The sequence below is a fragment of the Schistocerca cancellata genome, chromosome 5 (assembly GCF_023864275.1).
Source record: "Schistocerca cancellata isolate TAMUIC-IGC-003103 chromosome 5, iqSchCanc2.1, whole genome shotgun sequence".
In the NCBI taxonomy this organism is placed as follows: domain Eukaryota; kingdom Metazoa; phylum Arthropoda; class Insecta; order Orthoptera; family Acrididae; genus Schistocerca; species Schistocerca cancellata.
In genome coordinates, this window is record NC_064630.1 from 62015689 (window position 1) to 62087777 (window position 72089).

Sequence of the window (72089 nt, forward strand, 5' to 3'; positions counted from 1 at the left end):
CTTATTCATTCCACTCAGGACGGTGGACGCAAATAGGCACCAAGTGTGTACTATAATCTCAGTACAATTGAGATCAGTGACACGTCGTCAGTGGTAACATAGTGAAGGTATAAAGAGAAAAATTTTTGAGGGAAAGCTTTTATCATACGCACTTATACATCACCACCGAGCGGGGTGGCGCAGTGGTTAGACACTGGACTCGCATTCGGGAGGACGACGGTTCAATCCCGCGTCCGGCCATCCTGATTTAGGTTTTCCGTGATTTCCCTAAATCACTCCAGGCAAATGCCGGGATGGTTCCTCTGAAAGGGCACGGCCGATTTCCTTCCCAATCCTTCCCTAATCTGATGAGACCGATGACCACGCTGTCTGGTCTCCTTCCCCAAACCAACCCACCAACTTATACATCACCCTACCTCTCCCTCTCACTCTCTCTTTTTCAACTTGCCGTAATTAGTTTCCCCAGTTTCGTGTCTGCGCCAGCTTACCCCGCCACAATAACGGAGAAACAGCGTCGTATATACTATGTGCCCTTGCCTAGGAGTCAGAGGATACGTCGGTATTTTCAGAATGGCGTCCTGAATTATGGCGTGAAGGACTCTTGTAAGCTCCAAACTAATAAGCCTATAAACTCAAAAGAAAGTGAAAAAACATACCTAATTACGCACCTTCATCAGGAATTATGTGCTTAGATTAAAGGATTGAACACTTCCGTTAGCTGCGCGAGAATAGCAATGTCTGATGTAAACGTAGGTCATAATGGTAGATAATGTGGCCATATAGATATTAAATTAGCAACAGCGTGAGCGAAGTATATAAATAGAGGATATTCAAGGAAGAGAAAAGCGACTCGTCGTGGATTTGCGTACCTAGTAAACAAATCTGTGGAAACAGCAGCTTTGCTCTGTACGATATTGCTGTTAAATTTGACCTGAGGAAGTACATATAGTTTACAGCCGTTTAACTATAGTTTTAATGCAGCTTCTAACAACTACTTCACTTTGTTAATACATTCCTCACTGGTTCCATTCCCAAGAATCTAATGCTTCTTGAACGATTCCACAGAAACTTGCGTTAAATTCTGACGTAACACTCATGCAACTAAAAGTAAAGAAGTAATTGTGTTTTCTATAATAGTAATTTTGTGTCCAGTCATGGGCACCAAAATTAGCAAGTCGGCACATTTTCCTGCTAAGAGGTTGGTGCAAAAGTTCTGCCTTCCCGAAAGTCATAGCAACAGTGCCTATGAAACTACTAACTGCTTGGTTCCTTATTAAGCTCTGATATCGGAAAAACTTTTAGCAGTAGAGTAGGTTACCAACAACGGATTGTTGAAAAAATTGGTTCAAATGGCTCTGAACACTATGGGACTTAACTGCTGCGTTCATCGGTCCCCTAGAACTTAGAACTACTTCAACCTAACTAACCTAAGGACATCACACACATCCATGACCGAGGCAGGATTCGAACCTGCGACCGTAACGGTCGCGCGGTTCCAGACTGTAGCGCCTAGAGCCGCTCGGCCACCCCGGCCGGCGAAGGTTTGTTGAACAAAATTGTGTATGAAGCATGTCTTTCCTGCCAGGCGCACTTACGAAAGAGATTTAATAGAAGAAATGGAGGTGGTTCAAAAAAGAGCGACGCACATCGTCATGTGTGTGCGTAGGTGGAGTAACAGCCGCAGTTGCACTCAAGAAACAACGATGGAAAACGCTGAGGTCCTGCGTTACGGGAAGGTTTACCGCTACGAATGAAGTTAGAAGAACCAACCTTTCTAGAGCAAATATGGTGGTTCCTGTTGTGTTCACATGACCGAAACAAGGTGTTTGACATGCAGCGCAACGGATAGGTGAGCGTATTTCGCTGTATGGATCTACTCTGAAATGTTTCTTAATTAGCGACACTGAAGTTAGAAGAGCAAAAGAACTTTAACTGTTTTCGAAAACTCATAAAAAGAAAGTATATATCAATGTTAACAGTAAAACTTAACCGAAAAATTACTAGCAAATGCGTTAAATGTGATGCCGACGTTTAGCGTTTCCGCCCTTGTTTAGACTCTGTTTGCAATGTTTGTGTGAGAATGACGGAAAGATCTGCTCGCTGCCGGCAGGCACTCCCTCGTTGATTTGCGGAGAATTCCACTGCAAACACTCGCACGCACCACACGCCTACACTCGTCGTCACGCACGCTATTGAATGCCGCACGGCGTTCCATTTGAAACACTACAGTTGTCTCCGCCTCTCGATATAAATTAGTTATTATTGGTACCCCTACAGACGAATATTCGGCATGTTTTGCATACTATCACAATTTGTCGGAAAACTTGTTTCGACAGCTTGAATCGTTTATGATTTAATGGTGGTGTACTCGGTACTTGGGACATCCTGTGTTACTGGCGCCTAAATGCGTACTATAACGTTACCGTCCACGTAATTTGGAATATTGTACTTATTTTTTTTACCCTTGCAATCGTCAAGCTTTAAGTTATGTAAATCTACCAGATAAAATTTTACCTTTGGCGGCAACTTTGTAAGAAAAACTGGGATCAGAAGTGAAAATATTTCTTTGTGATCTTTTTAGTAAATTATATTAATAATGCTATGATTTTCTTTTATTGCACTTCTTAGAGTAGCTACAGCCCACAGTTAGGTTGACAGATGATTCGTTTGGTAATTTTTAATCGACCACAAAAAGAAATAATGTTTTTCCTTAAGGAAACATTATTTAGAAATGATATCTGATTTCGCAAAATTAAAATGAAGGCAGGTTCTGTCGGATAAGGTAAGTGAATATGATAATTGCGCACAAAATGGCGATTAAAATGGTCGCGAACCAATCAAAAGCCTTCGTATTTAAATAATTCTCTTTGACCAAAAATAAACACTTTTATAATTCTTCTAAATGAAAGGGAAGGCACAATGTTGCAGTCTATACTCACGAAAATATTTGAGATTTTTTAGTGAGAAATGCTTAAGACATTAACTCACACGTGCGGTTAAAGGCGCTGCAGCCTGGAACCGCGAGACCGCTACGGTCGCAGGTTCGAATCCTGCCTCGGGCATGGATGTTTGTGATGTCCTTAGGTTAGTTAGGTTTAATTAGTTCTCAGTTCTAGAGGACTAATGACCTCAGCAGTTGAGTCCCATAGTGCTCGGAGCCATTTGAACCATTAACTCACATTGCAGTTACATTCGATACAGGAAATCACCCGACCACACAACATAACAGCAGTATTCATTTTTCATATCAGTACACGCATTTACTATCTAATGATAATAAGATCTTTGTACAGAGTTTTATCTTGTTACATACTTTAGGTAACTTGCATTACACAGACAGTAACGAAAAATAAAATCGAATATTGTTTCATTTATACTTAATAGACGGGCACACGCATTACGTAATGTAAATAACATATCGGACCAGCTTTCAATCAGAATGGCAGGGAATCAGTTATTACAATGAGGGTCATTTGAAAAGTAAGTTCGGATCGGGCGATAAATGTAAATCACAATGAAAATCCGATAAAGCGCAGTGCAGATGTGCTGGGGAGTGTCTCTAGTACGCCCATCGATCGTGTCGCGTCGCTCGTTTGAGTTCTGAATGCACTGTGAGCACGTAAAGATACCTAGAAAATAGTGTCTCCCGCCAAACATGAGGGCCTGGTGAGAGATTTCGCCTGAAGTCATGCAGGCCACATAACACAACTGTCATGCGTTTCCTTCTTTCGTGACAATTGTCGGCCGCTCTTCGAAGGGGCAATGAAGATGCTTGTGTGGCACGTACGATGGGAAGTGTTTGACAACCCATCATATAGCCCCTACTTGGCTGCCCCTGAGATTCGTCTCTGCTGACTTGAACCACTGGCTATGGAGACAACATTTTGACACCAGGGCAGAGAATTGGCGGAAAGAACAGGCGGCTGCCTTCTATGACGTGGGTGCTGGGTAGTTGGTAAAACGACAGATGTTGTCGGAGTCGTGACTGTGTAGAGAAGAAGCTGGAAGGTGTAGCTAACTGTTGCACATAAAACGTTTTTGACTTTCATAGTGGTTTCCATTTCGCGACCGATCGGACCTTAATTTCCGAACAGTCCTCGTATATACGTCCAAGTAGCAAACATAGATGTCCCCTACCAACAATTTAATTTTACTTAAGCTATTATTGCACACACACATATGAAGCTCGTTCGTTTCGAGAAACGAAACAAACTGTGGAAAAATTGACCTATCAATGCTACTTGTTCGCTTTGACCCATGAGGTCATTAAAATGGTTAAGATACACCTTTCATCGGAACCGGAAACAATAGGTGTAGAATAGTAAGCAAGTTCTCACCGTCCAGCTCTTACTTATTCCTTCGTGTTATGTTACTGGTCACAATCACCATTCCACAAATATTATGTGGAGCCAAAATCAGTACTGTCAATGTATTGTTCTGCTCCTTTGTTTGAGCATTTATGACGCCACACTACAGACATCGTTACGTCACTGGTCAATCCTACATGCAATATCGGTAGCTTGAAAGCAGCCCAAACTCCGGATAAACATAAGACACGTCACAATAGCCGACATTTTCTTCTCTACAGAATCAGCAACTGTACGGATACTTAAAATAATTTGCATTTATTATTCAGACTCAGATGCACATTTTAATTACATACCATGTTTCGATCACTCTGGATCATCTTCAGATCTGAGTACTCTGATATGAGGTTCTGAACCGACTAAACGAGGTGCTGACACAACTACTTTGATCTGAAGATGTTCCAGAAAGTGAAAACGAAGAATAAATGAGAATTATAATAAATAGAATTGATAGTTGTGTGTACAGAAAGAAGTGAACCTACTCACAACTGAGACGGCAGATCGTGGATGAGTCATATCCACTATCGCTGGCCAGCCTTCAAAAACGCCAGTTTAGTGCACTGCAGCTTAGAGGATGTTAACGAAATAAGGGAGAGCCCCGGGTACTTACCTCGTAACTGCTGCTGAAAAATCCTTGAAACGCCAACACCGTCCTTATCCCCTGCGACAGGTTCTTCATACACTGAGCACAGAACATAGCGAGAGATACCGTACGGTCCAGCGCAATTATTTCGTTAGCGGCGCACTAAGACACTTCGTACACACCTTTCCCTCACTGGACTCTTACACCTTACGAGGGCTGTGTAAACGACGAAATCGGACGGTATATTTTTAGCGCGTAACCCTAGGCTTCCCGCAGTGACGGTGTAAACTGAGTCTCATCCGAGGCGCGCAGCGACTAAAGACGCCGACCGCCGAATGGTCGCGCGCGCGCACCGGCCGGCTGGTGGGGCCCAGCCGCACAGGTGGTGCGGTTAACAGTAAGCCGCGGCGCTCGCCTTGGCAAAGCGCCCACATTGTTGGCGCCGACGCCTCTGGAATCGCGAGTGGACAACAAACGCTACGCACCGTTACTGCGCGCGGTAATGTCCTTCCCCGGCGCCCGATCTGGACGGCGGTAGGTTCGCCAGCCAAGGACTGGAGCTACCTGCTAGCAGCCTGCTGGTGCATCAAGACTTGTGTTCTTTGTGCCAGGATTTTCGAACTCTGTCCGACGAACCTTGCTCAATTTAAATTCGCGATTTCAGGGCTTAATTTGCAACCAACTTGTTGGTAGTCTCATAGACGTTGATTCTACGACCTTCGCGAGGGCAGAAGGAATGCACCGAGGTTTTTCTCTAAGTTACACAAAACAGAAAGTACACCCTAAGACATACAAAAAAAAAGGGCACCGCGAAGAAATTATCCGAATAGGACGGAAATCGGTAGATGTGATGTACATGTAGAGACAAACGAATTACTAATATTTTAGGGGGACTGGATGATTGATTCAAGTGAAAGAGCGTCACATATTGAGCAAGTCAATAATGTGCTGATTCACCTCTGGCCCTTATGCAGGGAGTTACTCGGCTTGGCATTTGAAACGCCTGGTTAAATCCGCGGAACAGAACAGGTAGTTGAAATTGTGGAAAGGGGCCAAAAATGAACGGCTCTCAGTTGCACTAGAACACATATAACTTTATTTAGTTGCCCAAACATTACAGCGCAAATTTCCGAGCTTAACTATCGACTGAATATGTCACACAATCTTATGGCTTAAGGCCACAACCTCTTTAATTTTTAAAACGGCTGAAGGCCCGTGATTTAAAACACAACTACAATAAATTTTCAAAAGGCAGAAAGCGCAAGGTTTTATCCTTAAATAATATTTCAAATGATGCTGAAGGCCCAAACAATCTAAGACTTGACAAGTAAGGAATTTTAATTTTAAAACGGCTGAAGGCCCGTGATTTGAAAACACATTTAGAATAAATTTTCAAACGCAGAAGGCCCAAAGTTTTATCCTTAAATAATTTTAAAAAGGGAGGCTTAAGGCCCAACCAATCTAAGACTTACCAATAAGGAATTTTACTTTTAAAACAGCTGAAGGCTCATGATTCAAAACACAACTACAATAAATTTTTACGAGGCAGAAAGCCTAAGGCTTTATCATTAATTTTTTTTAAATGAGGCAGGAGGCCCAAACAATCTAAGATTTCACAAGTAAGGAATTTACATTTTAATGCCGCTAAAGGCCCATGAATGATGATTGAAAAACACAACTACAATGAATTTTCAAAAGGCAGAAGGGCCAAAGCTTTATCCAAAAAATTATTTTAAATGATTCTGAAGATCCAAACAATGCAAGACTTGACAAGTAAGGAAGTTTCAATTTTAAAGCAGCTGAAGGTCCATTATTTAAAACCCAACTAAAAGCATACAAATTCAAACCATCGGATACGAGCCATTAAAATACACAATCAAACACCAATAAGAAAAAGCAGTACAGCCATTGGTGCTCAGAAATTTCCGGGCGTCGGTCTGTACTTGACATATTAATGTTCGCTTAGGGGAGACAGGTAATCGGCCCAACTATATCCGATCCGCCGGCAACCCAACCAAGATACAGTCAACGGACCCACCGACAAGACGACTTGCTCTCCACCCAACCAGTACACAAGGAACTCCAAAGCCAAAACGCAAAAGGTGTAGCTGCCCACAACCAAGCATGCATAAGCTGTCAAAACCACACACACGTGTTGGACAGCAGTAGTAGAGGGACAACCTTTGTGCCAGTGCACTCTGCATTGTTGCCAAATTTATTCAAGATGGCGGCGATGACGTAATCCAAGATGGCGGCATGTAGATTGGTAACATCGCATGACGTCATCCAAGATGGCGGATTTTGGAGGGAGAATAGGCCAATTGTGATAGGTCCACTAGCCTAACCTCAAGAAAAAATGGCGGGAAGTTTGAATTTTGGCGGGAAAATAGGCCAATTGTGCTATGTCCACTAACATAAGCCTCCAGAAGAAAAAATGGCGGGAAGTTTGAATTCCAACAGGATAATGCATGCAAAGTCCGTACTTGTCTTTATCATTATTCATTATCATTTATTAACATTCATTATCATTCATTGTCATTTATTATCATTGATTATCATTTATTATCACCCCATTATCATTTATTATTATAGGCCTACCTCCGCTAGAAAATTGCGCCAAATTCAAATTCCAACACGATTTTGTCTCGAAAACTGTACTTCTATTTATTATTATCATTTATTATTTATTCAAGATGTCCGATTTTCTCGGTGAGAAAGCCATTTTCCTTACATGCATAACAAAAATCTATCACAAGTTCAAATCCCAACACCATAATTGATCATACGTTCGAGCTTTCCCCGTCACTTATCTTTTTTCACTGGTAGCCTACCATAACCGCGTCAAATAATAAACTGCACTTATAGTAACGTAAGTCACGTCCTTTGATTTTGCAGGGGGGAAGGGACTGAAGACTTTATTTCAAGCAGTACGGTCATTACTTGTTCTCCAACACAGTCAGCACACACATCTTTGATATCGCAGTGCAGTCACCACGACGTCCGCGCTCCAGCTGAATTAGTTCAAATCCTCGCCACCCTCTGGCCAGCGCGCGGAGACACTGCCGACGCCTGTCAAGTGAGGCGGCCGGCCACACTCGCTGGGGGCGAGCCCAGCGATCGCCCACACGTCGTAAACAAGTTTTCGCTGGACACGCTGGAACTTGCCGAGTTTGACGTCACAGCGGCCACTTGTCCGCTCACCACGTGTATTCGTCGCCTCCGCACTTTTCCCGCCAAATTTGTTTGCCTCTGAGCTGAATCACACAACGGTCGACCGTTCCCTGCCACACTTTTGGCGCCAAAGTTGTTTTCCTGGGCACGTTCAAACCTATCGATGCCAACCGCTCACCATCCACCACGTATCCTTGTGCGATCGAGAACGCAGTGCTACACTTTTGGAGGCAAAGTTTGCTCGACAGTGGAATCCGCCATGACTATATAACAGCACGTTTTGTCGGCACTAGAACACTCGCTAATTGACTCTCTCTCTCGCGCGCGCGTAATAACTGTACAATCGCTGCGCCGCCGCCCCGCTTACGTCACACACCCTCCATACACACGACGCACATAGTCTTCTGGAAAAACCTGGAAAATGACTCTTTATTTCAGACATTACGGTCATGCAGGTGTGTCCCAACTGACTTCTCCACGCTCACACAGCGAAACTCCAGAGCGCAGCTGACGTACGCGCGGCCGTCTGAGCCCGCTCCATCGGCAGCTCCCTGGCCGGCTGACGTCAAGCGACCAGCGGTGCCCGCACAGCCCACGGCCAGCGCGCCATGTAGGCGGCGAGCGGCGCCTCAGGGTCCAGCCACAAACGGTCAGCCGCGCTCGCTTCAAAGTCCGACTACGTAAACATCTTTCCGCACCCGCGAGCTCTTAATGCTGGACAGGATGGAACCTGTCGACCACGTGCTGGACAAAGGACACGTTCCATCCCTAATTTATTTTTCTGAACAGGTTCGAACCTGCCGATACCTACCTCACACAACCGCCTGAGATGTTTGGAAAGTTCTATCACGTGACACGCTTAAAGCTATATTGGTCCTCAAGTTCGCAAATTCTCAGCACCGACGGACAGGAACCGACACGCTTGCTCTGTCCAAACCACCCTCACGCCACATACGGCCCCACCAGCACGTGTGATGGAGCACAAAGGACGCCCTCATCCCCATAAACCTTGAAATTCAAGACCGATAGATAGGAAGGTAGGGCAGAGGGTGTGTTACTGTGAACAGTTCAGTGACCGGGTTGTTCTAATCAGAATCGACAGCAGACCAACACCGACAACGATAGTTCAGGTTTACATGCCGACGTCGCAAGCTGAAGATGAACAGATAGAGAAAGTGTATAAGGATATTGAAAGGGTAATGCAGTATGTAAAGGGGGACGAAAATCTAATAGTCATGGGCGACTGGAATGCAGTTGTAGGGGAAGGAGTAGAAGAAAAGGTTACAGAAGAATATGGGCTTGGGACAAGGAATGAAAGAGGAGAAAGACTAATTGAGTTCTGTAACAAGTTTCAGCTAGTAATAGCGAAGACCCTGTTCAAGAATCACAAGAGGAGGAGGTGTACTTGGAAAAGGCCGGGAGATACGGGAAGATTTCAATTAGATTACATCATATTCAGACAGAGATTCCGAAATCAGATACTGGATTGTAGGGCGTACCCAGGAGCACATATAGACTCAGATCACAATATAGTAATGATGAAGAGAAGGCTGAAGTTCAAGACATTAGTCAGGAAGAATCAATACGCAAAGAAGTGGGATACGGAAGTACTAAGGAATGACGAGATACGTTTGAAGTTCTCTAACGCTATAGATACAGCAATAAGGAATAGCGCAGTAGGCAGTACAGTTGGAGAGGAATGGACATCTCTAAAAAGGGCCATCACAGAAGTTGGGAAGGAAAACATAGGTACAAAGAAGGTAGCTGGGAAGAAACCATGGGTAACAGAAGAAATACTTCAGTTGATTGATGAAAGGAGGAAGTACAAACATGTTCCGGGAAAATCAGGAATACAGAAATACAAGTCGCTGACAAATGAAATAAATAGGAAGTGCAGGGAAGCTAAGACGAAATGGCTGCAGGAAAAATGTGAAGACATCGAAAAAGATATGATTGTCGGAAGGACAGACTCAGCATACAGGAAAGTCAAAACAACCTTTGGTGACATTAAAAAAAGCAACGGTGGTAACATTAAGAGTGCAACGGGAATTCCACTGTTAAATGCAGGGGAGAGAGCAGATAGGTGGAAAGAATACATTGAAAGCCTCTATGAGGGTGGAGATTTGTCTGATGTGATAGAAGAAGAAATAGGAGTCGATTTAGAAGAGATAGGGTATCCAGTATTAGAATCGGAATTTAAAAGAGCTTTGGAGGACTTACGGTCAAATAAGGCAGAAGGGATAGATAACATTCCATCAGAATTTCTAAAATCATTGGGGGAAGTGGCAACAAAACGACTATTCACTTTGGTGTGTAGAATATATGAGTCTGGCGATATACCATCTGACTTTCGGAAAAGCATCATCCACACAATTCCGAACACGGCAAGAGCTGACAAGTGCGAGAATTATCGCACAATCAGCTTAACAGCTCATGCATCGAAGCTGCTTACAAGAATAATACACAGAAGAATGGAAAAGAAAGTTGAGAATGCGCTAGGTGACGATCAGTTTGGCTTTAGGAAAAGTAAAGGGACGAGAAAGGCAATTCTGACGTTACGGCTAATAATGGAAGCAAGGCTAAAGAAAAATCAAGACACTTTCATAGGATTTGTCGACCTGGAAACAGCATTCGACAATATAAAATGGTGCAAGCTGTTCGAGATTCTGAAAAAAGTAGGGGTAAGCTATAGGGAGAGACGGGTCATATACAATATGTACAACAACCAAGAGGGAACAATAAGAGTGGACGATCAAGAACGAAGTGCTCGTATTAAGAAGGATGTAAGACAAGGCTGTAGCCTTTCGCCCCTACTCTTCAATCTGTACATCGAGGAAGCAATGATGGAAATAAAAGAAAGGTTCAGGAGTGGAATTAAAATACAAGGTGAAAGGATATCAATGATACGATTCGCTGATGACATTGCTATCCTGAGTGAAAGTGAAGAAGAATTAAATGATCTGCTGAACGGAATGAACAGTCTAATGAGTACACAGTATGGTTTGAGAGTAAATCGGAGAAAGACGAAGGTAATGAGAAGTAGTAGAAATGAGAACGGCGAGAAACTTAACATCAGGATTAATGGTCACGAAGTCAATGAAGTTAAGGAATTCTGCTACCTAGGCAGTAAAATAATCAATGACGGACGGAGCAAGGAGGACATCAAAAGCAGACTCGCTATGGCAAAAAAGGCATTTCTGGCCAAGAGAAGTCTACTAATATCAAATACTGGCCTTAATTTGAGGAAGAAATTTCTGAGGATGTACGTCTGGAGTACAGCATTGTATGGTAGTGAAACATGGACTGTGGGAAAACCGGAACAGAAGAGAATCGAAGCATTTGAGATGTGGTGCTATAGAGGAATGTTGAAAATTAGGTGGACTGATAAGGTAAGGAATGAGGAGGTTGCAGAATCGGAGAGGAAAGGAATATGTGGAAAACACTGATAAGGAGAAGGGACAGGATCATAGGACCTGCTAAGACATGAGGGAATGACTTCCGTGGTAGTAGAGGGAGCTGTAGAGGGCAAAAACTGTAGAGGAAGACAGAGACTGGAATACGTCAAGCAAATAATTGAGGACGTAGGTTCCAAGTGCTACTCTGAGATGAAGAGGTTAGCACAGGAAAGGAATTCGTGGCGGGCCGCATCAAACCAGTCAGTAGACTGATGACCAAAAAAAAAAGAAAAGACAGGAACCGAGACGCTCGAACTGGAATGTTTTTCCTACCGAGTTGGAAACTTCCTTGACGTCACAACGCGCGATCGACCACGTGGCTCTGTCGGACAAAGAACGCTCTAAGTTAACTGATCACCTGATTCTCATTATTCAGCCCACATGCTTCGATTATCTAATCCAGGATCTTGGCGAAAACACACGTCCGTACACATGAGCCATCGTGCGCACCTAGCTTAGTAGCTCTGCAAGTGAATATAACAAAGTCCGCATGAATATTTAATTAATCTGATCAATTAATTAACCTCTCTGATGCGGAAAACTGCCACGTCCAGTGCAGTCCTGGACGAAACGTAAGGAGCAGAAAAGTTCTTGGACCACGACCTCACATCCCGGAAAGTATATCAACAGCCAAATAGTTAAACTCCCTACCGACCACCACGTCTTTTTACCGACCCATGTTCGTTGGCTAACATGTACTAATGCTTGCTTCCGTTTACTAACGTGTACTAACCTACATTAACTTATATCACATTCTGTCTATACAAATAAGCCAAGCTTCAATTCTGATGGTCAGTTCGTGTTTCGCTACCAAATACAAGAAAATTGTGGCAAACGAAGCCACTAACCTAAGTCACCTATGATGACTCAAAATCGTCTGCTTTGCCTCTCTCACACACCACGAGCGCGAGACCGGCCACATCACAGTCTGGACCTTTACACTCGCGTCGGGCATACTCCTCTATAAATATTCTAGCTAAACTATGACCGTAATACTGTTGTTCAATCCACACGGTCTAGCACATGGCCAGAGCAAACCCCCAGTACCTAAGCCGAGAACATTGCTCGCCCCATCTTTAGTTAACCGCTGAGAGACGGAGATATGCTGCAATCAGATCCCTCGCGCTCTCGTAGCTACTCCCCTCGGCAATTCGATCTAACAAAAAACAACCAACTTGTAACCTCCCCCTCACTTATCGACCTTAATGACAGTGAAAAATTAAACCGCGTGTACCTAATGGAAATTTGGGAAAAGCAATCGTCACCAAAGTTTGCCAGTAAAGAGGGAGGAAAGGGTTACGTCTAAATGAAAGGAAAAATGCAAATGAAACTGGTGGTAATTTCCACCAGTTTCATTTGCATTTTGAGAAAATGGTAAAATTAATAAAGAAAGTAAATGTGCTGTCCTTACATTAACAATTAATTGGCGTTAATTAGATATTTGAGATTTGGGGAAATTACGGTCGCCAGTCCTATGGACAACTACTATAATAACTGAATATGAAATATTAATGCACATATAATTAGCACTAAAGGGTGGCAACTGAAGGTTGACAAGTGTTGTGTGAAAACTGAATGTTTGTCAGAAGTAATAAATTTCGATACACTCTGACTTCATTTAGCAAAAGAATTAATAAAACTGGAAAATTGAAAGTTAATTTAGTGACTGAAATTAATAGTGAACTTTGTTTCTGAAGCATTGCGATATTCAATAAAATAAGGTTAGTCTTGGGCTACCTCAACAATCATTTCAAAACCTACTTGAATCTACGCAATTTAGAAATAAAAAATTTAACTCTGAACTTGAATTAAATGATTCTGAACAATTAACAATAGTTAAATTTAGTATGTACCAAGCTGAGCTGCAGTCACAGGAAAGCTAAAATATGGTAACAAAACTCGCACTCTTAATTTGTGCTTGTGTAATCTAAATATTGTAGCCAGCTGTGAATACCTTAACTGAACTTTGAAATTAAAGCAGTGAAATCGAATATTACTTTAATGCTAGCGTTTGAATTTCAACGACACTCGAGTTCATTTCGGAAAAGAAAGGGACCCTGCTTGGTAATGCAATTGGGACAATGAGCAACAATGGTTCATGTTAATTTGCTGTAATTTAGTTAGGCAAACGTAACAATATTAAAAGCTGAGGTCTGCCATACAGTTCTAAAGCTTTACGTGCTTCCAGTCTTCCTTGTTGGTTGATTGAAGGTTTTAATTCGTCATTCGAGGAGGTGGCGACAGTCACTCATTGTTGGCCGTCGTTGTTGCAGAAGCTGGATGTTGGCGCGCCTTCTTCTCGACACGGTCACCAGGCGAAATGGGCTCTTGATGTGCGCCAGCTAATGCTTCCCGTCCGCGACACCGTGTCAGAAACTATCATCGCAAGTCCATCGCAATTACATACTGCAAAACCCCGAAAGCGCGGCAACTCGTGGGAGCTTCACACAACACACCTGCTCCACCGCCCTACTCCAGCCAGACTCTCTCTGCCCGCGATCCACGCGACAGAGTTAACACTACCAAAGATCCTAAACACTTCGGTTCTCCACACGACCTATCGATGTAATCGTTCGATAGCATAATTTTCCCTAGGCCAGACCCAGCGTAAAAACACAAATAATATTTACAAAACAAACCAATTATACATCGACATAAAAAGTAAACCGATTACAATACATAAAGACACAAAAGATCATATCTTCAGGCAACAAAAGAAGGAAAAAAATTATAGTACAATAGATGGAAATAGGAGGATAAGAATTTCCGGCATTACAAACTCGAATTCTCTCATATTCTATATCGTCCCACAAATACTTAACGTACATTTTATTTACGCGCCGAGTATACCTATCACTCTCATACAAAAAACACTCGCCCTGATATACCTGGTGTCATGTTGCACAGTCGGCAGACACGCAAACAGCTCCTAATTTCAGTGCACGATATCAAAGCTTTTCTTTCTGAGGCTTCCTGTGCTTACTTTTACAGAGATCGCTAAACTACCTCCACAGCCCCCTCAATCTACACACACTCAACACACGCGCGCAATCAACCTGTCCCACACTAACTCACATCTACGACAGCTCTCAATTCGCTCAAAGGCCTCTGTTCGAGCCTTCAAACATGGCTTGATGACAGCCGCATTCACACCTAACACCTGAGAAATTCATATCACCTACACGCCGAACATGACTATCCAAGCCAGGCCACGCGAGTCGTCTGTCACCGTCCTAACTCAGTGCGGTCCAACACACGTTAAGGCCGCATTCCATTGCTTGCCGGCCTATATGCGACACATCTCCACATTCACGTCTGCTGTGAGAATATCCGAGAGCGAGTTCACACACACACCGTCCGCACACATCCCAGCGCTTCTCTCCCCTCAAATCTAAAACGATCATTCGGAAATTAAAAAAAAAAAAAATAAGAGCCCAGTCAACCTCTCCGACATTGTATAGTGCCCCCCAAAATAGTTAACGCTTGCTTTCGTGTTTTCTCAGCTTATTTGTAAATTCAAATTCTTACCCTAACAGAACTTGCTCACCAGAATAATACTAAATGCGTTCCCCACCTCCTACCTTTCCAGCTCTCAACATACGCAAATGTTCTCCACCCTCCTATATCCCAGCACAACCGATTAATCATTCTTATTCCTTCTTATCGAATTTACTGGCCTAATTTCCTAAGGACCCGTTCTCGAAGTACCATCCTGCTTTTCTTTCTGAGGCTTCCTGTGCTTACTTTTACAGAGATCGCTAAACTACCTCCACAGCCCCCTCAATCTACACACACACACACACACACACACACACATACACACACACACACACACACGGTCATCCTCTCTACTCATCCCATAACATAAGCAATATTAACTTTACAATCCGTTATATACAAACCCTACACAATGTAAGCCACATTAACTTTACAATACCCACCACATGCCCCAATTCTCTCAATTCCTAAGGAAGCACTGAGAACCTGCTCTTTCTTTCTACACACGCCACACTCAGCGGTAATCAGCCCTTCTGCATCAACGGACTGAAGTCCCTCTAAGAACTGTTCCACAAATGCGGCGATCGCTTCCCCTCAACACAAATGCGTTACTCTCTCTTCTTCTTCCTTGCCTCCTCGCTTTTTTTCTACTAACTTATCCAGACTCATAGACTACAAGAACACACCAATTTTGTTTGCTGAGTACAGCATCCTTTAAACCACTGAATACCTAGAAACAAACAGACTAAAAAATTATATTCGCACTCTCGAATACTGAAGTCGTTGATCTCATTATACTTTTACAGTTAAATCTTACGATCGCGGTCTCATTTGATTGGCATTCCACAATGAGCTAAGTATCGGAAATACACTCTCTTGACCGCTGTTACTCTGGAAATATCTCTACCGTCCTTACGACTTCCTCTCTACTCGTCACATAACATAATCAATATTAACTTTACAGTGCAGTATATACAAACCCTACACAATGTAAACCACATTAACTTCACAATACAATATATATACATTTGACACAAATCAGTGCACTTATCCAGTATATCTCTACAGCATGCGAAAAAAAATATCCTATTCCTACAACGTCTGTATACAGCAATGCTCCCCAACCCTAGGAAAGCACCTTCTCTCTACAGACCCGACACTCAGAGCTAATCATCCCTCTTACATCAGCGGACCTAAGTCATCCTCAGAACTCTTTTTACAAATTCGGTATCGTCCCCCCCCCCCCCTCCTCCCCCGCTCAGCGCAAACGCCTCACTGTCTCTCCTTCCTTATCTGTTCGCTTTTCTACAAACATCCTCAGACGCATAGACTGCAAGAACACATGTACTTCCTCCATAGTATTACACCATTTTAGCTGTACTTCTCAATATCATGCACTAGGCTACACCCTACCAATCACTAGTTAATCATAATCATAATTCCCAAGATATAGACTTCAAATTAATTCTCTACAAACGCCGAACTTTATCTATGTCCAGCATGCTGTAACCACTCACTAACTAGAAACAAACATACGCAAAATGATATTTCCACTCTCGAATACCGGTCTCAGTCATGTAACATTTTCGAGATCTTGGCTATAATTTACATGTCAACTAAGGCCTGTCCCAGGTCTAGAGAACAGACAAGCATGTATCCAACACACCACAATCGATCTTCACTCAGCTAAATAAAGGAAGCAAATGTGCAGAAGTAGTCAAGGGAACAATCTACATCCCATCTAATAACACTCCAACCCAAATCAATCATCTTCTCAAATTCTGACTTGATCACCAAAGCCGCCCAACACATACTATTACTTCGCTATTCGGTCGTCTAGAGGACATCAAAGTTCGTTCTTACAGATTCATACACTCCAACAGGTCTCTGCATTCGGACAGCTGCTCCAGTTATTTATTATCATTTATGCACGTTTATTATTATTTATTATGATTTATTATTTATTATTATTTATATCATGGCTCCAAGTTCAAGTGTGTTTAGCTTCTATAACAACCACCAGAGCGCTCTGTCATCACGTCAGTTGATTTCGCAATTACCATTATTCAAGACGGCTGCACCCAGTACGAAACGTGTCACCTTTCCCGAACGTGCATGCTACATTAATATTCCAACTTGGCTTTAGTCACACCCTACACATCGTTCAGCTGATCCCATTTCCAGATCTTTGCGCATCTGATATATGCAGTTTAAGTCGGAGAAGGACATATCAATTACCTTCTGCAGCCTGTCTACAAGCAGAATGACCTCAGTTACTGCAACAGGACCTTGTCTTGACCATTTGCCTCAAATACAAGCGCCGCCGGAGGCATGTCAAAGCCACATATCTGTCCATCTAAACAGCCGTCCACTATGCCCCAGGACCAGCATGCCGTAGTGGGCTCTCTCTCTATACCTGCTCTCCAGCTATTGTCTAACGACATACACTGCACAGATGGGTTCCTGAATAGCGCAGATCTCTATCCTCCCCTGCATCTCCAACTCGACACGTAAACAGTGTCTCCCCCAGCCAGCGAACCCGTCGTCATTCACGCTGCGCCGGCAATTCTGTCAAAACTCACTTTCTAAGCAAAGATGAGTATTCATTTAGAACAAATAGACAAACATAACTCCAAGCAGAAGTCATACATATGATTAAAAAGAAAAAAATGACCTCAGTTTAGATTATCCGACATTTATTTACATGTCCTAATGATACAGTCGTAGATGAGTCGTTTCATCCACTCGCTCACTCCTTCCACACACGCTTTCACAGAACTTGTTCTACTTATATGCCACCCACCCTGTTACAATAGTTTTGAACAAGCATTTAAGCCCCCACATACAACCCAGCTCAATAGAACATAATAATTTCTTTTTCCACAGACAGTCATATTCGGTGAACACTGAAATGTACTAAATTACGCATACAGGTAGTCAAATAAGCAAATACTTTTACCGACATACACACCCCTCTCACTGAGGATAGGGCATTTAATATTATATACTTAAACACAAACCAATGATAACAATATTCCGACGCGCACCTTGTCCTCATAATAAAGCACACTGGCCAATCATGTGACAGCATGTTTTCCTCATTTCAATGTCATAGCTAAACCAGACCTCCTCTACTTTGCAAGTATCATTGCGAGCATTGATAGATGAATGCTCACTACGTCCATTCATACTTAATTCCCGAACACATAAAAACGATCAAAGTATACCATACAACGATATACATATTTCTAAGACCTCGCTCATAGTACTCGATCAGTCTCTCTGCCTATGGCGGTCACAGAGCAATCTCGCCCTCTTACGTTAAAAGACCATCCTCACTTCGGCATTGACCACTCTACCCCGCAACGTCGCTACCCAATTAATCCTCAACTGAGCAGAGGAATATAGCTACACTTCACCTCTCTTGTCTGAATAGAGCTTTCCTAGGCCTAACCCTTCCAAGTGCACCACATTTCTCGAGATGTACCCAAGTATTGGAGTTTAAGCTGGGTTTACACTAGCAACATATTGCAGCAATTTACTTGCGCGGAGGAACTTGCCGCGCGAGTTGCGAATGTAAACTTATTGCCTAGTCGACTTGCGACGGTAGCAATTTATTGCGGAAGTGACTTGCTGCACGTTTTCCGCTTCCAGTGTGAACACCACGCAAGAGGTATCTGCAAGTAACTTGCAGCTTTTAGGATTTATTTCTATTTCCTAAAAGTAGGAAGCACAAGTTATAGTAAGTATGTTGTCTGCATAACACTCATATTTAACAGTTTACTTAATGTGGTGACTTAATTTTATGCAGCCATCTCACGTATTATATGCCAACAAATTTCAGAAATGGAGGAGAAACGAGAATGGACGAAGCAGGACACAGAAAATTTTATTGAAGCCGTGGAGAGCTACCCCGAAATTTGGGACGTACATAACCGGGACTTTAAGGACAGAATGAAGAAAATGTGCGTATTGAACGAAATCTCGTCAGTATCAACAAAGGTAAGTAGCTGTGAAGTTAAGCTGAGATTCCTTGTTTGTTTACTGTAGCTCCTTGTTGGGAAATAAAAGAGGGGTAGGCTGCTCTTCCTTATGAGATTTCAATTTTATGACTTTCACCACCTATCTGTATTATGTTAAAGAATTAACTGCTAAATACTGTGACAGTGTACTCTCATAATTTATTTATCCCCCTTGAGATGTTTGAGAACCTTGTTTTTACACCACTGTCTGTTGCCTCAATATTTGTGGAAATGATTTGGGTGGGTTCATATTTTTTAAAGGCTTCTTATAACACTTAATAATGATTGTCTAGCATAATATCACTGTTCAGAACCCAATAATTAAGTATCTGTGTAGTATTTCTCTACTGAATGCTTCAGCACAACACTTATCTCCTTCCAGCATTATAGTTTCTCATGTAGGTGAATGACCTTCCAGCTAATATCCAAGAAGCAGAATTAGTTCTTTTTGTTGATGACACTAGTATTGTAATCAATCCAAGCATTCTTCAACAAAAGAATTGGTAACCAGTGTTCTTAAAAGTATCATTGCCTGATTTTCCGCAAATGGTCCCACCCTCAATTTAAAAAGAAAAAAAATCAGTCCTGCATATCCAGGTGTGTACTACACCAGTGATAAGTTAATAGATGGTGAGGAAATAATGAATTGGGCGGAAACTTCAAAATTCTTAGGTGTCCATATTGATGAAAATTTAAACTGGAAAAAGCACATTTTGGATTCCTAAAACAACTCAGTTCATCCACATTTGAACTTAGAATCATTGGGGAGAGACAAATCAGTAAGTTGACATATTTTCATACAGTGTTATATGGAATAGTCTTCTGGGAGCAACTCATATCTAAGTAAGAAAGTCTTCATTGTCCAAAAGCGTGCTGTAAGAATAATATGTGATGCTCACCCACAATCATCCCGTAGACACCTGTTTAAGGTATTGGGTATTCTGACTACAACTTCACAGTATAATTATGCCTTAATGAAATTACATTCATTACTCTACATTAAAGTTGTCTTCAGTGCACCATGGTGCAACTAAAAGTTGTGACTACTTACACAGTGATATGAAGTGTCTGACAGATAGCAAAGTAAAAAATTGAAAAGAAACTGAAAAAGTTTCTCTTTGACAACTCCTTTTCTGTAGAAGAATTTCTTTTCCAGTGATGTGCAGTACGTGGTGGGTACTAACTAGTTTGTATGTTATAGACTTTTATGGATATAAAAAATATATATGCCTTATAAATGTTCAGCATGTAGAAATGTTCACAAATTAATTTGCTGTGTAAAATGACTCCTTCCACATTGTTACAATTTATCATGCTAAATGATCCACGTAAAATGAAACTAACTATATTAGTCTCTGCAAATATGATTGCCATGTGGAATTATACATTTGCAGTAAGATCATTAGGCATAGTATTGAGTAGATCCAGTTTTTGGGAATGTAAACAAATTATTTTCATAATACAACCACCAACAGAATCAGAGCTTGTAAAGCCCTGTGATGTTCAAAACAATCTTTTGATTGCTGACTGTTTTACTTAATACACAATAGTTGTTCTCACATTAATGCAGATAGTACAAAATAGTATAATTAATATGTATTAGTTTCATTTTACATTGTGAACTTAAATTCGAATAACCTTAACTGTCTTTTGGTTGTAGTATGAGCAATATGCTTCCAATGAAGTCTATCAACACTGTATGGAAACTTAGTTATGTACCATTTGATTGCCTCTTGTATTCCTTGATCTGCTGTTATATTTAATTTTGTTACTTTTTGCAGGAAGAAGAAATAGTTACAGGAGATGATGTGCCTGTTGCTAGAGGGGAAGAAACGAAAAAGAAAGGAGACTAAAGGAAGTGGTAATGGACTCATTGAAAAGGCAGAATAAATTGTGGGCCAGGAAATTGATACTTTCCAAACCTTTGGAGATTATGTGGCTAGTGAGCTGCGGTCACTAAAGAATGAAAAAAATGCAAAAAAACTGAAAATAATGATTCTGAAAAATATAATTGAAATAAACGAGATTGACAGTGCAGAAATACCATCCACTCCAGTTTCGCCAGTGAGAGAGACAAGTGCTGCTAGTCAATGCATACTTAATGTTACAGATTTTATAAACATAGAATAATGATAATAGAATATCTGTATGATACCGAAATAAAACATTATTTTATTTTCAGAATGTAGTGTTTTATTCAACAACCTTAAAGAAATGGCTCATTAAATCTGTAATGATTGGTGAATTTAGGCTCACTGGAATGTGTACATTTTGGGCTTTTCTTAAGGTCTTACAAATAACATCTTCAGAAATTGATTTTTTGAATGTTTGACATACAGGAACAGTAAATGCTTATTAAATCTGTATGATTATTAGCTAGAAACTTAAATATGTTACACTAACACTGATTGTATGAGAAGTAGTTGTATTCCAATTCTGTGCCAAAATAATTAGCCACAAATGTAAGATTATATTAATAACAAATGAAAGGCAATTCATAAAGAAACTGAATGGTAGGTTGTGCTTAGTTTCTTGGCCTACACAACTCTTTGTGGAAGCTGTAATTGTACTGTGCAAAATATTTCAAAATTGCAACGAAGGAAGGATTTTTGTAAAGAAACAAAGTGGCTTTCAATTCCTAACCTGACGTGGATCTCCTAGTGAAAGTTATATGCAGAATAGTTATTTTCAAAACTGCAATTAAGGAAAGAATTTTTGTAAAGAAACTCAAAGGTAGGTTGTGATCCTTTCTTGGCCGCCACAGCTCCTTGTGTAAATTGTATTGTGCAGACTATAGATTATTTCAAAATTGAAATGTTTGGTTGCATGTCAAATATAGTCTATCAGACATATTAGCTGCCATTTCCCATGTTACCCTCCAATAAAAAACATTGCCTACATATTGCTACCATCCGGAACAAAAAGTGAACATAAATTGCTAAGTATTGTGAATACCAATTCTGCAGTAATGTTGGAGGATCCTGTTTACATTTTGATTCCTCAAATAACTTAAATGCAATTGGGCCAGTGCCATTATGTTACTTTGTACTGTCACTGACTTCATCTACAATTTCTATGAATAAAATAGTGTACAGTTCTCCAAATGTGAGATTTTATGCAAGACAAGAGCGCCATAATGTAAATTGTTTGTTCATCATAATTGTTAATTTGTAAATATATTATTCATTAATAGTTGATTTCATAGAATATCCTACTGCACCACAGCATACCATACATATGATGTTCTATCTTCTGTGCAGCTGTAATTACATTGAGTGCCCATACATTATGGCCATGTGGAACAAAATTATGCACAACTTTTGTCAAGTAGTGCAAGCTCCAATTCTTCTGATCTTAAACTGAATTTCACTACTTACTAACAGGCTTCTTTGCAGATATTGATAGGCATTATACTTCTTTTCACTGCAGCCGATCTTTGCAATTTAACATTAAGTAAATAAGTGTTCAACTGGTCCTGCAGTAAACTGCACGTTAAAAAAATACTCAAAATTACTGAGAAACTTTACTATACAGTCCAGGAACATGTATGTAATGTTAGAAATCAGTAATTCCGAAGGGCCATGTGGAATGCAGTGAAATGAGTGCTGGGACATCCAGCCTCAGAAAAGAACATCACTATTGAACTTAGTGGTAAGGCTATAAATGATAAGTCGCAGGCAGCAAATATATTTTCCAAGTCTACAGTTTACATTTTAAATGTATCTGCACTGCCAAGGTACTTCACCTAATGGCGATACAAAGTAATTCATGAATTCTTCACGAATTGCTCTAGTATCATGAGAATTTCTGTTACATTGTCCTGTTTGAATGGGGATTAAATTGTGTGTTCCTTGCTCTTCATTCCTCCATGAGGCTCCTATTACCTCACCATTCTGTACATCCTCTACATCAAAATTACTTCGGTTTGCATAATTGCCATCTTTCCTGTCCATTACGAAATTTTGTAGGGCACATATAGCTGAAACTATTGTCACAGTTTTTTCAGGACCTAGTAACAATGGACGCCTCAATATCCTAAACCGTTGTGCAATGTGTCCAAAAAAATTTTCCACAACTCTTCTGGCCCTCGATAACCTGTAATTAAACACTCTGTTCGGACCCGGTTGGTTATGGAATGGATAGGGCTTCATTAAATATGACCTCATTGGAAATGCATCATCTGCAATGATTACATAGGGGGTGTCCTTTTCTCTGCCAGGAAGTGGTTTGGGCAGAGGAATGTCAAGACGTCCTTGCTCCAAGGCTGAAGATAAGAAACAGGTACTGAATACACCACCATCTGAAACTCTTCCACTGCAGCCTACATCCATGTATAACAACTTGTAACTGGCATCTACAAGTGCCAATAATACAACACTGTGGCAATGTTTATAATTATAATAATAGCTTCCACTGTCTTTTGGAGCTTGCATCACAATATGCTTCCCACCCAATGCCCCAATGCAGTGTGGAAAGTTCCAGTTCTCTTAAAACCCCTTTGCCACCTGCATCCACTCGCTTGTTGTTTCAGGAGTCTAGAAACATATGATGTGTAATTATTACATGTTCTATTTAATTAGCTAGTCACTTTCCATTTTATGAGCATTAGAAAAAAAACATTTCATAAGTATATCATTCTGTAAAATGCAGTTTATTTCAATAAAAATTTAGTTTCATTGTTGTGTTTTCACATACCTTCAAATAATTTTCCCTTTTCAATACGTCAAAAATGGCTCTACATACGTCAGGTACGATCAGAGAAATCGTGCTGACCGGAATACGAAACAAGTACATCAGGGACTTGTATGAGTCTCCTACAAAGAAAAGATCTCAAAATTTAAAATTGTTTTGGTTGTATGTTTCACACAAATAAACGAAAAGGCCTATTTTTTTTGTAGCTCACCTGTAGCTATAAATCGTAGAGTGACAAGCAAACGTTCCTTTGCTGAAATAGCAGTACGGAACTTTGTGTCTCGTTTTGATATGACGGGCGCTATTAACGTCAACAAACATTCCAGATCATTTGAGGACATTCTGCAAAAGTTTTCAAAAGTATCCATGCTCTCGATACTAAATTCTTGCAAAAGGTTATTATAGGCACCATACTGCGATCTTCTCATTATCCACTCTCTAACCCAAATACTTTTCTTTTTCTTTTTCACATTTTTGATCACAATTACAAGAGCTGCAGCATATTTCACACGCCTACTTGTCATTTTACACTTCGGCAGACACTCGTAGTGGTACTGAAAGCATCTGTAAACAGTATCTGCAACTTGTTGACGCAAGTTTCTTGCCAAAGAACTTGCGGAAGAATCTTGCTTGATTCTTGCGTTGTAGTGTAAACACAGCTGCAAGCGGATCGCAATAACTTGCAGCAATAATTTCTGAAAGCGACTTGCTAGTGTAAATCCAGCCTTAGCGCAGCATATCGATCTATAGTAACAGATCGCAAAGTGCGTTAATTTAATAGCATACAGTTAAGAAGAACAAGGACGGAGTGCTATTTATACACAACATAGTTCGACAAATATTTACGTAAATCATCCAATCTATCATGTGTGAAGCACTGTAGCTGCATATGGCTAGAACGCAGGCTATATGAAGTGACTAAAGCATCCAGATAGAACACTGGAAAAAAAATTGACCTTCATCAACTTGTCCTTCTCTAGAATAAATGAGTCAACGTTGAAATCGTATGTAGTTACAGCTCTGTCTCAATCGATCATCCTGTACACTCTCTGTTATCATTTAACACAGATGTGACTAAGTTTAGACGTGAATGATTTTCTGTCCTCCTGAAGAGCATCAAATACTGTATTCAACTCGCGTGTATCACCGCTACCTCAGTAGACATACACTATAATACGAACTCAACGAGAAAAAATTTGACTCCCTTCCTTATTCAGCTCGCTTCGATGTCATCGTTTTCCTGCATTCGTCTTGTTGCCGCATACTTGACTCCATGTACAAATTCCCACCTGCGAACCAGAAGATAAGCAAGTACGTTCTCATTTTCACCGCATTTTGGTCTATATTAGGTCAGTTTATATCAATGCGCTAATCAGTTTTCGCATTTATTTCGATTTTATGTCAGATCCATCCATGCGACCGCGACATAAGTTATCGTTCTGTGTTCTAAAATTGCCTCTAAATGTAACCAAGGCGTATCCAGTCACCTCCACATTCGGAGAGCCGCTTGCTCTGTTTTCAGTATCTCTATGTACATCCACACCTCGCGGAAGGCTCCCAGGACCAGGTCCCTCGGCTGGTGGACCAAACTTCGAGCATAGACTACTTCTCCGGACGTAACGCGTACTTGGTCCACCCGCGAACCCTATCGCGGAGGCTGCGTGTGGTGCATCCGCCCCCTGGACATAGCTCCGGATATATAGTACGCAGCAGATCCACAGTCGAACGCTAACTCGGGTATTGTATGATGTGGATCTGCATTCGAATACAGCTTCCTTCCTTGCGTGAGGCGGATCCACCTTCAAACACTACCCCGTGCGCCGCATATTGTAGATCCGCATCTGAACACCGCTCCCGATATAACACACGGCAGATCCACATTCGAACGTTAACCCAGTATACCGCCGGTCCTGGTAGCCTTCCGCGAGGCGTGGATGAACATAGAGATACAGAAAACAGAGCAAGCGCTCTCCGAATTTGGAGGTGACTGGATACGCCTTGGTTACATTTAGAGGCAATTTTAGAACACAGAACGATAACTTATGTCGCGGTCGCATGGATGGATCTGACATAAAATCGAAATAAATGCGAAAACTGATTAGCGCATAGGTATAAACTGACCTAATATAGACCGAAATTCGGTGAAAATGAGAACGTACTTGCTTATCTTCTGGTTCGCAGGGGGGAATTTGTACATGGAGTCAAGTATGCGGCAAAAAGGCGAATGCAGGAAAATGATGACATCGAAGCGAGCTGAATAAGGAAGGCAGTCAATTTTTTCTCGTTGAGTTCGTATTATAGTGTATGTCTACTGAGGTAGCAGTGATACACGCGAGTTGAATACTGTATTTGATGCTCTTCAGGAGGACAGAAAATCATTCACGTCTAAACTTACTCACATCTGTGTTAAATGATAACAGAGAGTGTACAGGATGATCGATTGAGACAGAGCTGTAACTAGATACGATTTAAACGTTGACTCATTTATTCTAGAGAAGGACAAGTTGATGAAGGTCAATTTTTTTCCCAGTGTTCTATCTGGATGCTTTAGTCACTTCATATAGCCTGCGTTGTAGCCATATGCAGCTACAGTGCTTTCCACACGATAGATTGGATGATTTACGTAAATATATGTCGAACTATGTTGTGTATAAATATCACTCCGTTCTTGTTCTTCTTAACTGTATGCTATTAAATTAAGGCCGTTTGAGATCTGTTTCTATAGATCGATATGCTGTGCTAAGCTCCAATACTTGGGTACATCTCGAGAAATGTGGTGCACTTGGAGGGGTTAGGCCTAGGAAAGCTCTATCCAGACAAGAGAGGTGAAGTGTAGTTATATTCCTCTGCTCGGTTGAGGATTAATTGGGTAGCGACGTTGCGGGGTAGAGTGGTCACTGCAGAAGTGAGGATGGTCTTTTAACGTAAGAGGGCGAGATTGCTCTGTGACCGCCATAGGCAGAGAGACTGATCGAATACTATGAGCGAGGTCTTAGAAATATGTATATCGTTGTCTGGTATACTTTGATCGTTTTTATGTGTTCGATAATTAAGTGTGAATAGACGTACTGAGCATTCATCTATCAATGCTCGCAATGATACTTGCAAAGTAGAGGAGGTCTGGTTTAGCTATGACTTTGAAATCAGGAAAACATGCTGTCACATGATTGGCCAGTGTGCTTTATTATGAGGACAAGGTGCGCGTCGGAATATTGTTACCATTGGTTTGTGTTTAAGTATATAATATTAAATGCCGTATCCTCAGTGAGAGGGGTATGTATGTCGGTAAAAGTATTTGCTTATTTGACTACATGTATGCGTAATTTAGTACATTTCAGTGTTCACCGAATATGACTGTCTGTGGAAAAAGGAATTATTATGCTCTATTGAGCTGGGTTGTATGTGGGGGCTTAAATGCTTGTTCAAAACTATTGTAACAGGGTGGGTGGCATATAAGTAGAACAAGTTCTGTGAAAGCGTGTGTGGAAGGAGTGAGCGAGTGGATGAAACGACTCATCTACGACTGTATCATTAGGACATGTAAATAAATGTCGGATAAACTAAATTGAGGTCATTTTTTCTTTTTAATCATATGTATGACTTCTGCTTGGAGTTATGTTTGTCTATTTGTTCTAAATGAATACTCATCTTTGCTTAGAAAGTGAGTTTTGACAGAATTATCGGCGCAGCGTGAATGACGACGGGTTCGCTGGCTGGGGAAGACACTGTTTACGTGTCGAGTTGGAGATGAAGGGGAGGATAGAGATCTGCGCTATTCAGGAATCCATCTGTGCAGTGTATGTCGTTAGACAATAGCTGGAGAGCAAGTATAGAGAGAGAGCCCACTACGGCATGCTGGTCCTGGGGCATAGTGGACGGCTGTTTAGATGGACAGATATGTGGCTTTGACATACCGCTGGCGGCGCTTGCATTTCAGGCAAATGGTCAAGACAAGGTCCTGTTGCAGTAACTGAGGTCATTCTGCTTGTAGACAGGCTGCAGAAGGTAATTGATATGTCTTTCTCCGACTTAAATTGCATATATCAGATGCGCAAAGTCTGGAAATGGGATCAGCTGAACGATGTGTAGGGTGTGACTAAAGCCAAGTTGGAATATTAATGTAGCATGCAGGTTCGGGAAAGGCGACACGTTTCGCACTGGGTGCAGCCATCTTGAATAATGGTAACTGCGAAATCAACTGACGTGATGACAGAGCGCTCTGGTGGTTGTCATAGGAGCTAAACACAGTTGAACTTGGAGCCATTTTCGTTAGGTAACATGATATAAATAATAATAAATAATAAATCATAATAAATAATAATAAACGATCATAAATGATAATAAATATCTGGAACAGCTGTCCGAATGCAGAGACCTGTTGGAGTGTATGGATCTGTAAGAACGAACTTCGATGTCCTCTAGACGACCGAATAGCGAAGTAATAGTATGTGTTGGGCAGTTTTGGTGATCAAGTCAGAATTTGAGAAGATGATTGATTTGGGTTGGAGTGTTATTAGATGGGATGTAGATTGTTCCGTTGACTACTTCTGCACATTTGCTTCCTTTATTTAGCTGAGTGAAGATCGAGTGTGGATTGTTTGATACATGCTTGTCTGTTCTCTAGACCTGGGACAGACCTTAGTTGACATGTAAATTATAGCCAAGATCTCGAAAATGTTACATGACTGAGACCGGTATTCGAGAGTGGAAATATCATTTTGCGTATGTTTGTTTCTAGTTAGTGAGTGGTTACAGCATGCTGCACATAGATAAAGTTCGGCGTTTGTAGAGAATTAATTTGAAGTCTATATCTTGGGAATTATGATTATGATTAACTAGTGATCGGTAGGGTGTAGCCTAGTGCATGATATTGAGAAGTACAGCTAAAATGGTGTAATACTATGGAGGAAGTACATGTGTTCTTGCAGTCTATGAGTCTGAGGATGTTTGTAGAAAAGCGAACAGATAAGGAAGGAGAGACAGTAAGGCGTTTGTGCTGAGCGGGGGAGGAGGGGGGGGGGACGATACCGAATTTGTAAAAAGAGTTCTGAGGGTGACTTAGGTCCGCTGATGTAAGAGGGATGATTAGCTCTGAGTGTCGGGTCTGTAGAGAGAACAGGTTGATGGTGCTTTCCGAGGATTGGGGAGCATTGCTGTATACAGACGCTGTAGGAATAGGATATTTTTTTCGCATGCTGTAGAGATATACTGGATAAGTGCACTGTTTTGTGTCAAATGTATATATATTGTATTGTGAAGTTAATGTGGTTTACATTGTGTAGGGTTTGTATATAACGGATTGTAAAGTTAATATTGCTTATGTTATGGGATGAGTAGAGAGGATGACCGTGTGTGTGTGTGTGTGTGTGTGTGTGTGTGTGTGTGTGTGTAGATTGAGGGGGCTGTGGAGGTAGTTTAGCGATCTCTGTAAAAGTAAGCACAGGAAGCCTCAGGAAGAAAAGCAGGATGGTACTTCGAGAACGGGTCCTTAGGAAATTAGGCCAGTAAATTCGATAAGAAGGAATAAGAATGATTAATCGGTTGTGCTGGGATATAGGAGGGTGGAGAACATTTGCGTATGTTGAGAGCTGGAAAGGTAGGAGGTGGGGAGCGCATTTAGTATTATTTTGGTAAACAAGTTCTGTTAGGGTAAGAATTTGAATTTACAAATAAGCTGAGAAAACACGAAAGCGAGCGTTAACTATTTTTGGGGGGCACTATATAATTTCGGAGAGGTTGACTGGACTCTTTTCTTTTTTTTCTTTTTTTTTTATTTTCAAATGATCGTTTTAGATTTGTGGGGAGAGAAGCGCTGGGATGTGTGCGGACGGTCTGTGTGTGAACTCGCTCTCGGATATTCTGACAGCAGACGTGAAGGTGGAGATATGTCGCATATAGGCCGGCAAGCAATGGAATGCGGCGTTAACATGTGTGTTGGACCGCACTGAGTTAGGACGGTGACAGACGACTTGCGTGGCCTGGCTTGGATAGTCATGTTCAGCGTGTAGGTTATATGAATTTCTCAGGTGTTAGGTGTGAATGCGGCTGTCATCAAGTCAAGTTTTAAGGGTCGAACAGAGGCCTTTGAGCGAACTGAGAGCTGTCGGATGTGTGAGTTAGTGTGGGACAGGTTTATTGCGCGCGTGTGTTGAGTTACTTTGCTGTACGTTATTTGGACAGATTACGAGTACTGATGGTGTTTACAGTTATTTGTACTGTATCATTTAAGAGCAGTTTGATATTGTGCACTGAAATTAGGAGCTGTTTACGTGTCTGCCGACTGTGCAACATGACACTAGGTGTATCAGGGCGAGTGTTCTTTGTATGAGAGTGATAGGTATACTCGGTGCGTAATTAAGATGTACGTTAAGTATTTGTGGGACGATATAGAATATGAGAGAGTTCGAGTTGGTTGTTATTTTTTCTACTTGGAGGGTTTGTCAGATCGAATTGCTGAGGCGAGTAGCTACGAGAGCGCGAGGGATGTGATTGCAGCATATCTCCGTCTCTCAGCGGTTAACTAAAGATGGGGCGAGCAATGTTCTCGGCTTAGGTACTGGGGGTGTGCTCTGGCCATGTGCTAGACCGTGTGGATTGAACAACAGTATTAGGGTCATAGTTTAGCTAGAATATTTATAGAGGAGTATGTCCGACGCGAGTGTAAAGGTCCAGACTGTGATGTGGCCGGTCTTGCGCTCGTGGTGTGTGAGAGAGGCAAAGCAGACGATTTTGAGTCATCACAGGTGACTTCGGTTAGTGGCTTCGTTTGCCACAATTTTCTTGTGTTTGGTAGCGAAACACGAACTGACCATCAGAATTGAAGCTTGGCTTATTTGTACAGACAGAATGTAGGTTAGTACACGTTAGTGCACGTTAGTAAACGTTAGTACACATCCATGCCCGAGGAGGGATTGGAACCTGCGACTGTAGCGGTCACGCGGTTCCAGACTGAAGCGCCTAGAACCGTACGGCCACACCGGCCGGCTGTGTGATGTCCTTAGGTTAGTTAGGTTTAAGTAGTTCTCAGTTCAAGGGGGCTGATGACCTCAGCAGTTAAGTCCCATACTGCTCAGATCCATTTTTGAGATCCGAACTAACTCCGAAAACACAACAACTGGGAAGTAATAGCAGTCAGAAAAGATAATACGCCTGGGCTTATGTCGATAAGCGCCGCTGCTGCCGCTCACGGGCAGGCAAGGCGGAAACTCGGTGAGACCAGTAATTGAAATTAACATTATGAGGTGGTAGTACAGCAAAAACAGGAAGTCGAATGAGAGATGGCACGCACAAGATCGACGCACGGGTCACATTGATTGATAGCAGGGTTGCCACACGTTTTGGAAATCGGGGACATTTGAAAAAACATCTCGTTTTTGTCTCAGTAGATGAAATGCTTTGCTTACTGAGGCGTCATGCACCGTCGCTGGCTGGGTGCATCTGAGTAAGTGCACTAGTGGTGGGCAGGAAATCGCGTATCTGTTAGAAATCACAGTGACTGAGAAGTCACAGATATCACAGTAGCAACTTTACAGAATCTAACTGCGATTTCAGTCACAGTTAGCAGTCGCAAGCAGTATTTCATATTCAAAGACGTGAGCCATCTATTGCTCGAATTTAGCACTGCTTTCTGCGATTTCAGTGACAAGTCGCGAGTCGCAAGTAGCAACTAAAAAGCGCGGTTAACAGTGGCATCTGTTGGCCAAAGTTCGTACTAGGTCCATCTCTTCGATACGGTATCGGGTCTAACTGCGATTTCCGTGACAAATCGCAACTAAGAGTCGCAAGTAGCAACTAGAAAGCGCGGTTAACAGTGCCATCTTTTGGCCAAAGTTCGTACTACGTCCATCTCTGCCATGCGGTATCAAGTCTAACTGCGATTTCCGTGACAAGTCGCAACTAAGAGTCGCAAGTAGCAACTAAAAAGCGCAGTTAGCACTGTCATCTGTTGAGCAAAGTTCATACTACGCTATTCGCTACCGAGTCAAACTGCGATTTCTGTGACAAATCGCAAGTAAGAGTCGCAAGTAGCAACTAAAAAGCGCAGTTAACATACTTTTCCTAGTGTCATCTGTTGACCAACGTACGTACTTCGTTATGAGAGCCTTGTGCCTCACGAGATCGACGTGCTGTGTGTGCATATGAAGGGCTTATTTCAATAGTGGTACAAGTCCATTTTTGTTCATTTTGAGATACAGAGTCGTAAAGTTAAATGAGCGCTGACAAATCTGCATTTGAGATACCAGAAATATTCAAGCATATGGCTTCTTGCTAGAGATGAACCTTTATTTATGTTTGTTTGGATCACTAATTTCAGACGCATTATAGACAGAAAAGTGGAGGTAATGGACTTGTACCACTATTGAAATAAGCCCTTCATATTATATGACGACATGCACATTCAGCATCAGTTATGTTTGGTCAAATACTGCTGTGACTCTGAATGTATTATATTAATAAGAAACAACATTGCCTTTTTCTCCTGAAAATGTCAAGTAACGTAACAAATGTGTTTGATTCTGCTTCCAATATGACAGTTTTGGTTAATACTCCACATGCCTACAGGACTTTGCAGTGTTAACACAGCAGAACTCAGACATCTGTATAAGTGTAGAGAAATGAAAACAGTAATATGAATGCCTCACTTTTGTTCTGACACAGTTCAAGACTCAGGAGAAAAGTTTTACACCTGGTGTTCTACATGGCAACTTCACACACAAGAACTTTTTGCCGACACTACTACCACCTACATAAGTAAGCTTTTCCTGTGTTCCTTTCAAGTAATGCACTTAAGCTATTCCTGATTTAACTGGAAGATCTGTACTTCCCACTTTCATATCAACAGCCTCAAAATGCATATTGTAGACTTCGGGATAAGTTACAGCTCAGTGTCACACCAAGATTGTGGAGAAAGGGGGGGGGGGGGGCGGCATGTCACTCTCCAACAAGTGTTTGCCAATAAGTAAGTGGCGGAAAATTATGGGTATAGGGCGGCTTAAACATGTGGAAAATGAGATTTTTATTATTCACTCACTGTATTTGACATTTATTATTCCTTTAAAATCGCACAACAACTTCAATAAAACACAGTTTAATCATTCACACACTTATTTCACAATTATTTCACTTTTAAACTGCAAATCCTCTAAGAACTGTCTTGAATCTTCACGAGTCTCTCTCAAAAACAGCCTTGATGTGGATAGATACGTACAGCAACCAGTAATCAGAGTCAGAACTGTGTCTGCAAAAACACAAGGATTATTAAACAATTTTTGCTGTCATTAATTACTAGCAATATAATTGACAGAGTAGATTGCTAATATTTGCTATAATGAATATCACATTTGCCAGAACGATCACACTGAAGTAATTAAGTCCATCGAAACGCTTAGAAACTAACCTCTCGTCTGACGAAAACGGTCTAAAGACGCAGTGGCAATTTCTTCAGATCTGTTGACAATGATATTTTGAGTTATCACTTTACTGAGTGACTGAAATGTAGTTCAGGTACCTGTGAACATAACAATATGTTAAAATTCATTTTCTAAATACGAACTATTACAGTACTGTACAGCTACTTACATATTAATTACACTATTAATATTTTCACAGTTGTTTCTTTAATACAAAATTACAGCCAACGGAAGAAAAAACGTAAAACATACTTGCCAAAGACAGGTTTGTTGAGATGCAATTTTCTGTGTTGACAGATGTAACTTACTCATACGGTGGTAAGTCGCAGAAATCGCAGGAATCACAGAAATCGCAGAAGTAGCAGAAGTCACAGAAATCGCAGAAGTAGCAGAAATCGCAGAAGTAGCAGAAGTCACAGAAATCGCAGAAATCGCGGAAGTAGCAGAAATCGCAGAAATAGCAGTGGCGGAGGGATACACGACCTATGTTCCTTAACTGCGACTCTTAACTGCGACAAATCACGGTTAAGAATAACAGATACTCAAAAGTAGCATTCACAGAAATCACTGATATCGGAAAATCGCAGTTTAGCCCATCACTAAAGTGCACCATCTCCCCACTCCCTCACTCCTACTGCTTCTCCCCTTCCTACAGCTTGCAGTCAGTGTTGCCACCACTTCTTGCCACTAGCCTAGCAGCTGCCGACGAGAGGAGTGGTTTGTTTGGATCTGATTCGCAGAGACTGTAGACATAGCGGCCGGAGACGGCGCTCATGTGTGCATTAGTTGTGTCTGAGTGATTGTGTAAATGTGTGTGTGCTCTCGTTTTCTGACAAAGGATATGACTGAAAATTTAGTTGTGAGAGTGTGACTGTCTTTTCTGCGTGCCTGCCTACGGCTCAGCAATCATCTTTAAGATGAGTTGCTGCCTGTCCTCATTATTATTGATTCTCAGAGTATTTGAACAAGTTGTTGTACGAATTGATCACCGAAGTCTCATTTCATCAACATGTTGTCTGTGGCTCGTGAATAGCTGGCCACACGAGTGGATTTCCGCGACGGGCTAAAACCGGAGGCCGTTTCTGTCGGTATCTACAATGGATACGGCCTGCCGACCTGAAGCCATTCAGTTCCCTCTAATGTTCAGGCCCTGCCCGTCGGATCTAGTCTCACCGACATGACTGCAGGACGTGTATGTTTGTGTGTGGCGCAATGCAGCGGATTTTTTGGACGATGGTGCTCCTCATCAGGTCACACGCCATGGGCGACGGATTCCAGGAATTGCCACTCTTTCACCGCAAGTACGTTGCACAGTGTGGCGTTTAGTACACTACTGGCCATTAAAATTGCAACACCAAGAAGATGACGTGCTATAGACGCAAAATTTAACCGACAGGAAGAAGATGCTGTGATATGCAAATGATTAACTTTTCAGAGCATTCACACAAGGTAGGCGCCGGTAGCGAGCCGGCCGAAGTGGCCGAGCGGTTCTAGGCGCTACAGTCTGGAACCGCGCGACCGCTACGGTCGCAGGTTCGAATCCTGCCTCGGGCATGGATGTGTGTGATGTCCTTAGGTTAGTTAGGTTTAAGTAGTTCTAAGTTCTAGGCGACTGATGACCTCAGAAGTTAAGTCGCATAGTGTTCAGAGCCATTTTGAGCCGGTGGCGACACCTACAACGTGCTGACGTGAGGAAAGTTTCCATCCGATTTCTCATACACAAATAGCAGTTGACCGGCGTTGCCTGGTGAAACGTTGTTGTGATGCCTCGTGTAAGACGAAGAAATGCGTACCATCACGTTTCCGACTTTGATAAAGATCGGATTGTAGCCTATCGCGATTTCGGTTTATCGTATCGCGACATTGCTGCTCGCGTTGGTCGAGGTCCAATGACTGTTAGCAGAATATGGAATCAGCGGGTTCAGGAGGGTAATACGGAACGCCGTACTGGATCCCAACGGCCTCGTATCACTAGCAGTCGATATGACGGGCATCTTATCCGCACGGCTGTAACGGATCGAGCAGCCACGTCAACAGATGGAGACGTTTGCAAGACTACAAATATCTGCACGAACAGTTCGACGACGTTTGCAGCAGCATGGACTATCAGCTCGGAGACCATGGCTGCGGTTACCCTTGACGCTGCATCACAGACAGGAGTGCCTGCGATGGTGTACTCAACGACGAACCTGCGCGCATGGATGGCAAAGCGTCATTTTTTCAGATGAATCCAGGTTCTGTTTACAGCATCACGATGGTCGCATCCGTGTTTGGCGACATCGTGGTGAACACACATTGGAAGCGTGTATTCGGCGTGATGGTATGGGGTGCCACTGGTTGCACATCTCGGTCACCTCTTGTTTGCATTGACGGCACTTTGAACAGTGGACACTACATTTCAGATGTATTACGACCCGTGGCTCTACCCTTCATTCGATCCCTGCGAAACCCTACATTTCAGCAGGATAATGCACGATCGCATGTTGCAGGTCCTGTACGGGCCTTTCTGGTTATAGAAAATGTTCGACTGCTGCCCTGGCCAGCACATTCTCCAGATCTCTCACCAATTGAAAACGTCTGGTCAATGGTGGCCGTGCAACTGGCTCGTCACAATACGCCAGTCACTACTCTTGATGAACTGTGGTATCGTGTTGAAGCTGCATGGGCAGCTGTACCTGCACACGCCATCCAAGATCTGTTTGACTCAATGCCCAGGCGTATCAAGGCCGTTATTACGGTCAGAGGTGGTTGTTCTGGGTACCGATTTCTCGGGATCTATGCACCCAAATTGCGTGAAAATGTAATCACATGTCAGTTCTAGTATAATATATTTGTCCAATGAATACTCGTTTATCATCTGCATTTCTTCTTGGTGTAGCAATTTTAATGGCCGGTAATGTAGTACATTTTGCCACTTCAAAATTAGTTTATATGTTTGGAAGTATGGACGATAAGAAGAAAAACATTTTGTCAGTCGCTGGGGGTTTCTATGCTATGTACTCATGTATTTCTCGAAAGAAAAATCACACATTACCTGTAAAATAATTGATATAACACAGTGGATAATATTTGACAATAAAGATCATTTAATTGACGGTCACCTAGTGTTGGTTTACACAATACTTCCCCGCCTTATACGTTTCTTTCAAGCTGTCTGCTTTTCTCTGAGGTTATTTCTAAAATCAGTGAAGGCATTTTAAATCTGTCTTGCGACTTCAAGGAAATGCGTATTTTTGTCATCAAATGTGTTTCGTTTTATTGAAATAAAATAACATCATTGGTCTTACTGAAGCATTTTTGCTCACATCAGGAAAAGCCATCTACTTGCAAGTCTTTTTTAGATATTTTCTTATTTGCACTATCGTTTCTTGTACCGTAGCTGCAAAGACACGTTGTCAATTCGTGTTTTTGCTAACCTTTGAGATCTCAAAATTTGTCTGGAAATCAGGGAAGAATCAGGGTATTTCACTTGGGGAAACTTGTGGCAACGCTGGACAGAGTTGTCGGATGTCCTCCTGAGTGATATCGGACCAAATTCTATCCAATTCGCGCGTTAGATCGTCAAACATTCCGAGCTCTTTGGAGGGTTCTGCCCATAATGCTCCAGAGGTGCTCTGTTGGGGAGAGACCCGGCGACCTTGCTGGCCACGGTAGCCCTTGGCGAGCACAAAGACAGGCAGTAGAAACTCTCGCCGTGTGCAGGTTGGAGTTATCTCAACTTGTCTGTAAGCTCGGGATGGCTTGCTATAAAGGGCACTTGTACGAGGGGCGTTGAAAAGTCCGTCCAAAAACAAAAACTACACTCCTGGAAATTGAAATAAGAACACCGTGAATTCATTGTCCCAGGAAGGGGAAACTTTATTGACACATTCCTGGGGTCAGATACATCACATGATCACACTGACAGAACCACAGGCACATAGACACAGGCAACAGAGCATGCACAATGTCGGCACTAGTACAGTGTATATCCACCTTTCGCAGCAATGCAGGCTGCTATTCTCCCATGGAGACGATCGTAGAGATGCTGGATGTAGTCCTGTGGAACGGCTTGCCATGCCATTTCCACCTGGCGCCTCAGTTGGACCAGCGTTCGTGCTGGACGTGCAGACCGCGTGAGACGACGCTTCATCCAGTCCCAAACATGCTCAATGGGGGACAGATCCGGAGATCTTGCTGGCCAGGGTAGTTGACTTACACCTTCTAGAGCACGTTGGGTGGCACGGGATACATGCGGACGTGCATTGTCCTGTTGGAACAGCAAGTTCCCTTGCCGGTCTAGGAATGGTAGAACGATGGGTTCGATGACGGTTTGGATGTACCGTGCACTATTCAGTGTCCCCTCGACGATCACCAGTGGTGTACGGCCAGTGTAGGAGATCGCTCCCCACACCATGATGCCGGGTGTTGGCCGTGTGTGCCTCGGTCGTATGCAGTCCTGATTGTGGCGCTCACCTACACGGCGCCAAACACGCATACGACCATCATTGGCACCAAGGCAGAAGCGACTCTCATCGCTGAAGACGACACGTCTCCATTCGTCCCTCCATTCACGCCTGTCGCGACACCACTGGAGGCGGGCTGCACGATGTTGGGGCGTGAGCGGAAGACGGCCTAACGGTGTGCGGGACCGTAGCCCAGCTTCATGGAGACGGTTGCGAATGGTCCTCGCCGATACCCCAGGAGCAACAGTGTCCCTAATTTGCTGAGAAGTGGCGGTGCGGTCCCCTACGGCACTGCGTAGGATCCTACGGTCTTGGCGTGCATCCGTGCGTCGCTGCGGTCCGGTCCCAGGTCGACGGGCACGTGCACCTTCCGCCGACCACTGGCGACAACATCGATGTACTGTGGAGACCTCACGCCCCACGTGTTGAGCAATTCGGCGGTACGTCCACCCGGCCTCCCGCATGCCCACTATACGCTCTCGCTCAAAGTCCGTCAACTGCACACACACGTCCACGCTGTCGCGGCATGCTACCAGTGTTAAAGACTGCGATGGAGCTCCGTATGCCACGGCAAACTGGCTGACACTGACGGCGGCGGTGCACAAATGCTGCGCAGCTAGCGCCATTCGACGGCCAACACCGCGGTTCCTGGTGTGTCCGCTGTGCCGTGCGTGTGATCATTGCTTGTACAGCCCTCTCGCAGTGTCCGGAGCAAGTATGGTGGGTCTGACACACCGGTGTCAATTTGTTCTTTTTTCCATTTCCAGGAGTGTATTTACATGTTTGGGGTAAACCTTTCTTATTTTTCAACATAGTCCCTTTTAGACTTATACACTTCGTCCAACGCTGTTCTAATCTGTTGATCCCTTCCGAATAATAGGAATTGTCCAAGTCTGCAAAATAGCTATTGGTTGCTGCAATCACCTCCTCGTTTGAATAAAATCTTTGTCCCATCAGCCATTTCTTCAAATTGGGGAACAAATTGTAGTCCGAGGGAGCCAAGTCTGGACAACAGGGGGGATGTGAAACGAGTTGGTATCCTATTTCCAATAATTTTGCGACCACAACTGCTGAGGTGTGTTCTGGGGCATTGTCGTGATGGAAAAGGACTTTTTTGCGGTCCAATCGCCGGCGTTTTTCTTGCTCCTCGGTTTTCAAACGGTCCAATAACGATGAATAATATGCACCTCTAATAGTTTTACCCTTTTCCAGATAGTGGATGAAGCTTATCCCTTGCGAATCCCAAAAGACAGTCGCCATAACCTTTCCGACCGAAGTAGTGGTCTTCGCCTTTTTTGGTGCAGATTCTTCCTTGGTAACCCATTGTTTAGATCGCTGTTTGGTCTCAGTAGTACGAGGTTTAATCCACAGTGACGAAATGACGCCTAAAGTGCGTTCTTTCCAAAGGTGCTACTAACTAAACATGACCTCGATACGCGCCGGTGGTGCCATCTTTCGGCTTTGTGCTTACATTTGGGGTACGCCTTACAGAAGAATGGTTCATGATCTTTAATCTTAAAGCTACAAATATAGTCTCAGATCACTGCTGGTTTACCAGAAAACACGTTCCTTTACTTAAATAAAACATCGTAAAAATCAATCTGTTGCTCTTTCGTGAACAGATGTGATTCGTGAGCTTTAAGCCCCCTTTTTTTGGAAATCCTTTTTACTTAACTAACCGCTCGATACCTACTAACAACTATAGGGTAACATTAGGTACTACTAACAAAGGTTGCATAAAAGTAAAATGATTTATTTCTGTAGGTACTTGTGTCTCTTGTCGAGTTTGTTTTCCTTTCCTGCCAGTGATTACTATAATGTACACTAGAATAGGACACGTATTTCTATTTCTAATCGTTTCGAGATATTCCTGTAATTCTCATGAAATTTCGCTTCGAGAGTCTGCATGTTTCCTCTTATTAATGGTTTTACTTGTTCCTCCTTGTTTTATCCTCTTGTAATAGCCACCCTCTTGTGGGTATTTTTGAGTAAAAGCTATTTATCGTTTAGTTTATGGGCCTGTTATTCGTTTGTTACATCCTGGATTATGGCCCACGTTCCAGGATGTTGGGTGTTTTCTGTCACTACCATAGGATAACTATCTGTTTGTGTATTACGTTTAGAGTAAGATGGAATGTTTCTTACCCCATTATCACTGGTTTTTGCACTGCTCAGTATAGATACCCGTGAATTATTGCTTCCTCTAGTATTTATTTTTCCTAACACTGGGCCTCCTATCTACATAACAAAAATTACTTCCTTTTCGTCTTTGACATTTCGATGTACAGCGATCGCCCTCGTTGTTCTCTGGATATTGAACTCCAGAGCTCCAATTTTCTTCCTAATTATCATCTCCTCTTTCTTTATTTAATGTATCTAACTCACCAACAAACTTTAATAGATTATCCACGTTAGTCCATCCACTACGCAATATCTCATTTCGTACGCAGTAAAGTAATCGCCTCACAAGAAACTGTAATAAACGTTTTTCATCTAGTGGGTTGTCTAAATATTTCGATCTGGGTAAATGGCATCCAAATTACTTCTTATATGTACCCCGTGATCTATTATAGTACTTTGGGTCTAATAATTCTAAGGTTAATTTCTGTTGCGTACTAGCTGGCCTATATTTTCTCTTAAATAACTCCTGGAAGTCCTCCCGTGATTTAAATTCCTCAGAATGGGCTGTTCCCCGATCTGCAGCATCAGCTGGTAAATGTCCCAGGGCAAAATCTATTCTCTTAGTGTCATCCCATTTAGTGAGCGTAGATCTGGAAAATACTCTTAGAAATATGTTGGATGTACATCACCTTTGGATTTAAATTTGGGGGATTGTTTTCACCAGTTTAATCCATTTCCCAACTGTAATTCCTCTAATACCCTTGTAGATAACTCAATGCTGGCTGCAAATGTTTTGCTCTTTAGTTTCTGTTTAATGTTATTTAACTCTTGGCACAATTTTTGAAGTTCATTCTGGCAAATTCAACTAAATAACTTATGGATTACAGTTACGAATAACTTAAGCTTTAACGATCATATAGATAACATTGCGGATAAACCAAACTGAAGACTATGTTTTACTGGCAGAACACTTAAAAAATACAATAGGACTACTAAGGAGAGTGCCTAGTCTACGCTTGTGTGCCCTATTGTGGAGTATTGCTGTGCGTTGTGGGATCCGCATCAGGTGTGACTGACGAACATAAAAGAAAGTTCAAAGTGGGGCAACTCGTTTTGTACTATCGCGAAATAGGGGAGAGGGCGCTAACGGATATGATACGCGAACAGGCGTGATAATCATTAAAACAAAGGTTTCTTTCGTTGCGGTGGGATCTTCTCATTAAATTTCAATCACAAGCTTTCTCCTCAGAGTATGAAAATATTTTGTTTTTGCGCACCTCCATAGGGCGGAATGACCATTATAATAAAATGAGAAATATCAGGGCTCGCCCACAATAATTTAAGTGTTCGTTTTTCCGTGCGTTGTTCGCTTGTGGAACGGTAGAGAAATACAGGGTGATTCAAAAAGAATACCACAACTTTAGGAATTTAAAACCCTGCAACGACAAAAGGCAGAGCTAAGCACTATCTGTCGGCGAATTAAGGCAGCTATAAAGTTTCATTTAGTTGTACATTTGTTCGCTTGAGGCGCTGTTGACTAGGCGTCAGCGTCAGTTGATGCTAAGATGGCGACCGCTCAACAGAAAGCTTTTTGTGTTATTGAGTACGGCAGAAGTGAATCGACGAGAATCCGCGGGAAACAACTCAGTATGAACGTGACTCGCCTAAGGTGAACGTTTTCTGTGCCATTTCAGCCAATAAAGTTTTTGGTCCCTTTTTCTTCGAAGGTGCTACTGTAACTGGACTACAGTATCTGGAGATGTTAGAGAATTGCCTGTTCCCTCAGCTCGAACAAGAAGCACAACAATTCATATTTCAGCAGGATGGAGCGCCACCACATTGGCACTTATCTGTCCCTAACTACCTGAACGTCAACTACCCGAGGCGATGGATCGGCCGCCAGGCAGCCCGTGACAGAGCACTTCATCACTGGCCTCCAAGAAGCCCTGATCTTACCCCCTGCGATTTTTTCTTATGGGGTTATGTTAAGGATATGGTGTTTCGGCCACCTCTCCCTGCCACCATTGATGATTTGAAACGAGAAATAACAGCAGCTATCCAAACTGTTATGCCTGATATGCTACAGAGAGTGTGGAACGAGTTGGAGTATCGGGTTGATATTGCTCGAGTGTCTGGAGGGGGCCATATTGAACATCTCTGAACTTGTTTTTGAGTGAAAAAAAACTTTTTTAAATACTCTTTGTAATTATGTATAACAGAAGGTTATATTATGTTTCTTTCATTAAATACACATTTTTAAAGTTGTGGTATTCTTTTTGAATCACCCTGTAGTTTGAAGGTGGTTCGATGAACCCTCTGCCAGCACTTAATTTTGTATTGCAAAGTACTGTTATGTAGGTGTCGATGATCAACAGATACGTCTATAGAATTAGTATTACTGCTAGTAGTGTCTACTTTTTCTTGCATTTTTTGTTCTGCTAATATCTGGATACGCTTCTCCAGACTATTTCTATTTAATTCCAACACTTTGACCATATTTTGTGTGTCTGACATTTGGATTGCTACAGTTTCGAAATCATTCACAGGTGTATCTTCTAAGTGTTTGCTTTTTCATTGATATTTTTAAAATTTTCGTCTGCCTCCTACCTAAATGAATAACAGTGTTCCTTCATTTCCGCTTCGAACTCCTTAGATAATCTTGCTAAGGTCATCTCAATTTGAGAAATTCAACCTATAGTCGTTTTAAGTATTGTTATACCATTAGATATGTTTTCAAGCCTGTCCACCAGCTTCAAATTATCTGCTATTGCCCATGTGACATTGTTGTTATAATATGATACAGTTTATCTACTTGATCGAGTAGTTTCGGCTTATCTAAAATCTCAGTTAACATTTTTACATAAATACTGCTAGTGACTGGTATATATTAAAGCGTGACAATACGCACTCGCTAATTATTTTGTATAAATGTTTATCCCCATGAAACTAGGATGTAGTACAGCTGATAACATCAGTTACAATGTAAAACATGACACACAACTGTAGACAGTCCACATTAGGGCACACTTTGTTGCATATTTTGCTGCAGCGCGAAGCCGACGCGTTCATGTGTGTGTGTGTGTGTGATGCGACGCGACACCTCAATCAGGTGTTGATAGAGTTCACAGACTTTTCTGTTTAGAAGACTTAATAAATCTTATATAACATGCTGAGGCAGTACTCACACTCGATAACTATTTTTAATGTTGAAAGGTTACTCCCTTCAACAAATCTTCTTTCCTGCGTTTATTTCGCTGTTGTCTGTTTATTTTGTTGGTTGTTGTTATTGTGGTCTTCAGTCCTGAGACTGGTTTGATGCAGCTCTCCATGCTACTCTATCCTGTGCAAGCTTCTTCATCTCCCAGTACCTACTGCAACCTACATCCTTCTGAATCTGCTTAGTGTATTCATCTCTTGGTCTCCCCCTACGATTTTTACCCTCCAAGCTGCCCTCCAATACTAAATTGGTGATCCCTTGATGCCTCAGAACATGTCCTACCAACCGATCCCTTCTTCTCGTCAAGTTGTGCCACAAACTTCTCTTCTCCCCAATCCTATTCAATACTTCCTCATTAGTTATGTGATCTACCCATCTAATCTTCAGCATTCTTCTGTAGCACCACATTTCAAAAGCTTCTATTCTCTTCTTGTCCAAACTATTTACCGTATCACAACATAATACCTTCCTCACTTATCCTCCTCAGTCCTGGTGTCCCCTACGGGGGACATAACACATAGCATTATTTGAAATCTTTGCCCCTAGCTCGTATCATGTTGGCAACACTGAAAAGTGTTTTTGAAGGAAGTTCACAGACAGCAGCACTTCTTGCAACAGCAGTTCACCATCGTTTTGTTGAATCACATTATTGCCAGGCAGAGTATAAAATGGCTGACAGAAAAAAGCGTGTTTTCAGAGGAGAGGCTCTTCGTATGTCTTTTATTAATACTTTATTTTAATCAATATAATTTATATGGGATAATGTAAATGAATAGTCAGAGAATAATAATTTAAAATTATAATTTTCATAATTTTACAACTGTCTTTGAAAAATGTATTGAAATTCGAGTGTACCCAGGAGACATCAGGACGTAGTGTAACGTATAATGTGATTTGTCAACAAAATATATTTGATTTCTTTTACAAAAATAATATTTTAGTTGTTCATTTTAGATTCTGTGGTGAATATTAGAGTAATATTTATTATATTTCAGGAAAGTGTAATCTACAGGTGAACAATTTTACAATTTTTAAGCCTAATTTCTAATTTGTCTTTTTTTAGATTCAAAGGCATTTGAAGATTTTGTAAATGAATTATTTGATGGAGATGTTAGTGCATTCGAGCTCTCTGATGATGATGATGATGATGATATCTCTACAGATCCAGATTACCATGTTAGTAATGAAGAGGAATTAGATATAGCTAATGAAGATGAAGACGAAGCTGAAGATGGGAACAATATCAGATCCAGTTATGATGTCATACTTGTGCCGTCCTAGGATTAGTATGTATTAGGCCAAAAAGACTAAGCTGTAAGGTATTGCTAAAGAAATTTGCCGTGACAGATATTTTACAATTGGAAAACATCTGAAACTTGTTGATGGTGATGAAGTGTCTCTCAAAGTAAAACAAAATAATAAATTTTGTAAAATACTACCTATTCTTAAAAGTGTACAGAAGGGTTGTGGATTGAACCCAAGGCCCACTAACGTTTCTGTTGATGAACAGATGATTCCATTTTGGGATCACAGCCCAGCAAGACAAGTCATAAAATTTAAACATAACCCTTGTGGACTAAAGAATTTTGTACTGGTTGCAACTGATGGCCTTCGTTTAGATTTTTTCTTTTACCAAGGGAAAGGTGATCCTATAGTGAGTGACAGTATGAATATTTGGATGTAGGTGGAAAAGCTGTTATAAAACTGACAGCCACTCTTTCTCCTGGAATGACCATATACATGGAGCGTTATTTCACATCGGAGTCGCTTTTAGACAAATTGTTCAGTGAAGCTGAGTGTCAAGCTACTGGAACATTACAGAAGCGCAGATTCCAAACTATAATTGGACAATGATATTGGTAGGGAATCCATTGATGAGTCAGTAAGAAGTGATGGCCAAGTTTGTGTAGTGAAGTGGTTCGACAATCTCCCTGTTATCTTCATATGCAGTAGAGAATGAGTAAATCCAGTTGATAAATGTCGCTGCTGGTACAGGAAAGAAAAAAAAATGCGTTCAAGTGGACCGTCTCACAATTGTAAGCACCTACAATTCAAATATGGGAGGTGTTGACTTTCTCGATACGTTGATCAGCTGTTGTAGAACAAGTGCCAGAACTAAGAAGTGGACTGTAAGAATGATTATGCACTTCATTGATTTCTCTATCTGTGTTTCATGGGTAGAATACAGATGTGATCAAGCTGTCACGGGTACATTGAAGAATGACGTTATAGACTGCCTACAGTTCAGAGAAAAGTATGAGGAATACATATGGCATACAAGTGAACCTGAAGTGATATCTGATGGTGATCCTGACTTCGAAAGTACAGCACCAAAGCATTCAAAGACTAGAGTTGAACACCCTCCTGATGCCCTTCGAACCAAAAATGTTCTACACCTACCAGAATTTCCTCAACCGGGTACCAAAAAGCGCTGTCGATTTCCAGGGTGTTCAGCTAATAAGGCACACATAAGATGTTCCACCTGCAAAGTTTTCCTCTGACTGAAAGATACACATAACTGCTTCAAGCTTTATCATGAGTTCTGAAGACTAAATGAATTAAATTTGTCATCAGAAATAAATGATTATGATAGACCTACTGTATTCCAAATTATTTGCTAGTCTACTTTTCTTTTGTTCAGTATATATACCTAGGTACAATTTTGTAACAAGAAAATGTATTTGTGTAGTAATTTAGATAAATAATGCACCAATAAAACTAAAAATAATGTTCTTAATGAAATATGAGTTGTGGAACTTCATTACACCCGGCGACCTAACGTTCCCTGTGGGGAACATCCCTTTGTATGACCAGAATGATTAGTAAATCCAGTTGATAAATGTTGCTGCTGGTGCAGGAAAGAAAAAAAGTGCATGCAAGTGAACCATCCCGCAATTGTAAGCATGATTTTTTAAACATTTTTCTTTTGTTTCTAGTATCACTAATAAGCAAATTATGGAAGAAAATATAAAAAAATTCAATAAAAATTTTCTCAGGACTGAGGAAGTTATTGTGAGTACACGTTTCAGGTACTTCTCTTTATCCCTACTACCCACTGGCTACGAAATCACGTAACTACTTCTTTTCAAAATCCTTCATTATTTAACAGTCCCTATAACACTTTTCAAATACCAACATTTAAGCTCCTAATAACCAAACTCGTCAACAGAGAAACTGTTAGTATCTCAAAGTCAAGAAGTAAGTAATTAAGTAATTCCATACAATTGTCTTTTTTTTCCTTTCGGATATATGAGAATAAATGAATAATAGTATGCACCGACTATGTCACCTACTACACTGTTACTATGGCTGTACGAACTACTAAAGTTCCAGAAATCACAAAGTTACTTGCATATGACATAATTTGGAAGAATGGAGCAGTGTTTCAGTGAAGACTGCTGTCAGAATTTCATAACGCAACACCATACAAAAGATAGCATCAACTTTCCACCCCATGGTGAACCGGCAATGGAGGGTGAAGCTTTGACAATGCCAGCCACTCGTGCTGGCGAAACGTCAGAAAAATCATTATATGAACGTTGGCCGAACAACACGAGACAGAAGCCAACAGGCAGTTTGTCAACAAGTGGCCACGAAAGCCTTAACAATTTGTATTTTTAACAGTTACTTCTATTTATTTGTTTAAATGATGAAATTAACATATATAGTTACCAAAACAATACTTTGGACAAAACTGGTAATTACTTTGGAATTAATTAAGGGCTGGCTTTGCTAATATGTTTTCAAACAGAGCCAAATAGATCCTTTAAGAATACTATTAGTTGTTCCACCAAATGTTTATAATTAGTACAGAATTTATATTTGTTTACACACCAACAATAGAATTGAAATCACAAAACAATCACTGATTTGACCCTATAATGAAAGTATTAGCTAGGAATAGTCAAAATAAATTAGAAAATCAATTACATGCATGAAACTAAGCACAAAATTAGATCTGGTGTTATATTCTTTAAAATTGAGGGCCAACCTTTCTCTTTTACAAAAATGCAGATTCTACTCATGTATGTTAATGGTAATTAGTCAGACATGAAAAAATGAATTTTAAGGAGGCAGATGGCAAAACAAGAGGGGAAGCAAAAAGATCCCGGCTTGCTTCGTCACAGCCTCAATGGAAGGGACTACATTTGAACATCGCCATCACCAATGTTGTGGGCAGACTAAAATGCGGGAATCCATCATCATTATCATATGAAGGACCACTTACTATATCTAATTCCAGATTCAGGAAGCAACAGTCTCAAACTGCAGGTCACCATTTTCCAAGGAGGCGGCAGCATTGCCACATCATCCACCATAGTGCAGCAGTTATAGAGACTGGATGGTGACATGTGGCTCAGTTTCTGCATGTGGCAGTTATTTATCAACTAAGATTTGTAATTTGTGGAAGATTCTGGCTCTTACTTATTTATGAAATATTGTAATTTATTAGAAGGTTCTATGTACATATAAATGTGGGCATTCTCTACTGAAGACACGAGTTCAGTTCCGTCTATATCTGAGTGAGTGTGTGTACTTAGTAAGGTACTTTCAGTGTGGAGTTGACAATCCTGTTAGCTTAACTGGTCTACGATTACAAATTCTAGATGACATTACGAACTAAACTGTCCTGGCACAACTCATGATCCCCTCACAGTTTGTCACCTGAACTATACAAGGAAGAGCTTCATATTGTTGAACAGGAATGAAGGGAATAGCAGACTAAGGCAAGGTATCAAAAATGGTTCAAATGGCTCTGAGCACTATGGGACTTAACTTCTAAGGTCATCAGTCCCCTAGAACTTAGAACTACTTAAACCTAACTAACCTAAGGACATCACACACATCCATGCCCGAGGCAGGATTCGAACCTGCGACCGTAGCGGCCTCGCGGTTCCAGACTGTAGCGCCTTTAACCGCTTGGCCACCACGGCCGGCGGCAAGGTATCCCAAAGATAAATTGGTAGAAAGATAATATGGGAAAATACAAGAGATCTGTTGTAAGGTAGAGATCATAGGAGGATGTAGGCCAGAAGAAACAGAAAAATTGTCTGTAACACTTTGACCACTGGCAGCATTTTGGTAAACTTTTCATTTTGGCCATGACTTTTTTTTCTTCATATTATTTTAAAAAATTGACATGAAGAAAAAATAATATGAAGAAAAAAAAGTCATGGCCAAAATGAAAAGTTTACCAAAACTTTTCATTTTGGCCATGACTTTTTTTTCTTCATATTATTTTAAAAAATTGACGGGGTGTAAAGCTAGCTCGCCTCCACGTGGTGCACCCCGGGTAACGCTAAATGAGCTAGCACATAATGGCAGTCAGACAAACCGTGAAAGGTTCTCCTGACTATGCAAGTAGACACAAAAAACGTCCTCCTAAGGATATGCCAACAAGGAAACTTGGACCTACGGTCCGAATCTGCCATCTCAACATAGAGAGCATAAGCTATTCTAAGTGCCAATATTTATCAAAACTACTGAAGAAAGACAACATTGATCTGATCGCCATTCAGGAAACACATTGTAGTACTGAAGTACAACTGCGGAAAAGGGGCAAAATACCCGGATTTGAATTACTTCGTGCCACTTACCACCATACCCATGGTGTTGCAACCTACATCAGACATGATATAGAAAATGCCTCCCTTATCTCCACGTCGTCAGGTGATGGAATCCATAATGTCACAGTAAAAATTGGGAGCGTAACCGTTACAAATAGTTATAAACCTCCAACCACCCCATGGCCAAGATCAGTAATTCAGGCTCAACCTCACCCAGCAATCTATCTGGGAGACTTCAATAGCCACCACGAACAGTGGAAATATAAGGAGTGTGATGCTAATGGTGAAACCTTGGTGAAATGGGCTGAAAATGAAAATCTTAACCTTATCTTTGATGCGAAAGACCGTTACACATTCAGATCAGCTGCCTGGGAGCAGGAATACAACCCGGATCTATGCTTCACCTCAACTGACGGAAATAACCAACCACTACCAGCTACCCGTAAAGTCCTGTGCGACTTTCCTCATAGCCAGCACCGACCAGTCATTATTGAAATTGGCAGCCAAATCCCACTGGTGACTTCCATGCCTTGCCCCAGATGGAATTTCAAGAACGCATATTGGGAAAAGTACTCTCGAGACCTTGATAAATGTCTAGGATGGATTCCACCTACCCATAAAAACTATAGAAGATTCATCGGAGCAGTAATAAGCACTGCCAAGAAGCACATCCCTAGGGGATACCGACGAGAGTATGTCCCAGGGTGGTCCAAAAACAGTGACGAGCTCTACCAGCGCTTCCTCAAGACGGGCGACAAAGAACTGGCCGATGACCTTCTCCACAGTCTTGATACTGCAAGACAACGTAAATGGACAGAAGCAATGGAGAGCCTGAATTTCCAGACTTCAAGCCAACAAGCATGGACCCTGCTAAGGAAATTAGGAAGTGGAGCACCTATTCAAAGACAGACAGCAAACGTCTCCCCAAACACCATGGCATCTCATATAGTGGCCACGTCCAGAGCCCCTAGTGACAGAGCACACACGATCAAGATAAAACGAGAACTCAGGAATCTGAGGAATAAGGCGACAGAAACTGAATACGCTCTCCCTTTCTCACTCGAAGAAATAGAAACAGCATTCAAAGAGGTCAAGCCAGGGAAAGCACCAGGACTCGACAGCATTAACCCAGAACTCCTGATACACTGTGGTAAATACACAAAACTCTGGCTGGCGAGATTCTTCACCGACATCATCCAAACCGGTAATGTGCCTAGTGACCTCAAAAGATCGAAAATAATAGCCATCTTAAAACCAGGGAAACCAACAAACTCACCGAAGAGCTACAGGCCCATAGCACTACTGTCAGTAATATATAAATTGTTAGAAAGGCTCATCTACAATAGAATCTGCCAGAAAATACTCAATGCTATACCAATCGAACAAGCAGGTTTCAGACCAAACCGCAGCTGTGTCGATCAAGTTCTCTCACTCACGACGTACATTGAAGCTGGGTTCCAAAGAAAGCTTAAAACTACTGCAGCATTCATAGACCTGTCAGCTGCCTACGACACAGTCTGGAGAGAAGGCATGATTTATAAGTTCCTCCGCATAATCCCATGTAAACTAACAGCTCGCCTACTAAACAACATGCTGAATGACAGAACGATCCAAGTCACCATGGGTTCAGATATTAGTTCACCGAGGAAATTAAAAAATGGCCTACCTCAAGGATCGGTGCTTGCACCACTCCTCTTCAATCTCTACATTGCAGACATACCGGAAACAAGATCAAAGAAGTTTGGCTACGCCGATGACTGGGTCCTTGCAACAAGAAGTCAGTCATTTGAAGGGGCAGAGGAGACCCTAACAGCTGACTTGGAGAAGATGGGAGAATATTTCCGAAAATGGCACCTGCAACCTAACGCCAACAAAACAGAAGTATCATGTTTTCACCTAAACAATAAAGCGGCTAAGAAGGAGCTCAGAATAAAATTCGAGACCACATGGCTTACCCACAATAAAACCCCAAAGTACCTAGGTGTGACCCTCGATAGAACACTCTCTTTCAAAGGTCACCTAATGAAAACAGCAGAGAAACTAAAAACAAGGAATAACATTATACAGAAGCTCTGTGGAACGACATGGGGAGCGGCAGCTACTACGTTACGGACATCAGCCTTAAGTCTCGTCTTCTCAGCTGCCGAATATTGTGCGCCGGTATGGCTAAACAGCCCCCACACCCATAGAGTCGATGCACAGCTCAATAACACAATGAGAATGATCGCTGGTGTAATAAAGACTACACCCGTGGAATGGCTCCCAGTACTAAGCCACATACCACCCCCTAACCTACGCCGCACAAACGCTCTTATAAGAGAGTACAAAAAGATAATGAGCAATCGGAATCTACCCATCCATGAGAATTTTGAAGATGCCACCCAAAGCCGCCTCCGCTCCAGAAGGTCACCCATCAGAACCGCAATAGCCACATCTGCAACAGAGGAAGAATTCAACATAACCAGCGCCTGGCACCAAGAATGGTCCTTAAAGAACATCAGCAAACTTCCATGTATCTCCCAGAAGCCTCCAGGTTTTGACTTATCACGCAAAACCTGGGCAACTTTAAACAGAATTAGAACTAAACATGGCAGATGCGCCTATTCCCTCTACCAGTGGGGCATGACAGAATCGCTGCTATGTCAATGTGGAGAAAATCAAACTATCCAGCACATAATAGAAGACTGCCCCAGGACAGCCTATGATGGGACTCCAGAAGGTTTCCTGATGGCGACTCCAGAATCAATTGCATATATTAACTCATTAGATGTTTGTTTGTAATTACTTCCAAACTACTATAACTTTGTATAACTACTGTAACATGTGTATTATGTGTAATTTTGTATAATTTTGTATAATTCTGTATAACTATTGTAATAACTGTAAGAATATCTAATGCCAAATCATTACAATTTTGCATATTGATTGTAATAATTGTGTCTAAATGCCATACGCTAAATAAAATAAATAAAAAATTGACATCGTGTATCTGATCACACATGAAATTAAAAAAAAAATGGTTTTAACCTGATAAATATGGTGTGATAAAATATGATGTACACTGCCCATTTTAAACTTAAGATGCAACTAGAAGCTTTACATGGCCATGCACATCACTCTTGATGCCCACTCAATATATCTGAGGAAGTGTTATTATTGGCAAATAAAAACTCCAACTACCCGCTACATAACTGCTTAATTATTAAAATAAAAAACTTACACTTTTACACATTTATGCATTCCAAAAAGGCAGTCCATGTACATGACAATCTGATGACAAATTTGGCATTTCAGTGACACCTGCTTGCTATGTTTGATAGCATACTTTCGCCTACCTTCTTTGGAGAGTTTCTGATGACAGCTGCAACATTGTTGTCTCACTGTGTTTTCAACCAGTTTGTGATTCCCTTCGTTGGTGACTTCTGAACATTATAGGTTCCAAGTAACTCATTTGCAATATCCTTACAGAAGGCAAAGATACCCATTTTTTGTTTTGTAATTTGAACATACAAAAAGTATGAGCATTTGCAAGAGCAGTATTGAATAATAATTGAAAGGCAACTTTGCAGTACCACTTAACTGACTTCCTCAAGCATGAGCCATAGGTTTTCTTTTGATCTGAAAGACCAATGAAGAATTTGGCTGCATTGTAATCTGCAGGTGTGTATATATATATATATATATCCTGACCCACAACTTCTTCACTTTTGAAGGCCAGACATACCAACAATTAAAGGGAACAGCCATGGGTACCAGGATGGCCCCCTCGTATGCCAACCTATTCATGGGTCGCTTAGAGGAAGCCTTCTTGGTTACCCAGGCCTGCCAACCCGAAGTTTGGTACAGATTTATTGATGACATTTTCATGATCTGGACTCACAGTGAAGAAGAACTCCAGAATTTCCTCTCCAACCTCAACTCCTTTGGTTCCATCAGATTCACCTGGTCCCACTCCAAATCCCATGCCACTTTCCTTGACGTTGACCTCCACCTGTCCAATGGCCAGCTTCACACGTCCGTCCACATCAAACCCACCAACAAGCAACAGTACCTCCATTATGACAGCTGCCACCCGTTCCACATCAAACGGTCCCTTCCCTACAGCCTAGGTCTTCGTGGCAAACGAATCTGCTCCAGTCCGGAATCCTTGAACCACTACACCAACAACCTGAAAACAGCTTTTGCATCCCGTAACTACCCTCCCGACCTGGTACACAAGCAAATAACCAGAGCCACTTCCTCATCTCCTCAAACCCGGAACCTTCCACAGAAGAACCCCAAAAGTGCCCCACTTGTGACAGGATACTTTCCGGGACTGGATCAGATTCTGAATGTGGCTCTCCAGCAGGGATACGACTTCCTCAAATCCTGCCCTGAAATGAGATCCATCCTTCATGAAATCCTCCCCACTCCACCAAGAGTGTCTTTCCGCCGTCCACCTAACCTTCGCAACCTTTTAGTTCATCCCTATGAAATTCCCAGACCACCTTCCCTACCCTCTGGCTCCTACCCCTGTAACCGCCCCCGGTGTAAAACCTGTCCCATGCACCCTCCCACCACCACCTACTCCAGTCCTGTAACCCGGAAGGTGTACACGATCAAAGGCAGAGCCACGTGTGAAAGCACCCACGTGATTTACCAACTGACCTGCCTACACTGTGAAGCGTTCTATGTGGGAATGACCAGCAACAAACTGTCCATTCGCATGAATGGACACAGGCAGACAGTGTTTGTTGGTAATGAGGATCACCCTGTGGCTAAACATGCCTTGGTGCACGGCCAGCACATCTTGGCACAGTGTTACACCGTCCGGGTTATCTGGATACTTCCCACTAACACCAACCTGTCAGAACTCCGGAGATGGGAACTTGCCCTTCAGCATATCCTCTCTTCTCGCTATCCGCCAGGCTTCAATTTCAATTTGCCGCCGCTCGTACCTCACCTGTCTTTCAACATCATCTTTGCCTTTGTACATCCGCCCCGACTGACATCTCTGCCCAAACTCTTTGCCTTTACAAATGTCTGCTTGTGTCTGTGTATATGAGGATGGATATGTGTGTGTGTGCGAGTGTATACCTGTCCTTTTTTCCCTCCTTTTTTCCCCCTAAGGTAAGTCTTTCCGCTCCCGGGATTGGAATGACTCCTTACCCTCTCCCTTAAAACCCAAATCCTTTTGTCTTTCCCTCTCCTTCCCTCTTTCCTGACGAGGCAACCATTGGTTGCGAAAGCTAGATTTTGTGTGTATGTTTGTGTTTGTCTGTGTGTCTATCGACCTGCCAGCGCTTTTGTTTGGTAAGTCTCATCATCTTTCTTTTTAAATATATATATATATATATATATATATATATATATATTTTTTTTTTTTTTCCACTTCACCTCTCCTTGTTTTCACTGCCACAAGCTCAGGTTTATGTTTGGTTGTCAAAAAAAATTACGTCTCTCTTGTCACGCCACTTGCCAACAACCACTTTTGTGTTGCTTTCCGCAACTGCCATTTCAATGTTTTTATGATAATTGTTTTTGGACTTCCCCTTCTTCTGTCCAGAGTGTTCCCACCAGATAAGTTCGTTTTTCTAGAAGAATGTGGATCAAGTTCATAGAAGTGTAGAAGTTATCTACAAAAAAAGTCCTTCCAGAATCCAAAAATGATTCCATTCACTCCAAACAGCTGTTGTTACATCTATAGTGTTACCTTCTTTTACACAATACACTTTAACATTCCAAGTACATCCACCCAAAACACACACTTTGCGTAATTTCAGTCCACATTTAAAACATTTGCCAGTAATGTACTGAGAAAAGCACTATCTTCCATGAAATGGAATCATTGTTTCATCTGGAGCGAAAGCTTCATGAAAGTTTGTATTCAGACAGTTCATGAGCTTCCTAATTTTGAACACCTCGTCATATTCACCTGTGTTTTTATTGTCACAAAAATTTATGCAACAGAGCAACAAATCAAACATAATTCTCTGGTATCCTGGTCTGACAATTTTGACAGCCCACCTGAAGGCATCGACGTAGACAACAGCTGCTAGGTGGTGCCCCTATAATCTGTGAGCACTGCTGTAATCACCACGGTGCTATGTGCGGGCCATGCCACCTGCGCCAATCTATCGGCGCTCATGGTGGTCCTATAAAGCCGGCAGCACAGGGATTCAGACTGCAGTCGTGTTCTGACACTGCTCATAATTGTATATCTGTTCATCATTGCTGATAGTTGCTACGTCTTGGTCTATCTATATCCGAATCCCGCTCCAGCTACTGCCGGGTCTGGGTGCTGACGAGTCCTCTCCATTTGGCTCGGTCCTCCCACCACTTTTCTTCCTCCACTTGCTGCCAGGTCACACCTCTCCTTTCAACAGATATTCTCACTCCCATTTTCCACCGTGTTCTTGGGCGCCCTCTAGGTCGTTTCCCATCCATCTTTAGTTCTTCCATAATTTTGGGGAGTCTCTGCCCATGCATCCTCTTAACATGCCCATACCATCTTAATCTCTTTCTTTCAATTTCTTCTCTCATACTTTCTTGTTTGAGGTCCTTTCTAATCTCTACATTCCTTACTCTGTCCATTCTTGTTTTTCCCTTTACTGCTCTGAGAAATTTCATTTCCCCTGCTTGCAGTCTGCTCCAGTCCCTTTCTTTCATTGTCCATGTTTCTCCACCATAGGTGACAATAGGGAAGTAATAATTCTTATACATCAGGAGTTTTGCTCTTTCTGGAACTTCATTATTCCAAATCAGATGTTTTATTGTTTGGTAGAAATTGCCTCCCTTCTGTAACCTCCTATTAATTTCGTTAGTTATTCTTCCATCCCTAGATATTTCACTCCCTAAATAAGTGAAACTTTCTACCACTTTGAGGGGTTCTCCATTCAAGGTAATATTTCCATTGATTCCTTTCTCTCTTCCAAATACCATTACTTCACTCTTATCTTTATTTATTCTTAATCCATACCTTTTCATTATTTCCTTCCACGCATCAAGCTGAAACTGTACATCTACCTCTTTATCACCCCATATTACCATATCATCTGCAAAAATCATCTTTTTGTCTTTTTCTTTTACTATATCTTTAACTGCCCTATTCATTCCCTCCATCACAACATTGAAAAGCGCAGGAGATAGAATACTTCCTTGCTTAAGTCCTTGTCTTATTTCGAAGTATTCAGAGTTCCCCAATGGTGTTCTAATTCTACAATTGTGGCCTCTGTACATTGTCTTTATAACATTAATGAATCCATCTTCTATATCTATCTTCTTCAGTTCTTCCCAGAGTCTTTCCCTGTCAACTGAGTCATATGCCTTTTCTATGTCAATAAAAACCATTATCACCCTTTTGTTATACTCCCAACTTTTTTCCATCAGTTGACGGATAGAAAATATCAGGTCGATTGTGCTCCTTCCTTTCCTAAACCCATGCTGTTCTTCACTCAGCTCCTTTTCTATCTTTTCACTTATTCGATTTAGTAAAATTCTTTCAAAAATCTTGGCTGTATGACTCATGAGGGTTATTCCTCTGTAGTTTTTACAAAGTCTTTTATTGCCTTTCTTGAAGATGGGAACAATGTCTCCTGTTCTCCAGTCGCCAGGTATTTTACTATTTCTCCACACGCTTGATAGTACTCTATACAGCCACTGCATTCCCACTGGACCTGCTGCTCTTATCATGTCCACTGATACTTCATCAGGTCCTGGGGCTTTCCCCCCATGCATCTTCTTCACAGCTTTTTCCATTTCTTCCATTACGTCTTGGTATGTGACTTAATTTTGCTCTATTGGTATTTCGCTGTGTGATCTATGTTGTCAGTTGTCCCTGTTGTGTGTGTGTGTGGCAATTCCCTGTACTGGAAATTCGGGACATAGTAGAAGTTGCGACGAAGCAAGCTGGGATATTTTTAATTCCCCTCTTGTATGCCATGTGCCTCCTTAAATTACTTTTTCCACTTTTAATTACTTTTAACATATGTGAGTATAATCTGCATTTCAATAAAAGAGAAAAGTCGGCCCTCAGTTTTAAAGAATATAACATCAGATCTAATTTCATGCTTAGTTTTATGAATGTATTTGATTTCTACTTTATTTTGTCTATTCCTAGTAAGTATCTTTTGTTATAGGGTGAAATCAGTAATTGTGTCATAACTCACATTCTATTGTTGACATATAAACAAATATAGATGCTATACTAATTACAAACACTTGGAAGACAAAATACTAGTAATCTCAAAGTATCTATTTGGTTCTATTCGAAAACATGTTAGCAAAGCCAGTACTTAATTAATTCCAAAGTAATCACCAGTTTTATCAAATAACTGTTCGTGTAACTATATTTGTTAATTTCATCACTTAAATGAATAATTCAGTGTAACCCATGTAGTAGTAGTAGTAGTAGTAGTAGTATTAGTAGTAGTAGCTTTATTCATCCGTAGATCTCTTTTTACAAGGATATAGGACATGTCAAAGTATTAAAAAATTTAGATAAATTTAAAATAAGCTAATTCGTATACACATATATTTTCAGACTTCTAGTTAGAGACAATCATTAGATTTACTCTTGGTATACAATACTTTTTTTAACAAATAACTTACTAAATAATGTAATGCCACATTGTTCATTCATATCTCACTATCAGTCACTGCACACACTATACACACATTGTTTCATAACACTTCACTCACTAGACACGCGCGCGCGCCCACACACACACACACACACACACAGGTGATCTCTGGGCCATTTTCTGTACCACAGCTTCCCATTTGCTATCCTGAAAAACTGAGCCAGCATCCCTCCATAATGAGTGAGATGTTGAGCTCAGAAAGAGGAAGAGGTGTTGGTATTGTGCTATGCATAGCTTGGGGGTAAGTATTTCTAGAAAGGAAAAAACATAAAGTGAAGGTGTTGTGTGTAATGTTGGATATTTTATAATCATTATTATTATTTATTTATTTGTATAACATTTTTCTATCAAACCCCTACTCTGTTTTAGTAATCCTTCAATGTATAAAATGTATTATGTAACAGGTACTTTCTAGCTGCCTTTTTAAATAAGTGTATTTTGACAATTTCTTTAATCTCTTTTGGTAATTTATTGCACAGTTTTATTCCTTGGTAGAAAATGCTGTTTTGAGTTTTATGGTTATTTTTTCTTGGTAAATAAAAGTTGAGTCTATCTCTTGTTGCATGGTCATGGACAAAGCTGTCTGTGCAGTAATTACCAATGCTATATTTGATGTGTACAACTGACTGGTAAATGTGTATTCACATGGAGCAGTTAAAATCACCAGTGTTCTGAACGGATCTTTACAATGAGATTGGCTAGTATTTTTGGTTATTATTCTTATGGTTCTTTTCTGGAGTTTGAAAATTGTGTTCATATTCTGAGCATTTGTTCTCCAGAAAAGAACTCCATAGCTAAGAACTGAGTGGACATATTAATAATATGTAACTAAAAAACACTGCATGTTACACACTGATGATAGGATTCTAAGGGCATAACATGCTGATGTCATTCTGTTTGCAAGAACCTTTGTGTGTTCACACCACTTCAATTCGGGACATATTCATTCCTAGAAATTTTGCATTTGTTACACAGTCTATAGAGGTGCCTTCTACATTTAATTTAACATTGTTATTTTTCCTCTTCAAAATTGAAATTTGTGGCATTAATTTAGAGGATTTTTTCACCATGAGTAACACTACTGGGAAAGTCATTGATGTATATCAGGAACAGTATTGGTCCTAATATGCTACCTTGTGGAACCCCTATATTAATGTATTTTGGTTCAGATAAGTGTTTTACTAAATGTTTAAATCTATTTGAAGTATGTGTTATCTCTACTCTTTGTACCTTGTCTGTTAGGTATGATCAAAACCAGTTGTTAGCTATCCCTCTTATTCCTAATGCTTCTAATTTATTTAATAGAATCTTGTGGTTGACTGTATCAAATGCCTTAGAAAGATCCAAAAATATGCCTGTGATACACTCATCTTTATCAAGAGCATCAAGTACAACTTTGGTGAATTCTACTATGGTGAATTCTACTATGGCTGACTCCGTATTATTGCCACTTCGGAAATCAAACTGTGATTCGCTTAAATGATTGTATTTATTCAGGTAATTCATTAATCTGTCTTTCATAATTGCTTCTATTATTTTTGAGAATGCTGACAGCAGGAAAATGGGCCAGTAATTTTCTATGTCTTCTGCATTACCTTTCTTGAGCAAAGGTACAACTCTTGCCTGTTTTAACTGCTCTGGAAATGTCCCAGATGTGAAGGATTCATTTATTATATTTGTTAAGGGGCCTTGTATAATCCCTATGCATTGTTTCAGTACACATATTGGTACTTCATCTAAGCCTACTGACTTTTTATTTTTTAGTTTTTGAATTGTTTTACTGACTTCATTCTCTGTGGTTGGAAGTAACATCATTGTATTTAGTGCAACATTATTTACAGGTGTTATATTTGTTTGGGGGAATTTTTGCTGTAACTTCTCTGCAATACTTGAAAAATGCTCGTTCACATAGTTTGCTAAGTGCTCTGTATTATTTATTACTTTATCCCCCTCCCTTACCAGTATATTATTCTGCATTTATTTGCCTCTCCCTGTTTCCTTTTTTATAACATCCCAGACTGCTTTGCATTTATTCTCTGCATTACATATTATTTTGTCATTAAATGACGTTTTTTGCAGCAATCAGCAGCTTCCTATAGATCGTCTTGTATCTACAATAGAAATTTAAGAATTCTGCATCATTGTGAATCTTTTTCATGGAACTGAGGTGTTTTAAGTGTTTGGGAGGACTTCTTAATACCTGCTGTTATCCATCTGTTTTAGTGAGATGTTGATACAGACATGCATACTTTTGGAAATGCCTTTTCAAAGTTTAGTTTAAACTATGTGGAGAATTTAGAGAATTTCATATTCACATTGTTTTCCTTATACACTTCATCCCAGCTATATTTTTCTAGTTCTTTTGAAAAATCTTTTATTTTTATTTCTGATAGATGTCATTTGTAGGCTCGTAGTTTAGAGAATGATTTGATGCCTGACTTTACTGTTGTTATTTGACAGAGATGGTCTGATAATCAGAGATATTTTACAGCTACATCACATTTTTCCCTATCCATATTTGTGGGAACATGGTCAATTACTGATGAAGTCATTGTGGTAACCCTTGTTGCACTATTGACCAATAGGGACATGCCAAAACTTTGAAGGATGTTTATGAAGGTGCTGCTGGATTCGTTTATGATGTTAGTGTTGATGTTAATGTCCCCACACAGAATTATGTTGACCGTTGTACTTTTGACTTTATCTAGAACTTCTGTTAACTTATTGAAAAAAGTGTCCACACTACCACTGAGAGATCTATACACACACAAAATGATTAATTTCTTGGTCATATCAAGCCCTGTTAATTCAATAGCTGATATTTCAAAGCGTTTCTCTTCACTTACGGTACTGAGGTCATGTTTTGATTTCAACTGTGTTCCTTTTCTGATATAAATGCATGATCCTCCACCCCTTGAAGTAGTTATGCAGTAAGAGTTTGCCTTTTCATACAATGATAATACTACATGTTGGATTTCTGTCTCTCTACACCAGTGCTCAGTAATACAAACTACTGTACAGTTCAAAGATTGGAACTCAACCTCTAATAGTTGTATTTTATTTTTTATTGATTGATGGAGGATTGTTAAGTCTGTGAAATGCCCCATGTTACTCTTTCCATTGGTTTGTTTTTCTTTGTGACATCTGGTATATGTGATGTTTGAGGTGTTAAAATCTGTCTTATGAGTGATTGTTTCAGTATTTTTTAAAGTGCTGGAGATACTCTTTAGAAGAAACTGTTAAAAAGATGGAATTGTTCGATGTATTCAGTTAACTTAATGAGTTAAGTTTTAATTGTAATTTTTGTAAATTCAACTTTGAACAATGTGTAGTTTCGGCCCCTATTATTGTGAGGATATGTAAGGGCCCAATTTTTGGTCATGAGGGAGTCAGTCTATGGCCGAGTTTCAGATGAGAAACCGGTGTTGGTTAGAACAAAAAGAATGCTTCAACTTAACAGTGAAATAAGTGTTACACCAATAGGCCGTGTGTTAAACCAATGACAGTGTCTGCTCCATATGTACCTGATTATTCTTCAAGAACTGTAATCTTTGTGGTTAGGTTTTACTGCTCACAGATGTTCAACAGGAAACTATAGTAGAAGTATGTGGATGTTCGCCTGCAACCTATTGATGAGGCTTATCGAAGGTTAAACAATAGTCCACTGGCCGTGTCACTGCACATTATTGGGGGGTTGTGAACAGCGAAAGTAAAAGACTGTGAAACATAAGTGTGCATTTGTCGGCAACATTATTTACCGTAGTCAGTGTCCAAATTACAAACCCCATTTTTCAGCCTTGTAGCAATGCAGCATGTTGTTACCGAGGAGAACAAACAAAGAAATAAAGCATGTAGAACCACTACATATGGTGCCCTGGGTGAGGACTATTGTATGTGGGCACAATAAACTAGAATTCATGAACATTGACAGTGAAGTGTGAACTCGAGTGGTTTTAAATGGAAGAGATGGTACAGCCAATCAGCGCTGGGTTTCATGGCCACAGTAGGACAGCAACCAATCAGCGAGTGGGTTCTATGGAAGCAGCCATTGAGCACAGGAGCAGCCAATCAGCACGCAGATGGACACAGCTGACCGGAGGCAAAAAAGACGCCTCATCGAGACAATTACAACTAGCTGCAGCCGTGCAGACAATGGGCCAAGAGGACAACCACAACAGCAGAAGAAGAGTGAATGAGAATAAAGTAATTTCATAGCAAAAGCTGTCTTGTATTAAGTGATACATAATGAATGACCTTAACGAACAAGACAGTGTGACTGAGAACAAAGTTGTAGAGGTTAAATTGTTAAATGAACAGAAATAACTAAGTGAGACTAGTTCTGTAGTTGATTATAAACCAAACATGAATGTAACCTTGAAGAATGGGGACAAAAGTCCTATTGTAAAAAGCAAATGGACAAAAACAGTACTGAAGTGGGTAAGACTGTTAAGGTTAAAGAGGAGGAATCTAGTAGAGAAAGTCAGCAAGGTTAAAAGTTTATGACAGACAAAAATTTGAGAGCAATGTTAAGGCAAATTATGAGTATTTTGAGTAATATAAGTATGAAAGAAGACACTAATAGTTTGAGAGAAGGCATTAGGAGGTGCGATGAAAAGATAAAGACAGTAGTACATAATACTAATGAGAAATTAACATTGAGTAGTAAATGTGTAGAAGAGAGAGAGAAACATTGTGATGACAATAGTAGGAAGGTGGAGGTTTTCGAAAACCAATGTGCTGAAACAGGGTTAAACTTGAGTACCAAATTGATCAGATTAAAAACGATGGTGAAACGAATGAAGAAACCAAGTGTGCAGTGGTGGCAGAGGAAAAACTGGTGAAAGTAAATGAAAATCTAGATTCTGAATTGACTGAAATGGAGAGAAAGGTGGAAGAGGTACAAAATCTAAAGCATAGAGAAAGTGAAAGTGGGTCTAATTTTGACAGCAGTTGTAAAGATGATAGCAATGATGAATCCAGTATTGATAAGGATGAGGTATTTGAATTTTTAATTGATAATGATGCCAATTGAAGAAATGTATAACGAAATAAAGGAAATTATTCAGATAGTGAAGGGAGACGAAAATTTAAGTCATGTTGTTGTTGTTGTGGTCTTCAGTCCTGAGACTGGTTCGATGCAGCTCTCCATGCTACTCTATCCTGTGCACGTTTCTTCATCTCCCAACCTACATCCTTCTGAATCTGCTTAGTGTATTCATCTCTTGGTCTCCCTCTACGATTTTTACCCTCCACGCTGCCCTCCAATGATAAATTTGTGATCCCTTGATGCCGCAGAACATGTCCTACCAACCGGTCCCTTCTTCTAGTCAAGTTGTGCCACAAACTCCTTTACTCCCCAATTCTATTCAATACCTCCTCATTAGTTATGTGATCTACCCATCTAATGTTCAGCATTCTTCTGTAGCACCACATTTAGAAAGCTTCTATTCTCTTCCGGTCCAAGCTATTTATCGTCCATATTTCACTTCCATACATGGCTACACTCCATACGAATACTTTCAGAAACGACTTCCTGACACTTAAATCTATACTCGATGTTAACAAATTTCCCATCTTCAGAAAGGCTTTCCTTGCCATTGCCAGTCTACATTTTATATCCTCTCTACTTCAACCATCATCAGTTATTTTGCTCCCCAAATAGCAAAACTCCTTTACTATTTTAAGTGTCTCATTTCCTAATCTAAGTCCCTCAGCATCACCCGACTTAATTCGACTGCATTCCATTATCCTCGTTTTGCTTTTGTTGATGTTCATCTTATACCCTCCTTTCAAGACACTGTCCATTCCGTTCAGCTGCTCTTCCAAGTCCTTTGCTGTCTCTGACAGAATTACAATGTCATCGGTGAACCTCAAAGTTTTTATTTCTTCTCCATGTATTTTAATTCCTACTTCAAATTTTTCTTTTGTTTCCTTTACTGCTTGAATAACATTGGGGAGAGGCTGCAACACTGTCTCACCCCGTTCCCAACCACTGCTTCCCTTTCATGTCCCTCGACTCTTATAACTGCCATCTGGTTTCTGTACAAATTGTAAATAGCCTTTCGCTCCCTGTATTTTATCCTTGCCACCTTCAGAATTTGAAAGAGAGTATTCCAGTCAACATTGTCAAAAGCTTTCTCTAAGTCTACAAATGCTAGAAATGTAGGTTTGCCTTTCCTTAATCTTTCTTCTAACAAGGGAACCTCCCCATCGCACCCCCCTCAGATTTAGTTATAAGTTGGCACAGTGGATAGGCCTAGAAAAACTGAACACAGATCAATCGAGAAAACAGGAAGAAGTTGTGTGGAACTATGAAAAAACATTAGTAAAATATACAAACTGAGTAGTCCATGCGAAGATAGGCAACATCGAGGACAATGGGAGTCTCGGAGCACAGTGGTCCTGTGGTTAGCGAGAGCAGCTACGGAACGAGAGGTCTTAGGTTCAAGTCTTCCCTCGAGTGAAAAGTTTAATTTTTTATTTTCAGTTTATGTGACAAACTCTTATGTTTTCATCACTTTTTTGCGAGTGATTATCACATCCACAAAAAACCTAAATGGGGCAAGGTAGAAGAATCTTTTTACCCATGTACAAGTTAGGTGGGTCGACAACATATTTGTGTCATGTGACGCACATGCCGTCACCAGTGTCGTATAGAATATATCAGACCTGTTTTCCTGTGGAGGAATCGGTTGACCTATGACCTTGTGATCAAATGTTTTCGGTTCCCATTGGAGAGGCACGTCCTTTCGTCTACTAATCGCACGGTTTTGCGGTGCGGTCGTAAAACACAGACACTAAACTTATTGCAGTGAACAGGGACGTCAATGAACGAACGGACAGATCATAACTTTGCGAAAATAAAGAGAGTAAAATTTTCAGTCAAGGGAAGACTTGAACCAAGGACCTCTCATTCCGCAGCTACTCACGCTAACCACGGAACCACAGTGCTCCTGAGCTTACATTTTCCTTGATGTTGCTTATCTTGCGCATGGACTACTCAGTTTGTATATTTTACTAATTTTTTTCATAGTTCCACACAACTTCTTCCTGTTTTCTCGGTTGATCTGTGTTCAGTTTTTCAAGGCCTATCCACTGTGCCAACTTATAGCTAAATCTGAGGGGGGTGCGATGGGGAGGTTCCCTTGTAAGATAAGTCGTAAGGTCAGTATTGCCTCACGTGTTCCAACATTTCTACAGAAACCAAACTGATCTTCCCCGAGGTCGGCTTCTACCAGTTTTTCCATTCGTCTGTAAAGAATTTGTGTTAGTATTTTGCAGCTGTGACTTATTAAAATGATAGTTCAGTAATTTTCACATCCGTCAACACCTGCTTTCTTTAGGATTGGAATTATTATATTCTTCTTGAAGCTTGAGGGTATTTCCCCTGTCTCATACATCTTCCTCACCAGATGGTAGAGTTTTGTCAGGACTGGCTCTCCCAAGGCCATCAGTAGTTCTAATGGAATGTTGTCTACTCCCGGGGCCTTGTTTCGACTTAGGTCTTTCAGTGCTCTTTCAAACTCTTCACACAGTATCGTATCTCCCACTTCATCTTCGTCTACATTCTTGTAGATTTAGGAACCAGATTTTGAATTGTAAGACATTTCCAGGGGCAGATGTGGACTCTGACCACAATCTATTGGTTATGAACTGTAGATTAAAACTGAAGAAACTGCAAAAAGATGGGAATTTAAGGAGATGGGACCTGGATAAACTGAAAGAATCAGAGGTTGTAGAGAGTTTCAGGGAGAGCATAAGAGAACAATTGACAGGAATGGGGGAAAGAAATACAGTAGAAGAAGAATGGGTAGCTCTGAGGGATGAAGTAGTGAAGGCAGCAGAGGATCAAGTAGGTAAAAAGACGAGGGCTAGTAGAAATCCTTGGGTAACAGAAGAAATATTGAATTTAATTGATGAAAGGAGAAAATATAAAAATGCAGTAAATGAAGCAGGCAAAAAGGAATACAAACGTCTCAAAAATGAGATCAACAGGAAGTGCAAAATGGCTAAGCGGACATTGATAGAGGACAAATGTAAGGATGTAGAGGCTGGTCTCACTGGGGGTAAGATAGATACTGCCTACAGGAAAATTAAAGAGACCTTTGGAGAAAAGAGAACCACTTGTATGAATATCAAGAGCTCAGATGGAAACCCAGTTCCAACCAAAGAAGGGAAAGCAGAAAGGTGGAAGAAGTATATAGAGGGTCTATACAAGGGTGATGTACTTGAGGACAATATTATGGAAATGGAAGAGGATTTAGATGAAGACGAAATGGGAGATATGATTCTGCGTGAAGAGTTTGACAGAGCACTGAAAGACCTGAGTCAAAACAAGGCCCCAAGAGTAGACAACATTCCCTTAGAACTACTGACAGCCTTGGGAGAGCCAGTCCTGACAAAACTCCACCATCTGGTGAGCAAGATGTATGAGACAGGTGAAATACCCTCAGACTTCAAGAAGAATGTAATAAATAATTCCAATCCTAAAGAAAGCAGGTGTTGACAGATGTGAAAATTACCGAACTATCAGTTTAATAAGCCCCAGCTGCAAAATACTAACGCAAATTCTTTAAAGATGAATGGAAAAACTAGTAGAAGCCAACCTCGGGAAAATTCAGTTTGGATTCTGCAAAAATATTGGAACACATGAGGCAATACTGACCTTACGACTTATCTTAGAAGCTAGATTAAGGAAAGGCAAACCTACGACAATGTTGACTGGAATAATCTCTTTCAAATTCTGAAGGTGGCAGGGGTAAAATACAGGGAGCGAAAGGCTATTTACAATTTGTACAGAAACCAGATGGCAGTCATCAGAGTCGAGGGACATAAAAGGGAAGCAGTTGTTGGGAAGGGGGTGAGACAGGGTTGTAGCCTCTCCCCGATGTTATTCAATCTGTATATTGAGCAAGCAGTGAAGGAAACACAAAAGGAAAATTTGGAGTAGGAATTAAAGTACATTGAGAAGAAATAAAAACTTTGAGGTTCACCAATGACATTGTAATTCTGTCAGAGACAGCAAAGGACTTGGAAGAGCAGTTGAACGGAATGGATAGTGTCTTGAAGGGAGGAAATAAGATGAACATCAACAAAAGCAAAACGAGGATAATGGAATGTAGTCGAATGAAGTCGGGTGGTGCTGAGGGAATTAGATTAGGAAATGGGACACTTAAAGTAGTAAAGGAGTTTTGATATTTGGGGAGCAAAATAACTGATGATGGTCGAAGTAGAGAGGATATAAAATGTAGACTGGCAATGGCAAGGAAAGCGTTTCTGAAGAAGAGAAATTTGTTAACATCGAGTATAGATTTAAGTGTCAGGAAGTCGTTTCTGAAAGTATTTGTATGGAGTGTAGCCATGTATGGAAGTGAAACATGGACGATAAATAGTTTGCACAAGAAGAGAATAGAAGCTTTCGAAATGTGGTGCTACAGAAGAATGCTAAAGATTAGATGGGTATATCACATAACTAATGAGGAGGTATTGAATAGGATTGGGGAGAAGAGAAGTTTGTGGCACAACTTGACTAGAAGAAGGGATCAGTTGGTAGGACATGTTCTGAGGCATCAAGGGATCACCAATTTAGTATTGGAGGGCAGTGTGGAGGGTAAAAATCGTAGAGGGAGACCAAGAGATGAATACACCAAGCAGATTCAGCGGGATGTATGTTGCAGTAGGTACTGGGAGATGAAGAAGCTTGCACAGGATAGAGTAGCATTGAGAGCTGCGTTTCGTCACAGGGTTATTTGGTAACCGTGATAGCGTTACGGAGATGTTTAACAAACTCAAGTGGCAGACTCTGCAAGAGAGGCGCTCTGCATCGCGGTGTAGCTTGCTCGCCAGGTTTCGAGAGGGTGCGTTTCTGGATGAGGTATCGAATATATTGCTTCCCCCTACTTATACCTCCCGAGGAGATCACGAATGTAAAATTAGAGAGATTAGAGCGCGCACAGAGGCTTTCAGACAGTCGTTCTTCCCGCGAACCATACGCGACTGGAACAGGAAAGGGAGATAATGACAGTGGCACGTAAAGTGCCCTCCGCCACACACCGTTGGGTGGCTTGCGGAGTATAAATGTAGATGTAGATGTAGATGTAGAAACCAGTCTCAGGACTGAAGACCACAACAACAACAATGATGGCAATGTGTGAAGTAAAGAAATAGTAAAGGAGGATAATGTTATGCCTAATAAAGACTTAGAGAGTGGTAATGAGGAGGAGAACCATGTTATCTGTTATTTGACTGTGTCTGATAATCATTTTGGTAAGCAGGATGATAGTTTTTCCAGGGAAAAGATTAATGAGGATTTGTTGTATGGACAAGATCACATAGTAAGTAAAAAGGAAGTGTGTCATGGTACAGCCTTTCCTAACATTAAGGAATTCCAACTTTAAACATAGTTGCCTGGAGGCATGTGTTTGGAAAGAATAAGGTTTGTATGTATATTTCCCTTCAGGCTAGAATCTTAAGTAATTTGACATAATGCAGTGAAATAATAGTTTTGCAAAGTGATAATTTTGTCTGATCGGTACTGGGAGTTAAGTTTGCCTTAGCATAAGGATCTGTTACTGTGGAGCGTTTTTCGGTACAATCAATTTTGCATTAGATAAGCAGAGCAGGTGTTTATTTATTAGTTAATTAAGCAATAAGGAAATAATAAAATAAAGAATAATGTTAGGGTCTTAATGGCTAAGGAGCCTGTCTCTGCAGAAGAGATATTTTGTGAGAATGCACTCAACTAGTTGAGGTAAGAAATGTAAGCAAAATAATGGAGCTGAGAGACAAGACTGAGTAATGCAAAAGATGACTGTATACAAACAAATGTGGTGTAACTATACTGATGATCTAATTGTGAACTAGGCTACAATAGATACTGTTTATATTGTGCAATTCATGGCACTACAGCTGGGAATGAGAGTTTAACAGAAACAGCAACATCTGAATTGATGAACAATAAGTTTGTTGATTAACTGATAACTGTGGTGCTAAACTGATGTGAATATTTGAACAGGTCAACTATTTGGTAACATTTTGTGAGGATTTAATTTTTTGGTTGATGTGCAGATGGATGTGTGTGTGTGTGTTTAAGTCTTTCCGCTCCCAGGATTGGAATGACTCCTTACCCTCTCCCTTAAAACCCACATCCTTTCGTCTTTCCCTATCCTTCCCTCTTACCTGATGAAGCAACTGTGGGTTGCAAAAGCTTGAAATGTGTGTGTGTGTTTTTTATTGTGTCTATCTACCAGCACTTTCTCGTTTGGTAAGTCACAGCATCTTTGTTTTTTAGAATAATAGAGTTGAGTAGACAAGAGGGGCTATGATTTGGTACCACTTCCATCCCCTTAATTTTGAGTTGAATAGTAATTAAGTTATGTGATGGTGACTATATTCCTTTTTCATAATGTAATGATTAGTAAATCTATGCTACTGCACATCTTGAGATTTTACTAGAGGTAATGTACATATTTTAGACACTAAAGTGTTATTTTGCAAATGGGAAAGAAACCCAAATCTTTCAAGTTTAACCAGTTTCAGACAGTTATGACTTAGAGCAATGTTTTGTAATGTTATGTGCACTTGACTTAAAATTTTTTACAGTCATCACCTTTCAAACTATAGTCAATTATAGTGCTAATTATTGTAATGTTCTGGAAACTATGTAATGTATTTATATATGAAGTGATGACTATCATTTGCCATTAGCATTAAACACTTTTTCTTAGACTTAAGTTAGAAGTAAAAGTAAGTGTACTAAAATAGGGTATTTTGTCTCATTTTATCATGTACTGTGGTGGAAGAGAACCACCTCCAAGGAAACTGATAGCAGTGCATTTCCTTACAAACTGGCACTTGGACCTGTTGAAGGCATCGACATCTTGGTGAGAAAATGTGTAATAGCTCATTGAAAAAGCAAAAGTGCTTGTCAAAAATTACTAAACATTAAGCAAGTGAAATTTTTTGTCTAAACATGAACTGCAAAGTGCAGTGTAATTTAACTTCTTTGCTACCCATGAGGATTAATTTTTTGTTAAGCAAGACAAGACTTGTATCAAATGATATGTATCTTTGAATGTAATCTTCGCTTACCCAAAAAGGACATCACTTATGATGAAGATGCCTAAATGTTTTTGTTAAAAGTATATAACTTTTCGATACTTTGAGCAAAAGTAAAATACACTCTATGTAAATACTTTAGATGGGGATTTTCATATGGCCAGTTAGTATAAATAGGAATTTGAAAAATATATGTACTGTAGTTTTTGATATGATTTCTTGTGTAATAATGTTTTGTGTGTAGATTTTAAACCCAATTTCTGGAGTCACTTGTGGTCACTGAATTGCCCAGTTAGCCATTTGCAGTATCTACCTGGTCAATCCAATGAGGAGGTGATGTGACGAAGCAAGCTGGGATATTTTTGATTCCCCTCTTGTTTTGCCATCTGCCTTCTTAAATTGTTTTTTTTTTTTTTTTTTTTTTTTTCACTTTTAATCACTATTAACTTACGTGAGTATAATCTGCATTTCCATACCGTAAAAGAGAAAGATTGGCCCTCAGTTTTAAAGAATATAACACCAGATCTAATTTTGTGCTTAGTTTTTTGTATGTAATTGATTTTCTAATTTATTCTGACTGTTACAGGGTGAAGTCAGTAATTGTTTCATAACTTAAATTCTGTTGTTCACATATAAACAAATATAAATTCTATACTAATTATAAACATTTGGAAGACAAAATACAAGTAATCTATTCAGAAACTTGTTAGTAATGCCAGCTCTTAATTAATTCCAATGTAATTAACAGTTTTGTCGAAAGTATTGTTTGCGTAACTATATTTGTTAATTTCATCACGTAAACAAATAATTCGGTTTAACCCTTGTAGTAGAAGAAACTGTTAAAAAGACAGAATTGTTTTAATCGTAATTTCTGTAAATTTAAATTTGAACAATGTGTAGTTTCGGCCCCTATTATTGTGAGGATATATAAGGGCCCAATTTTTGGTCAAGAGAGAGTCAGTCCATGGCTGAGTTTCAGACAAGAAACCTGTGTTGGTTAGAACAAAAACAATGCTTCAACTTAACAGTGCAATAAGTGTTACACCAATTGGTTGTGTGTTAAACCAATGACAGTGTCTGCTACATATGTACCTGATTATTCTTCACGAACTGTGATCTTTGTGGTTAGGTTTTACTGCTCATAGATGTTCAACAGGAAACTATTGTAGGAGTATGTGGTTGTTCGCTTGCAACCTATTAGTGAGGCTTATCGAAGGTTAAACAATAGTCCACTGGCCATATCACTGCGCATTATTGGGGGGTTGTGAACAGCGAAAGTAAAAGACTGTGAAAAGTAACTGTGCATTTGCCGGCAACATTATTTACCGTAGTCAGTATCCAAATTACAAACCCCATTTTTCAGCCATGTAGCAATGCAGTACGTTGACACAGAGGACAACAAGCAAAGAAATAAAGCAAGTGGAACCACTGCAAAGTCACCAGGTTTTTGTAAAGCGAATTCCTGCTCCACTAGTCCTCCATTCTCGGCTTATGATCAAGCCCCAGTCACAACATACACAACATAAGTCCCATAAATTTCCTCAAATCATCAACAGTGATATCACTCCATAAAGTCTGCCCTGATGACAGAAAAAATGTGTCTGCAGTCATTCCACTAACAATTTTTTGTTCAGCATAAGTTTATTTCCTTCATAATTATATTGCACATTGCTCCACCAAGAGAAAAAACTGTAAATGCCAATGGGACAATTATTTGCAGGTAGACTGTGCACTGCCTACTCCACAGTTACCAGAAAAACTAATTGTTCACATTTCCCTGCACATCAGATCACTCTATTCATGAAGTAGAGAGCCCATCAGAACAAGATATCTCTTCAGGTGACAGCTTACTTTCACTGTCTTCATCAGTTGAAGATTATACTTCATTTGCCCCATTTGCAGATGTATCATTAGTAACTTATATGTTACCTCTCTTGTTTCATCAGTGGAATTACTTCATCTTCACTACTACTCTCACTCGAGGAAGGAGCACAATAATCTGGGTCAGAATTACTGCCACTTCCAGAAAGTGATTCATCAGATACACTCGACTCCTCCAACCATTTTCGGATTCTCTCCTCTTGTGAATCCATTTTTCATCAAACAACCACAAAGGCTTATTGAAAACAAGGACTACACAATGCCACATATGTAAACAAAATGCCAGTACCAGCAAGGAACACGTACAAACACTAAATCGTAATCACATAACAACTGCCTCTCATGCAGTGCTGCCACCACAAAACCAACGTCACAGAGCTTTTGCCATTGGCCAGTAGAATGTGGCATCCATTTGTTTTCAATGCAGCTGTGATCGCATATGCACCACATGCATGTACTCACGAACAGAAAAACCAATGTCCATCGTACATAATGCATATGACAGTGAATGTGTTAAGGTACCAGGTCACAAGTTTTGCAAAAACAAGTAATCATCCTAGGCAGGTGAAACATAGTTTAAGACAAAGGTGTAAGGATTTTAACACTGAAGATCAGGTACTCATTGTGAGGGGGTGTTAAGATCCAAAAATGTCACAGCTAGCACACTCTATAATGAAGAACGATGTGTATGACATTGTGTCAGTTAAGAGAGCTTAACAGCATACGCTGTTAGCCAGAAAAATGTTCTGTTAGCCAGGAGAATGTTCAGCTGGCCTCTGCTTACCTTCAGTAGGTGAAATTCTAGTACTGATTGCAGAGACATTTTTTTTTAAAAAAATGGTAACTCCAGGCTGAAATATCAACAATGTAAGGAAAAGATAGATTGCTACTTACAGTAAAGATGACGTGTTAAGTTGCAGACAGGCACAATGAAAGGACACCTACACATTATATTTCAGCCATAGCCTTCATCAGAAAAAGA

General features: G+C 40.8%; 2 long non-coding RNA genes across 2 annotated transcripts; both read right to left on the reverse strand.

Moving 5' to 3' along the window:
* Positions 1-23069: 23069 nt before the first annotated feature.
* On the reverse strand, positions 23070-24093 carry LOC126188937 (uncharacterized). Its single transcript, XR_007537882.1, has 3 exons — positions 24000-24093; positions 23792-23910; positions 23070-23631 (listed from the first exon to the last, which is right to left on the reverse strand). It is a non-coding gene; the product is annotated as an uncharacterized LOC126188937 (long non-coding RNA).
* Positions 24094-32824: 8731 nt separating this feature from the next.
* On the reverse strand, positions 32825-33504 carry LOC126188950 (uncharacterized). Its single transcript, XR_007537885.1, has 3 exons — positions 33451-33504; positions 33186-33296; positions 32825-33026 (listed from the first exon to the last, which is right to left on the reverse strand). It is a non-coding gene; the product is annotated as an uncharacterized LOC126188950 (long non-coding RNA).
* Positions 33505-72089: the final 38585 nt, after the last annotated feature.